The sequence below is a fragment of the Lissotriton vulgaris genome, chromosome 2_1 (genome assembly GCF_964263255.1).
Source record: "Lissotriton vulgaris chromosome 2_1, aLisVul1.2, whole genome shotgun sequence".
Classification (NCBI taxonomy): Eukaryota; Metazoa; Chordata; class Amphibia; order Caudata; family Salamandridae; genus Lissotriton; species Lissotriton vulgaris.
In genome coordinates this window covers 630795023-630867111 of record NC_141687.1, presented here as the reverse complement: position 1 = coordinate 630867111, position 72089 = coordinate 630795023, and the positions used below count along the sequence as shown (strand labels likewise).

Sequence of the window (72089 nt, the reverse complement as noted above, 5' to 3'; positions counted from 1 at the left end):
TGCCGGTCTGATCCAGAAGCCATCTCCGATTCCTGCGTGGGTTGCATTTGCCAAGGCCTGTTGACTCCGAATCGAGAACCGACACCGCCGACAGCGAAAGCCTTCGTGGGACAGTCCGTGTCCACCTTCTGGTCATCGGCGATACTGCCTGGTCCACGTGGCAGTGGAGACAAGCTTCACGACATCACCTGATCGCAAACAGACATCGCCTGGTTCCTTCCTAGTTACTGGCTAGTGACCCAGACTCTGTCCCCTCTGCTTTCAGGTACTCTACATCTTCGATCCACCCTTGGATCCAACCAGACTCTTCTCTCCTGGTCGCCTGCAGCATCTTTTCACCAAGGCTCCATAGAACTCCACGACGAAACCAGACACATATGCATCCGCTTCCTGTGGGTGAGGTAACAAGAGTATTACGGTGCTCCTGTAGAGATTTACATCCCTAGTTTCCAGGTTTAAAGTGGTTAAGTTCTAGTCCAGTCGGAAGACTTCCAAATCTGCAACTTTCTAACTTTTACGCACCATTGACTTCTATTGGTGCACGCGTGTGCCTGTAGACACTGCAACCGCATCCTGTGGGCCTCCTCCATCCTAACTGATGTTAGTCCAGTGTAGCCGCAGCGATTCCCAAGGCCCTAGGCCTTACCATTGTTCGTGACGTGGTTCTTATACCACTATTTTAGTATATGGTTTTAGGGGCCACCCGGGCCTATCCATATTTGTGCAACTTTTGTATGTTATATGAAGTTCTTTCTTTAACGCTTGTGCTTCTGCCCTCAAAGAGCACAGAGGATTATTCTAGTAATAAATACATATATTTTATAATATATAACTTGTGTGGTGTCCTTTCATTTGATATTAAAGGGATTGCATATGGTAAAACAGCTGGCTTCACATGCCCTCTTGAGTTTAGCCTAAGACTGCTTTTGTCCATGCTACCACTAGGATAGCTGGTCTATAAGGTTGACTTACAACTAGGGCTCCCGGTTTTCCGTTTTTACGGATTTTTACATATAAATACAGACGGAAAACAAGTTTTCCTTTATCTGTATTTATATATAAAAACTGAAAAATACTAATACATTTTGCTGTGATGCCATCTGGTGTCTCCCCCTCTTTAGAGGGTTAAGAGGTGACAGCTTCGCGGGCACACACAGAGCTGCCAGGCACCAGAGTGCTTCACAGGTCTTTGAAAGACCATTTACTTGTTAATGCGGCTTTGTTGGTATTTCACCCGTTTTAGAGCCAGATTAGGAGCCTGTATTCACACCATTGTTGTGGCTCTTGCGTAATCGTGCTCACAACATGGTGCAAGGGACGTCACACGCCTTGCAAATGTTTGTGTGATAAGCTCGTCGAGGACGCAGAAGGGCCACAGCAATTAATTTTTTTATTGTAGGATTTCTACTTTTTCGTAGTGCTTGGAGATCGGAACGTTTTGCCCAAGAGCTTCTGCAAGGAAAAGGCATCCCCAGCGAGCAGGTCGGATCGGACTGTAACATCCCACTCACTCTCATGTGCTACTCATGCACGGCAGCGATAGCAGAGCTGTTCGGTCTGGAAAAAAATATATATAAATATTGGAGCAGAGGTATACTCTTTATGCAGTGCATTAAAAAGGTGCACGGCTCTGTGTTGCACCAGCAATGGTCACTGTGATACACCCGGGACAGATAAAGGGCGGGGTCAGAGGGGGTAAGTGAAGAAAGAATCAGCTCAGCACTGATTGCTGGGAAATGATTTCACGGAATCATGCTATGTTAGCCTTGGTTACTTTGAGGGCCTGTCATGAGAAACCCTGGTCTACTGCTTAAGTGAAATGTATAAAAGCAGAAATTCAATCCTTTCTCTGCTTCTTCAATTAACACTTGACCCTGGGCAAGTAACACTCAAATAATCCTCGGAGGTCATTTAGAGATTGTGCAAAAATGACCAAGTGCAATGAACATTTTGGTTGCAGGTTTTCCCAGTTTCGAGTCTGATATACACATGGGCACAAAAATTAGAAATGAGTCTTAAAAACGGCATTTGTATCCACTTTTGGCATGTTTCATCTGTATATTCCCTAACTGAGCTAGCCATTACCTCCAAGCTTGGTGAAAGTGCAATTCAAGAAATTCTCTAAACTGGTATTAATGCCAACAAAAGCAAAATATTCTTATACCCCCATTTTAGTAACACAACAGGGCCTAAACACGGTACCCCTGAAGTGGCTTAATTGCACAAGCTACGCATGATCCTGCAGACTTTGTATGTCCAAAAAGGTTCATAGTTTTAATGTGAAAAATTAAATTGGATAATTGAACGGTGCACCTTCTTGCGTCACAGGGCATGGCAAATCTTTAGCAACAGACTTTGAACAGCCAAGACGCACCACATTTTCTATTCAAGTAGTGTTACAAGAAGCTTGCCAGTCTTCCTGGAATATGCTATGGGCAGACAGAGGAGTAATAAACAAGCATTTCTAATGCAATAAGTCTAGCATTTACCAGAGTTTAAGCTATTGGCATTGTAAATGATAATGCCTTTTATTTATGTTTTAAAAACGAAAACAAAAATAAAAGGCATTGTTATTTGCAATGTCAATAGCTCAAACTTGCGTAAATGCGAGACCTATTGCATTGTAAATGCTTGGTCTTTGTTGTGTCTATTTTTCTGTCCTCCTTCAAGCATTCACTTAAAAAACAAGCATTTGCAATGCAATAAGTCTTGCATTTACTTGAGTTTGAGCTATTGGCATAGTAAATGGCAATGCCTTTTATTTATGCTTTGGTTTAAAAAAAAAAGATAAATTAAAGGCATTGTCATTTCCAATGCCAACAGCTTAAACTAGCTTAAATGCGAGACCGATTGCATTGCAAATGCTTGTTCTCTTCTGCACACACAAAACATCAATCCTCATGGTGATAGCCAGGGATAGCTTTAGCGCTGGTGGGGCACAATTGGGTTGCAGCTGAAGGCAGTGTGAGATTTTCTCAGTGGGGCAGTATTGTGTTCAGTGGGGGAGAGGATGTGGCACTTTGCTGATGACAGAAACGGCAAGGCTCTGAGACAAATGGCTTGTGATAGCACTTTTAAGCATATTTGGGACATTTTGCAAATGGCAACGTTTTCAGATGAATGTATAGTGTTGACCAATAACTGAGCGCATGTGTGCATTGTCAATTTAAATAAACGTGGAAAAACACCACACCAATAGCGTAGTCTTTTGCTTGTGTCAAAAATAAATGTGGATAAATACAGAAAAAATGCCCAAAAAATAAATATGGATAAATACAGACGGAAATGGCAAAAAAATAAATACCATAAAACCGGGAGCCCTACTTACAACCAATCACCATAAGGGTCGTTTGGACTGGTGCAAGGTGCTCACTAGAATAGTGATCATATACCAGGCCAACTTCTCACATTGTTATTCAGAGAAGCAGTAGCAAGGTGGTCTTCCAATTGGTGGCCAAGAGAAATGGGTCCAGCTCCGTCCCCCAAACTAGTGGTAAAGAACCTAGCGGTTCACAATTGATCAGATGCTAAACTTGGAGGAGCATGCCACCTCAACCGCTAAGGCCTGTTTCCATATACTAAGTCTACTTTGCAGAGTCTTCCCCTTACTTCCTTTATCCATACGGAAAATGTTGATACAAGCATTTGTCACAAGTCGTCTGGACTACTGCAATGCTCTGTTGATTTCCGCCATGGAATCTTCCCTAAACAGACTGAAAGCAGTCCAGAACACAGCAGCTCAATTGGTGACCAATGCCCCTCCTAGAACAGCTTCACTTCCCCAACTCTGTAAATTGAACTGGCTCCCCATTCGAAAAAGGATTAAATTCAAGATCTCCTGTATGGTCTATAAAGCCCTTAACAATTTGGGGCCTAGGTACATTACAGATAAACTGATCTGATAGAAACCTTTCAGGACCCTCTGCTCTGGGTCCAAAGAGCTCCTTCTTATGCCTTGCATAAAACAAACTTGGTTGGTAGGGAACATCCTTCTCTTATGTAGGCCCATTTCTTTGGAACCCGTTGCCCATCCACCTCAGTCTCTCCACCAACTATACTTCCTTCAGAAAGCAGTTAAAAACCGTACTGATTACCCAGTATTGTTGTCTAGGGCCATCATAGCTCGGAGATACACCGGTTGGGGTGATTCATGCGCTCTATAAATGACAACCCAAAAAAATGAATCCTCACTAAGGTCTCAGGCTGCACATGCACCCAGCATCGCTGAGACTCACTTGGACTCCGGTGCACATGATCTCAGGACAATCCTCACAAAGGGCTCAGGCTGCAAAAAGCACACACACACACAGCATCGCTGAGACTCTCCTGGAAACTTGTGTTCCTGAGTTTCCGCAACAGGAAGCTAGCTCATCTCGGGCCCTTAGAGATAAATTACTTCCAGACACAGCAAAGTCCTTTCAAGCAGGGGTAAACTGCACACAGCAAAGTTCCTTTAACCTCTCCTTGGTTAAAGCAGCAAACTGCAGGTCAGCCCCAGAACACACAGCAAGGGTCAGTCCTTCCCTTCAGTCTCTTCAGCAGTTTCTTCCCGGGCATAGGTTCCTCTTGACCACTAAGTAGTTCAATCATTTTCAGTCTTGATCAATCCATTTCTCCAAGGTTCAGGGGCTTCAGCTCTCAGTTACACCCCTAAATGTCGTTGAAGTCTGTGTTCAGGGGGGCACTGACCCCTGTTCAAACTTCCTTTGATTAGTGGGGGTCTGGATTCTCAATCACTCGGCAGGAGATGGGACCCTTGTTTTATGGCAGCAACCCATGCCTCTTCACCACTAGGGGCTACTCCTCCCCCCCTGCACTCCAGATCTAGGTCAGCCTGTTGCTGTCTCACCTACTCCCCTGCGTCAAGGCATTCCCCAGATCCGATCACTTTCAAATTCAGTCAATCCACAACTAGGCAGAGACTTTCAAAACTTTTAGCGGACAAAAACCCAGACACTTCTATAAGAGTGGTTTCTAAACACAATGCAAAGCCACCTTCACAAAAAGATGTTTTATTGAATTGTGGGTTCAGGCACACTAAACTTCACCTCTCCATCGTAAGCCTATGGGAAGAAAGGCTGGAAACATTACAAAGTCTCCCCATTCTGTCCTACGGGCAAGATGGCCTTTCAAAAGTGAAAAACAAAATGGTGTATTTAACTGCCAGGACATGGCACACACCTCAGTACATGTCCTACTTTTCACATAAACTGCACCCTGCCCTGGTGGGTCCCCGGTCCCTGCCATAGGGGTGTCTAATGTGCATAAAAAGGTAACGGTAAGGCCTGGCAAGTGGGTGCACTTGCCAGAACATGGCAGTTTAACAAACTGCAGGCAGACACTGCAGTGGCAGGCCTGGAGTTAAGGCTTTAAGGCTACTTGTGTTGGTGGAACAACATGTGCTGCAGGCCCACTAGTAGCTTTTGCATTACCAGCCCTGGCACACATCATGCACTCTACTAGGGACTTTAGTAGTAAGGCAAACATACCAATCATGGACAACCAATTACCATTAGACTTTACACAGAGCATATACACTTTAGCACTGATCAGCAGTAGTAAAGTGCCCATATTCCTAAAACCAACAAAAACAGGTCAGAAACAATACAGGAGGAAGGCAAAAAGTTCCGGTATGACCCTGGAGGAAGGGCCAAGTCCAACAATTCCCCTCACATGCCCATCAAGGATGGGTCGTTATCAGACTGTTTAAACCACCTGCATTCCTCTCCCTCCCCTGCAATGTATGCCTTATGATTGTTTTTTATTTTAAAATGTGCCTCCTTATGTCCTGCTATGCAATTTCTTTGTATATGTAAAGCGCTCTGATACCCACAGGTCAAACTAGCGCTATATAAAACTTAAAATAAATAAATCTTCACAGAATTCAGCAGTAAACAGATAATATAATTACTAATTTTAAAAATTAAATCAGGCTGTCCCCATGATGCTCTTCCTCCTATATTTAAACAAGCCCCTGGGATCCTTGAACTAAGTCTAACCTCCATTTTTAACTCAATGTTCACAGGTGTCTTTCCCTCTATTTGGAAGAGGGCCTCGATTCTACCCCTTCTGAAAAAAAATCCAACCTGGATGCACTTGACCCAGGCAACTATTGGCCTATCTTGACTCTTCCAGCTCCAGCTAAATTGGGAGGGAAAAGTTATGAACAAGCAGCTTACATCATAACTATATGATCATAACTTGCTGGATGAGTCTAGATTTGGTTTTAGGTTAGAACATAGCACTGAAACAGCCCTAATAAAGGCCACCGAGGAAATAAGAGCAGTAATGGACTCGGGGGCACTGCTGCTCTTGTCCTGCTAGACCTGTCGGCGGCCTTCGACATGGTAGACCATAAGACGCTGCTTAACCATTTGAATTCTCTTGGCATTTCTGGAAAGGCATTGCATTGGTCTCCTCCTTTCTAGCTGATGGGATACAATCAGTTGCCCTGGGTAATTTCACTTCTAGTCCTTCACACTCCACGGGGTTGCTCTTTAAGCCCTATGCTCTTTAATATATAGGTTTCGGAAATGGCATTAATAAGATCTTTTGGGATAGCACTAACATCCTACGTGGATGACACCCAGATCATGGTATCCATCAGTATAAATACTAAACCACCAGTAAAAAAATGTAGGGACTGCATGACAGCAGTCAGCTCATGGATGAGTTTGCACTGTCTGAAGCTAAATTCCGGGAAAACAGAGATGATACTGTTCGGTAACTATTTCCCCTCCTGGCCTCAGATTTGGGGGCCAGATGACCTGGTAACAGAACCAATCCCAGTCCCGAAAGCCAAAAATCTGGGTGTGATGATAAATCAGACTGGACTTTGAAGTCCAAGTCAAGGCAGTTTCATCATCAATGTTCTACATTCTTAAAGCGCTCAAGAAAATCATACCTCAGATTCCAAAAGAAAGTAGGAAAACTGTAGTTACATCCTTAGTCCTTTCCAAACTGGATTATTGTAACAGGTTATATCTCCGTATACCCATGAAGCAATTACGCAGGCTCCAGATGATCCAAAATGGGGCTGCAAGGCTCCTCCTGGGGATTCCCAAATTTCAATCCTTGGAAAAAACACCTTCAGAGTCTGCATTGGCTACCAATTAAAAGTCGTATCAAGTTCAAAACCCTGTATTGCATATAAGGTACTACCCCGTACCGGTCCTCAGTCCTTCAAGCGGTCACTATTGGTATTCTCTTAACAGATGCCTTCGATCACAAGGAACAATAACTCAAATGGTATCAATAGTGAAGTCAGTTAAATTAGTATGTAAAATACATTACAAGGAAGGAAAGATGGCATCATATTTAGGAAAGACATTTTAGAAACGGTACAGTTGTATCAGCACTGTAGGCATGAAATGCATAGGCAGACCAATTTGGACTTGGTGCACAAGTGTGCTTGTGACACAAGTGGCGACGCAAGTGACAAAGTGAAAACAGCGAAAAGGCGCGTAGTGACAAAAGGTGGAAATATATACAAGTGACTGTGTGGTTCAGCACAAAATGATTCACAATGGTTGCATAGGAATAGACGAAGCAACTTAGATGGAACCACACGGAGTAATTGCGCTGAGGGGTCGACGACTTTCAATCCTATAAACTAAGGATCATCTTCAGGACAGGCCTGCTGTATTTGGAAGTGCTGAGTGCGTTGCGGTCCAGTGTCCTCAGTAGGAGGGTGGAAAGAATCCGGTCTGGTAGGAAGGTGCACAACGTTGTGTGCAAGGTTCAGCGCAAATCAGTCTGGGTGGCGGCCGAGTGGAACAAGATTAACAGGTGTCTGGTAAGTGCGTTCTGGGTGTCGTGAATTCTAATGCAGCGTCAGGGGCACCAGGGGTGGCCAGTCAAGATCCTCGCTGCGTCTGGAGGGACGCCGGTTCCGGCTTTCGGGAATGAGTGAGTCAATACAGAGGGTGGGGCGGTGCGTCCGTCAGCCGTGGATCGCCACAATCTGCAGACTTTCATGCATGCTCCTCAACCTCCTCTCCCCCACCACCACCACTCAAACACACAATGGACATATGGGACATTCTGGACTATACTGCCTCAGACATTTTCTTCCTAAAAGAAACCTGGCTGACCTCAGACTCTGCATCAGATATCGCCACAGCAATCCCAGCAGGATACAGGCTTGCATAGCAACACCAACAGAGCAGAGCCATAGCAATAATATTTAAAGAATCCTTAAACTGCAACACAAAGTAGGCAACTCCCTTCATGGAGCACCTACACTTTAAAAATCTCTGCATTCTATACCCAGAGAAGAACTATGGTCTACCTACTTCGGAGACAACATGCCACTCATCGAAAACCTCTCCAAATGTGTTGCTCCCTCACCTTTGAATCCAAAAACTACACCTGACTAGGAGACTTTAATGCTCACCTGAAGACTGGAACACTAACACCACCGTACTCAGAGAGCCATGGGAACCTGGGACTGACAATAAGTCAGATCTGCTCACTGACATATCCTCCACCCCTATCTTCACCACATTCAACAGCATTGAAATCACAACCACACCCCTTACCTGGACCAATCACGCCATCATCCAATTCCAAATCAGCATCCCACTCCAAACAAACTCTGCAACTACAAGCCTGGCCAGACACAGCTGGAGCAGCATTTTAGAGTCCAACTGACTCGATACCCTATGCCACAATCAGCCAAACACAACAACTGACCTCAACATCAAATCTCTCAAAATGGATCACAAACAGCACTGGCTGGCACACCTGAAACAGAACACTGCAAACAAATGGGAATAAAATGGAGAACTTACCACCTTGAAAACGACTAATACCTAGAAAGCAGCCCTGAGGCATTACAAATATCAAATCAAGGAAACCAAAATACCCTAGCAGAGCAAACTAGAGCAAAGAAATCTTCGCAATCAAAAGATTTCACTTCACCAGCTTCCACAATGATCACCCTCATGCAGGAGCTTAGCGACACTAATTTCTTCAGCAACAAAATCAAAACTAACTTCTGCAGTCACCTCAAACCTACCACAAACAACCACCAAAATTACCACGACAGACTGCACAAATAACAGCCAACAGAAACTATCTCAACACACCAGCTCCTACACAATGCAATCAGGTTTCTGGCCCATCCACATCAGGTTGATCCTAGACTGGAGAGATTGATCCTCAAACTACTCAACCTATCTGCAACTTCAACATGGTCTCATGAAACACCCCGATCAAAAGACTACATGAAAAGGGCAACCGAGGACCCGCCCTCAGCTGGATCTTCCTCACAAAGAACAAAAAATACATTTTTAAAAGTAAAAAAAAAATAAACCTGCCACTTGTAATGTCGGAGGCCAGGAACCCCCTATGCGATATTCCTGCAAGGATCATTATTCAACATTTACAGGACCCAGCTGGTGGACCGCCTCATATCACATTACTCTCCTTATCAGACAAGACACCCGCTGCAAAAAACAATTTCGCTACTTACATGACCTGGTGTGCAACTGACCTCGGACCTTCCCCTACCTCCACCACCCACACCAGAAACATACAAATCATCCTGGACAGTAAGATGTTCATGATAGCTGAAGTAAACTTCACTGGCTCCCCATACACAAGTGCACCCAGTTCAAACTTCTGACACCCATACAAAGCACTACACAGCACCATCAAGGTGTACATCAACAGCCTCATACACTTCCATCAACAGCCGCATACACATCCATCTCTCCCCAGGTACCTCCACAAAGCCACAACTGGAGGTCACACCTTCCCCTACATCTTACCCAAGAATTGAAACTACATACCATATCAGAGCCTCCTCATTGCTTCTGGGACTACACAAAGATCAAGACCTGGCTCTGAATAACCTCTCAAAGGAGAGCATTGCCTAAACATCCTGTTAAGCTCATGGCTTTGCCATACAAATACTCATAACTAGCTCAGTTCTCCTGATTTGATTTTTTCTCATTATGGTGTCAATTTATTAATTTTTCTATTTTTATTAATTCAATTCAATCGAGGTTAGGGGTCCTCTAAAGCGGTTAGGGGTCCTCTAAAGCGGTTATTAGATTATACATAGGCTGTCCGGTTTTAGGTTTAAACCTATAATAACTGATAAAACCCCACTGAAAGAAATAGCCCTCACCAGTGAAAACATATAAACACTGAAAAAACACCTGCACAAACCACATTTGTGCAGGAAAAACCACAAACTAAATGCCATTCAATTATGGTGTCAATTTATTAATTTTTCTATTTTTATTAATTCAATTCAATAAAGGTTTTAGGTTTAAACCTATAATAACTGATAGAACCCCACTGAAAGAAATAGCCCTCACCAGTGAAAACATATAAACACTGAAAAAACACCTGCACAAACCACATTTGTGCAGGAAAAACCACAAACTAAATGCCATTCAAAGAAAGGAAAAGAGTGAAAGTCATTTTATTTCGTCCTGAAGGGGTCAATACAATGTAACTTTGTTTTACAAGCTAGCAGTAAAAAAAGTCTGGGCTAACATTATTCTGCTTGAGTTGTTGTTGTTTAGGGATGCCACTAAAATATTGTTTCCACTTCCTATTGGTTTTTTTCAGTTTGGTGGTCTTTGGTGTAAAGATGCAAGCTTTAGAAGCGTTTAAGGTCTTGCTCAATTGTAGAGAATAAGGAAATATCAAAATCACATTTGATATTTTGGCTGCGTTTGATTCTTTCACGGATAGGTAAAATAGTTGGTTTCATAAGAATCTTTCCGAATATGTGTCATCAAATTTACCCACAGAGAATGGGTAAAAATCCTTAATACATCAGCCCTCAGTTTCTAGTGAGTCGGTATTGATAGTAGGTGAATTGCCAAAACCTCAGGCTTTAAACATTCAATGCATGGTATAGTGACAAGTATGTGTGAAAAGAGCGCTATCACCAAGCATCTGGGATAGTGGTGAAAACGGACACCAGACTTTTGGAAAACATGCAACGCAGTGTCACTTGGAATGCTCTGCAAAAAAGGTTCTTTCCAAGTTCAACAAAGATTGGGGTGATATTTTTTGTTTTTGCAGTGATTCAGCTACGCATATGAAAAAGTACCAATGTTGAGAGGGCCTTTTCACAAAAGTTTACATGGAAAGGAAAGAGTGAGCACACATGAACCAAAGACTCACTGAAGAAGTTGTATATTGTACTACAATAAGTTTAATTTGCAAAAATCATTTGGAGCTCATATATACTATACTTACACTGTCTATTTACCATGCACTATCAGTGCAGGAAGCAAGCAATAATGAAAGCAAAACGTTCCATAAACACCAGAAAAACACTGTCTGTTTTTAATGGCACAAAAATGTGAAACCACTGATAACCACAGTTTAAGGTATTGAAATCATTGGAAAACGCTGAAAAAACCACACCAGAATTTACCAAAAATAGAAACTGAAAACAGGAAAGCCTAATTATACATGACTGGATCCTCACTCACAGCTCTCCCCATATGCCGCTTTCTTCTAGCACCGCCTCATACGCTAGAAGTTCCCCACCAGACTGATGGCGCAGCTTGGTCATTTAACCTAGCCGCTCTGCAGAATACAAACGCTAACCTTTTTAATCTAGCACACACATATTCACCGAGGTTTTTCCATAACGGACCTTCATTTTTACACGGCGGGACCGTTTAAATACAAGCGCTCCTCAAATGCCGCATTATCTCATTGTAAAAAACACACATCTATCAAGATTAGGTGTCTTCTAAAGAGGTTATTAAATTATACATGACAGGATATTCTCACAGCTCACTCTGCATGCCGCTTCCTTCGAGCACCGCATTATGAGAATGCTGCCTCCATCCAAATTGACTACATGCCAACACTCACGAAACACATGCAACATAATCTCAAGGTGACCGAGATTAGTTGTAAATGTTCTATACCCTTCAGTGATGTAATATAAAACTCCTACGACGAGGCGACCTAGAATAGTTCTTACTGTTCTAATAACAGACAGTGATGAAACATTTAAACATCCAATTACTAATTTTTCTATAACAGGTCAATAATATGAAACAGGGACTTGAACTAAGGGTTGGTTAAAATGTTTGTATATATCCTTTTTATCTTTCCAATCACCAGCTTTTACACAGGAGCAGAGCCTTGTTTGGCTCCACCGGGCACTCTTGAAGCCTGGGGACTACAAATAGTGGGTGAGTCCTCTGTGAATAATTTCCTCTAGTAGGTGGTTTTTCCACAGGGGCAATATTCACCTTCGCTCACTGCGGACAATCACTTGTTTTTAAAGCATAAAACCTTGTTTTTATCCTCGAATGCCTTTGGCGCTCGCACCAGTATATAATTGGCATGCTTTGGAGTCACCATGAGACATTGTTGGTACTTGTGAACAGATTTTACATCACAATCTTTCCCTTTTAAGCCTTTTTCTCCCAACAGGTAGATCCAGGCAGGTTAAAAGATGATTTGGGGTAAAATTATAACCCGGATGTGCAATACATTGCCTTTCCCAAAAAATTGTAGATAGCTTATCTCTTTACATAGGTCCTGAAGAATCGCAGGGTTAGTACACCATTAGTGTAATTGTAATTGTATTGGCATTTATATAGCGCACTACTTACCCGTAGGGTCCCAAGGCGCTTCGACCGCTGCGAAACCCTTCCTGGCTTCCCTGAGAGATGGTCCCTTAATGGGTATCTCCAGGGTGAGACCAGGCATCCCCGGCGGTCTGGTGGGGCCGTTAGTGAAGATGAGGCAAGCTAATGCCCAGAGTTGCCGAGTGTGATCGCTGATCAGAGTGGGCACCGAGGCGAGAGAATTATCGAGTCCGCTGACCCTGGTCCAGAAACCTGCCGCGCCGGGAATCGAACCCTGGTCCCGGGCCGTCCTCTGCTCTCGGGTCTGCCGCCTCTAGGAGAAACATGTTGACCCACACACTATAACAAGGACACGAATACGCACGAAAACTCATCGGACAAGTGCCTTGTACACTGTTTTTAATTAGGACAGGAGACCCCCAGAATAATATTGTTTCCTTCTAGGTACTCCCAGTCTTATTTTACTTCACTACACTGCATCTACACAACAGCGGCCCCATACCTGCACTACACCAAACGGCAGTTGGTTAGAAGATCTCCGACAAAGATCCCCTTTGTAGGGAGCCCGTTGGGGATTGCACCGCCGCCCCAACAAGGAGCAGCCCAGATGATCAAGCATGACACCTGAAAGGGTGTGTGAGGGCATTATGATCCAACATATGGATCCCCACTTATGCCCTTTCTAGGGTACAGTGAGATCCAGTCGCTTTGTGTCTCCAACTAACACTTTTAAGAGAGGAACAGTACAAAACCCATTTTTGAGTTGCAAAACCTGCACAGGTGAAAGCGGGCTGACTCCAGGCAGTGTGTACAGGTGAAAGCAAGAGTTGCAAACCCTGCACAGGTGAAAGCGTGCTCACTACAGTCCGTGTGTAACAGTAAAAGCGAGAGTTGAAACCCACAGGTGAAAGCAGGCTTACTACAGGCAGTGTGCACCGGTGAAAGCGAGAGTTGCAAAACCCGCACAGGTGAAAGGCTGCAGACTACAGGCACCGCACACAGGTGACAGCAGCGCAAGCTGGGAAGAGCAGGCACGCTCAGCTGGATGTACTGATTCATGCCTTCCATGTGCTCTGCCCTCACTGCAGCATTCCTGCGGTGGGTAGTACGGCCCTGCTGGAGAGGACCTCAGCAGTGGGACTGGGAGCTCTTCGCCCTGCTCGGGCTACAAGACCCGTTTAACTTTACTGCCCAGTGCTCATTACATTAAACACAAGTGCCACCACGGATCCATGCCCACCCTTCTGAGAGAAACATTGGTTGAGGCCATTTGTGGAGGCCATGTGCTAATCACTTTACACAGGTTCCCTGCCAACAAGGGCTTTTAGGCAGTGGGCGGCGAGTTGGTAATTGCCCCTTTGCCAGGATTTGATCTTGGGCACAGCACTCACTACCAGAAACTTGATAAAAGGTGAATGCGAAAAAAGGGTCTGCCTTAGTAGACGGAATAACGTTCTTCGGACCACTCAGTGAACAATCTGGGGCTGGGTAGTGCCTCGTTATTTCCATGTGTACCTCGTTAGAACCTTTTAATGTATTGAAGTGTGCATTCACCATCAACATTTAAAACACCTCCCTTCTCCTTCCTGAACTGGGGGAGGGGCAGGGTGTTTGTCCAATGCGTGTGACTGGAATGAGATATCTTAAAGCACACAGCACCAGTACTTTCAAACATAAAACAAAAGAGCCAATGCTCAAGCACACATAGCTTATAGGCAACAGCATGAGTCTAATTGCCTGTTGACTGCGATGAACAAGCGAAAGCACGTCATTTTAGGTGCAGGTGCTATTAAGTGGCGGCTTGTGGCGCTGCTGAAAGGGTTATTTGCTAGCCTGCGAGTGGTGCGCTGTAAGGAATGCAGCTGCCACCCTGCCGCCGCTCGCGTAAGTAAAAACGCTGTGGGAGTGAACCTTTGCTTAAGAGGGGAGACATGTGCCCACCTTTAGCAATTTGCAGGCTACGAAAAATAAAGGACACAGGCAACTACCAACCTAATGCGTGGGGAAGTCCCAGCCACAAGGAGAAGTTTGGAGTGCTCACAATAAGCCCTCCCATAGTGCAGCGCATGCGCGCTGCGCTAGGCTCGACCTAAAAATGGCAAAAAACAAACATGGACACTGACAATGAAAGATACTTTGTGTGAGGTATGGTCTGCATAGAGGCAGAATGCCTTCAATAACCGTGACTACAGTCAATGGTTTAAGTGGACTAACCCATGCTGTATACTAGAGTGGGTCAAATACAAATATGAATTGTGAGAAGTTGGCCCGATATGCAGTGCTCATTATTCTAGTGATCCCTATGCATCGGTCCAAACGACCCTTATGGTGATTGGTTGTAAGTCAACCTTAGACCAGCTATCCTAGTAGCGTGGATACGAGCAGTCTTCGGGCAAAACTCTAGAGGGCGTGTTAAGCTAGCTGTTATACCATCACATACCCCTTGAACACCAAGTGAAAGGACACCACACAAGTGTTATGAAAATAAACAGTGTATTTATTAGAATCACAACAGCCCTGTACTCTTTATGAGGACAGGGTACTAAGCACACAACGAAACTCTTAGGAAAATACTTCAAGTGCACAATCAATACAAGTGCCCGAGGGCACGGAAAGTTTAGTGGTCTCGGGCGGACCCGATAAGGCAAGTCGGAAGCGATAGGGACTCGGGACCCTTAAATAAGGAGGCTATGCGGGCACCGAAATGCCGAAGTTACCTAGCCCCAAGGGCTGCGGCTGCACAAGTCTTTACAGACGTCGGGAGTCGTCGCTGACGAGCCAGGAGCCGGAAGGAAGGAGTTGCTGGCCGGCGACCAGTGGAAATAGTTCGTAGAGATCCAAGCCTGGATCAGAGATGGATGACACCTGAAAGCAGAGGGGACCAAGTTCGTACTACTAGCCAGTAGTCAGAGGGTACCAGGAGGGCACCGGATGACCGTCACCTCGACTAGGTGAGTGGGCGACGCTAGGCTCTGCAGTCTCACGGACCAGGAGGCGTTGTCGGCGACCAGGATGGAGGTGCGAGCTGTCCCACGAAGGTTGATGCTGTCGGCGTCGCTGGGCCCAGGATTGGGGCAACAAGCCTTGGCAAATTTCAGGGCCACGTGGTGGGCCTAAAATGGCGTCTTGAGTGGACCAGGAGGGTCCAGGGTGCTCCTCTCGCAGAAGGGAGCAAAGGCCAGTCTGGAGCAACCAGACCAGCAGCGTTGGTTGTCGGGTGTCGTCAAGAAGGTCACAAGCCAGCAGCTAGTGACCAGACAACGTGCTGAACAGCAAAGAGCAGAAGGGCCCCACGCAGATCGTGGAGATGCTGGGAGGCTGCACTTCGGTGCTGGAGCTGCTCAGGGTCGGGGCTTCTCGGACCCCAGAGCACTCACCAGAGGATCCCTTCGGTGGTCGTGCTGGTTAAGAAATCGTGCAAGTCTTGATGATGGCCGGTCCCTCGAGGTCTCGTCGCACCCACAGATCTCAGCTGAGCTGATGATATGGGTAGAGGTCAGAGGTGCCGGGGAAGCCGGTTCTCGTCGAGCTGGGCCGTCGGATACCTGAGGAAGGACTTGCAGCAAACCGCAGAGTTCTTAGATGGTGCCTGCGGATGCAGGGTGACTACTCCTTAGCCACAAGGGAGAAATCTTGAGAAGAGTCGAGAGTTCCTTTCATAGAAAGTATTCTTGATTCAAAGATGATCTAATTTGGAAGGGTCCCCGCTCCTGCCTTTATCCTAAGGAAAGGGGTTGGTACATGACTAGGTCCTGCCCTAGGGGTGGGACCAGGAAGGGGGGTAGTTACACCCGTCTCCCCTGCCGGACTTTCCCCAGGTCAGGGGCTGCGCGCCCCTGGAACTGGTTCTAACCGGCAGATGCGTAGTGAGCACCGGGATGCCACTCCGCAGTCACCTTCTTGTAAAGCCCTGCCTACCCAGGATACACAAAACCCTGTCTGGGATGGTGCGAACACCGCCCCGGACAGGAAACCCTTTGTCCAAGCTCTCCTCGCTGGAAGGACTCCCAGCAGCAGGAGGTCAGACTCGTGTCTGTGGTGGCAGCATCCATTTTGTGGAGCTGAGGCTTCAGTTAACTTTAACCGGGGTTCACAGTTACGTACATGTCGTGTCCCTCTAGAAGGGTGGAATGCTAACCACGTCGCCATGATTGGTGAGGGGTCAGCATCCCGATTCGTATGACACCTTACTCGACATGTCTTGATAACGCGATACCGAAGTTAGCGATATGGTATGCGTTATCATGGAACAGCCATTGGGGCTTGGTTCCGCAAGCTGCAACCGGGCTCGGCTCGTGCCAGAGCCCAATTCACACGATTCCATGCACTCTGCCTTCAGGATTGTCAAGGCCTGCCATAGGAGTGACGGATAGGAACTCGGGTGTCCATTTTAGGGTTAGATATAGGGATACTATACCTAAAGCAACGGGCGAGTACACCACGTTGCCCCAGCTGTCGCGCAGCCAGTTGTGTCAGATTAGATGGCCATCCAGGGGTGGCATAATACATGCTTCAGCCCCTGGTAGGCCCTGGGTACACCGATGCCCTGAGTTACAGGGTCTGACAAGGTGGCCCAGTTCCAATTGGGTAATGCACCTAAGGTGCACACATCAATTTAGCGAGAGAACAGCTAGGCTGTGGGTCTGATTGGCAGGCCCACAGCCCGAGAAAGTTGTAAACCAGTGAAACAAAAGCAAACAAATCTGGGTGATCATAGGATTGCAGACCCTACTCTCCTACATGAATGACAATAGACAAGTAGATAACTAGCTGAAAGCCCTTTTAAAAGACTGCCCTCAATTACAGTGAACTAGCCAGTGACCGTAGTGGGCTTACATATTACATATGCACCATGCTGTACAAACATCCCTATTATCTGTGTCCTCGCCTGGCTATCCCTTATTGCTGCCACCCTCTCTCCTCGGCCTCAGACTGCTTTCTCCTTCCTTTTTGTGCCAACTATTTATCTTCGTGTCCTCGCCTGGCTATCCCTTATTGCTGCCATCCTTTCTCTCCTCGGCCTCAGACTGCTTTCTCCTTCCTGTTTTTGGCCCAACTATTTTTCTTTCATTTCGCCACTGCTACTGATTCTGCCCACTACTGCACTTTCCTGTCACCTGTGCCCCCCCCCTCGCTCCCCTCACATCGCGCTTCCCGCCGCTGCCTCCCTGCGGCCACGACCCCTGGTGCCCCATTCGCCACCCCGCTCCCGCCTCCCAGAACCCCTCATATGGAGGCCGTGCAGCGGCCGCGCCGCTGGCAAGCCCGTCTACACCCATCCGCACCTGGACTGTGTCCAGCACCAGAACCCCAGGACCCCGTAGCCGGCACAACACCAGACTGCACTACGACTCCAGCACCCTCCACGCACTCAACCATGGACGAAACCATTTCTGCTACCAGGCCACCCCGAAGCGCACCCAAGGGCCCTTCACCTGCCGGAACTGCAGCTTCACCAGCATCTGGCCTGCCAAACCATCAACCAGAGAACCCAACCACCTCCGCTGCATCCTCCTCAACACCCGCTCTGCTCGCAAGCACGCCATCGAACTCTGGGACCTCCTAGAGTCAACCACCCCAGACGTCTCCTTCCTGACGGGAACCTGGCTCACCGCCACCTCAGCACCAGACATCGCCAGACCAGAAGGCTACAAGATTTCCCGCAGAGACTGCATCAACGGAGTGGGAACCGCCATCATCCACAAGGACACCCTCAGAGTCTCGACCAACAACGACGACACCCTCACCACCGCCGAGCACATGCACTTCCAGATCCACACCGACCCAAACATCACCCTCAGAGAACACCCAGACCCCGACCGCAGTTCAGAGACTCCATCGCCGACCTCAGCACCCACACCCTCGCCTCAGCACCCACGCCCTCGCCTCCACGAACTACATCCTCCTCGGGGACTTGAACTTCCACCTCGATAACTACGTCAACTCCACCGCCCTGATCGACAACCTCTGACTCAAACAGCTCGTGATTACACCCACCCACGCCGGACACACTGGACCCCATCTTCTCAGCAAGTCCCCACGTCTCCTTCAACCACACCACCGAACCCCACTGGACAAACCACAGATGCGTCCACTTCACCTTCAGGAAACCCACCACACACTACCGCACCCACTAGAGGCCACTCCGCTGCTGGGGCAAAGTCACAGAGGACCAACTGACCACCATCCTCGCCCTGGGACCACCAGCCGACCCCACCGACCCAAACATCGCCTCTATCAACCTCAGTGGATCAACAACTGCGCCGACACCCTCGCCCCACTCAAGACCTCCACCACCAATAAGAAAGCCGCATGGAACTCCGGACATCCAAGCGCACCTGTCGGAAGCTGGAGAAGAGCTGGCTCAGTGACCGAACACCAGACAGCTACACAGCCCACAAGATCGCCACCTGCAGAAACCACCAACTCATCAGGACCGCCAAGAGGACCGCCTAGACAACAACGCACGCAACAGCAAAGAGCTCTTCAACATCGTGAAAGAACTCTCCAACCCCAGCTCCATCACCAACGACATTCCACCATCACAAGACTTGTGCAACTCACTGGCCACCTTCTTTCACCGCAAGATCACCGACACCCACGACCGCTTCAACACCACCACCCCCACATCAACCACCGGGACCACCACCCACGCGACCACCAGTCGCCTGCCCGCCTGGTCCAACGTCAGCGATGAAAACACCATCTGACCCATCCCCTCACCACGTTTTCAACAAAGCCAGCACAGCCATCGCACCCCATCTCCGGAAAACAATCCATCTCCTTCGAGACAGCGCCCACGTCGCACGACAACACAACAACATCCTATCCTACGCCGATGACACCCAGCTGATCACCGGTAGGTGACCCGGGGGTCACCTACCTTCTGCTCCCCAGTCCCGTTCCGCCGCGCTCATCATGGGAGTTTGCTTGCGGAGGGTGAGGAGGAGCCCACCACTTCCGGGCTCACTGCAGACAGGCAGGTCAGGGCTCTAGCTGCGCTGTGTTTTCTTTACTTAAGATCCAGGAGGAGCGAGGCGCGGGGTGGAAAAGAGCTTGCCAGTGGCAGTGACAGGCTCTATCCGCTTGTGCTGGCAGCTTCTTCAATCCTGCGTTGACTGAGAGCGCTAAGATACTGAAGTGCACTGTGTTTTTTACTGGTACGAAGGCTTCACTTTTAAAACATATTGTGTCGATTTACGGACATTTTATATTGTGTGCACTGTACTTGGGGCTGGGTTTTAGCCTGGGGGGGGGGGGGGGTCACCTACCTTCTGTTCTCCCGCCTGTTCTGCCGCGCTCATCGTGGGCGTTTGCCTGCGGAGGGTGAGGAGGAGCCCACCACTTCCGGGCTCACTGCAGACAGGCAGGTCAACGCTCTAGCTGCCACTATCCCCTGTATAAATGTGTGTTGGTTGGAGGAAGCGCAGAATTCGCGCCGAAGTTGCGCCAAAGTTAAGCCAGTCTGCGGACGTTCAGGGCACAGGGCCATACTCTCTGGCCCCTAAAAGCTATGATAGACATGAACTATGGGCACTACGTTCCGTGGTAGCAGATTGCTCTAGGCGTACTTTAGAGGTTACCTCATTCAGAAAATGTCCCCATTGCTCTTTTAAAGCTAGGAGAGAACTGGTGTGTAATCAGGCGCAAGAAGCTATCAGGGGGGTCTACTGAACTGCAGATCACTGCCTAAACACGCCTTGCAGATTTGGGATCTTCTCTTGGAAGAGAAGATGGACATACTTTTCCTGACAGAAACCTGGCTGGGTGCGTACTCAGACCCAGAGGTTATTGAAGCATTACCTCCTGGCTATAGTTTGACTAGAGTGGATAGACCTACAGGGAAAGGTGGGGGAATTGCAATAATTACGAAAGCCCCACTTGTGTGCTCCCTTGAACCTCTGGCGATTGAGAATTGTGAGGCCGGTAGTTTTGGGCTACAAACCGGCCCCCAGGGTCATATCTGGCATTCTTCTTTATAGACCTCCAGGGAGTGTTGGTAACTTTAGACAGTCTGCAAGATTGTGTGGCACACATGGCGCTTAGGCGTAGTAAGATTATGTTATTAGGAGACCTGAACATTAATTTTGAGGATGTCCAACCTAAAGAGGCTGTGGAGATTAAGCAAGACCTACAGGACATCCAATTAGAATTGAAAAATCTTACCCCCACCCACACGCACAGTCATTTATTGGATCCGGTGTTTACCAGTTGGGAGGGTATAACAACGAAAGCCACACGCCCGGTTCCCTGGAAGGACCATTCTCTGGTTTCGTTTGAAATCGGTGTCCCTGGGGCAGAAGACTTGTTGAGGGGGGGTGAAACCGGCTATCCCTACCGGAAGTGGAAGAATTTTTCCCGGTCCACATTTGATGAGATGTTACGTGAAGGGGGGATGCCGGGAGGAACAGATAGTGAAAGCTCTAATAAAAATCTAGAAGATCGTATCCTTATAGCCCTGAATACGGTGGCACCGCTGTACACCGGTAAGCAAGGGAATAGAGTTAGAAAGTCAGCCCCTTGGTATACGACAGACTTGCAGGCCCTTAGGTCTGAATGCAAGAAGCTTGAAAGGAGCTGGCGCAGGGACTTTTCTACCCAGAAGAAAAATGAGTATAGGGTTGCCCACAGGGGCTATCAGCTGAAGGCGAGGGAAGCAAAGGTCTCACACTATAAAACTAGAATTAGTGAGGCGGAATGCTCCGCAAGAGAACTTTTTAAGATCTATAATATCACATTACTCTCCTTATCAGACAAGACACCCACTGCAAAAAACAATTTCGCTACTTACATGACCTGGTGTGCAACTGACCTCGGACCTTCCCCTACCTCCACCACCCACACCAGAAACATACAAATCATCCTGGACAGTAAGCTGTTCATGATAGCTGAAGTAAACTTCACTGGCTCCCCATACACAAATGCACCCAGTTCAAACTTCTGACACCCATACAAAGCACTACACAGCACCATCAAGGTGTACATCAACAGCCTCATACACTTTCATCAACAGCCTCATACACTTCCATCAACAGCCACATACACATCCATCTACCCCCAGGTACCTCCACAAAGCCACAACTGGAGGTCACACCTTCCCCTACATCTTACCCAAGAATTGAAACTACATACCATATCAGAGCCTCCTCATTGCTTCTGGGACTACACAAAGATCAAGACCTGGCTCTGAATAACCTCTCAAAGGAGAGCATTGCCTAAATATCCTCTTAAGCTCATGGCTTTGCCATACAAATACTCATAACTAGCTCAGTTCTCCGGATTTGATTTTTTCTCATTATGGTGTCAATTTATTAATTTTTCTATTTTTATTAATTCTGTTTGGGATATTTTGTTATTACTGTTTCAGTACTGCATAAATACTTTGCATTGTCCTAAGTTAAGCTGATCTGCTGGGCCCCACAACTTCCATAGAGTTCAGCTCAGGTTAATTTAATAACTGAGGGTTCACCCTGACAAGGGATGTGATTACACCCCAAAGTTAAGTCGCCAACCCCAAATAATTAAATTTCTTAGAATAATTTTGCAAAGTGATTACACAAGATTACACCTTTGAGCTGTTTAAAAAATAAAAAAAACTAGAAATTCAATTCAGAAAAAAAGTACTATTCAGCTCACATTTGTGGGGGGGTGAGGTGGTTGCAGAAGTCCGCTGATCATCATTTACTCCAGGAAGATAAATGCTGAAAATTATGCCCCCTGCTTAGCTGAGAGGAAAGTAGCCTCTCGCTGCAGAGCCTCAGCGGGTGAGTGCAGCTTTTGCATGAACAGAGGTGCACCAGTGAAAGTGAGTGATCCGCTTCAAATCATGCAATCTGCCTGCAGAAGGTACTATGCACACTGGCAAACTGCATAGTTGTGTACCGATGAAACAGTAGGAAAGCCGGCACTGGTGAAAAAAGCTTGACTAAAGGCAGCGTGCACAGGTGAATACAGGTTCACTACAGGCGGCAGCGTACACTGGTGAATGTGGGCTCATTACAGGTAGCGTGTATCGGAGAAAGCAAAAATGCTCAACCCGCACAGGTAAAAGCGGGATCACTACAGCCAGCTTGCACTGGTGAATGCGGGTTAGCTGGAGGCATCGTGCACAGGTGAATGCAAGTTAGCTCCAGGCATCGTGCACAGGTGAATGCGGGTTAGCTGCAGGCATTGTGCACAAGTGACAGCGTCAACGTGCACAGGTGAATGCAGGCTCACTACATTCAGTGGTAACAGAAGACAGACTACAGGCACTGAAAACGAGATTTGCACAGCTCGCACATGAGCGGGCTCACTACTGGCAGTGTGTACCGGTGAATGAGTAGCAAAACCAGTTTTGCAAGCTACACAGAAACCCAAACCTATTTTTATCAAAGGGGAATATATACACTCTAGAGAGACTGAACCCAATGTTCTTCAGGCCCCATTGATATAACCGTATGTGTACCCACATCCACTGAGCAACCAATTACTATCCTTGTCATTAGGTGTTCACATGGACCCTCCTATACACACCCACTGAGTAACCAACAATCATCATTTACATCAGTTACTCGTAATGGACTCCCCTCCATACAATCCTCTAATCTTTTACAAATGTAACAGTACCCATAACATCCTTTATGTGCCCAAACTATTCACATCAGTATACAATCACAAGCCTATGAGTTTCCACCATAAATTCAAACGGGGCGCAATGAGAGGGAGACAGACATTATGTGCCGACTATAATAGATACTGGAGTCATTAAAGACAAGAGCAGAAATACGACACTTTTTTGTAAATAGAACTTAACTTTATTAGGGCAAACTATACATCGCACCAACAATCTGACACTATACCGATCATACACGCTCTACCTACCAGACTGTACCATTGAGAAATGGCCACCACAGTAACAGAGCACTGGACTTCCACCTTGAGTATTATCTCCCCTGCCACCACCTACTGATACCATGTGATTGAACACATGACACTAGCAACTTTGTGAAAACAGCACACCGCGGGCCACACAGACATCTTCCGGACCCGGTGGAGGAGGGTAGATCAGAGGACGCATACACAACGCGGCAATCTTAAGTAACCAATTGTCCATGAAAAACCAGCTTTGGAATGAACCTTATTGGTAGATACTTGCAGACTGCAAACGCTAACTCTTTAAATCTAGCACACACACTTTCCAAGGTTTTTTCATAACGGACATTTTTACAAGGCAGGACCGTTTAAATACAAGCGCTCCCCACATGCCACATTCTGGCTTGATGATTATCTGTATTGTGATAAACACACATCAATCGAGGTTAGGGGTCCTCTAAAGCGGTTATTAGATTATACATAGGCTGTCCGGTTTTAGGTTTAAACCTATAACAACTGATAAAACCCCACTGAAAGAAATAGCCCTCACCAGTGAAAACATAAACACTGAAAAAACACCTGCACAAACCACATTTGTGCAGGAAAAACCACAAACTAAATGCCATTCAAAGAAAGGAAAAGAGTGAAAGTCATTTTATTTCGTCCTGAAGGGGTCAATACAATGTAACTTTGTTTTACAAGCGAGCAGTAAAAAAAGTCTGGGCTAACATTATTCTGCTTGAGTTGTTGTTTAGGGATGCCACTAAAATATTGTTTCTACTTCCTATTGTTTTTTTTCAGTTTGGTGGTCTTTAGTGTAAAGATGCAAGCTTTAGAAGCGTTTAAGGTCTTGCTCAATTGTAGAGAATAAGGAAATATCAAAATCACATTTGATATTTTGGCTGCGTTTGATTCTTTCACGGATAGGTAAAATGGCTGGTTTCATAAGAATCTTTCCGAATATGTGTCATCACATTTACCCACAGAGAATGGGTAAAAATCCTTAATACATCAGCCCTCAGTTTCTAGTGAGTCGGTATTGATAGTAGGTGAATTGCCAAAACCTCAGGATTTAAACATTCAATGCAAGGTATAGTGACAAGTATGTGTGAAAAGAGCGCTATCACCAAGCATCTGGGATAGTGGTGAAAACGGACACCAGACTTTTGGAAAACATGCAACGCAGTGTCACTTGGAATGCTCTGCAAAAAAGGTTCTTTCCAAGTTCAACAAAGATTGGGGTGATATGTTTTTGTATTTGCAGTGATTCAGCTACGCATATGAAAAAGTACCAATGTTGAGAGGGCCTTTTCACAAAAGTTTACATGGAAAGGAAAGATTGAGCACACATGAACCAAAGACTCACTGAAGAAGTTGTATGGTGTACTACAATAAGTTTAATTTGCAAAAATCATTTGGAGCTCATATATACTATACTTACACTGTCTATTTACCATGCACTATCAGTGCAGGAAGCAAGCAATAATGAAAGCAAAACGTTCCATAAACACCAGAAAAACAGTCTGTTTTTAATGGCACAAAAATGTGAAACCACTGATAACCACAGTTTAAGGTATTGAAATCATTGGAAAACGCTGAAAAAACCACACCAGAATTTACCAAAACTAGAAACTGAAAACAGGAAAGCCTAATTATACATGACTGGATCCTCACTCACGCTTCCTTCGAGCACCGCCTCATACTCTAGAAGTTCCCCACCAGACTGATGGCGCAGCTTGGTCATTTAACCTAGCCGCTCTGCAGACTGCAAACGCTAACCTTTTTAATCTAGCACACACACATTCACCGAGGTTTTTCCATAACGGACCTTCATTTTTACACGGCGGGACCGTTTAAATACAAGCGCTCCCCAAATGCCGCACTTTGGCTTATCATTATCTCATTGTTAAAAACACACATCTATCAAGATTAGGTGTCTTCTAAAGCGGTTATTAAATTATACATGACAGGATATTCTCACAGCTCACCCTGCATGCAGCTTCCTTCGAGCACCGCATTATGAGAATGCTGCCTCCATCCAAATTGACTACATGCCAACACTCATGAAACACATGCAACATAATCTCAAGGTGACCGAGATTAGTTGTAAATGTTCTATACCCTTCAGTGATGTAATATAAAACTCCTACGACGAGAGCGACCTAGAATAGTTCTTACTGTTCTAATAACAGACAGTGATGAAACATTTAAACATCCAATTACTAATTTTTCTATGACAGGTCAATAATATGAAACAGGGACTTGAACTAAGGGTTGGTTAAAATGTTTGTATATATCCTTTTTATCTCTCCAATCACCAGCTTTTACACAGGAGCAGAGCCTTGTTTGGCTCCACCGGGCACTCTTGAAGCCTGGGGACTACAAATAGTGGATGAGTCCTCCATGAATAATTTTCTCTAGTAGGTGGTTTTTCCACAGGGGCAATATTCACCTTCGCTCACTGCGGACAATCACTTGTTTTTAAAGCATAAAACCTTGTTTTTATCCTCGAATGCCTTTGGCGCTCGCACCAGTATATAATTGGCATGCTTTGGAGTCACCATGAGACATTGTTGGTACTTGTGAACAGATTTTACATCACAATCTTTCCCTTTTAAGCCTTTTTCTCGCAACAGGTAGATCCAGGCAGGTTAAAAGATGATTTGGGGTAAAATTATAACCCGGATGTGCAATACATTGCCTTTCCCAAAAAATTGTAGATAGCTTATCTCTTTACATAGGTCCTGAAGAATCGCAGGGTTAGTACACCATTAGTGAGAAGGAGTAGTTTCTTTTCTGTAACTCCAGTTCTGTAGTAGGGGTATCTCCGTTATAGTCATAATCTAGTGAATAGTCCCGCCCATGTGCACGGACCCCGGAGCAATCAAAAACAATCTCTAAAGTGTCGAAAAAATGCAGAACTGCACAGACACTTAAGAGAGAATTCAAAGACATATAATGCAGCCTATAAAAGGCTACACTGTCCAGTACTTCAGCTAGAAATTCCACCAAAAATCCACAAAACAGCAAAGCCTGTCCAGATTTCCTTTCTCTTCAGTACAAACCCCTCTGGAAGATAGAGAGGAAGGCATGGACAGACAAGCCCCATAGGCTGCCATTATGTGGCTCAGAATAGGATATTGTGCCTTTAAGAGAACTTTCCAGAACTTCACAGTATCCCAGAATGCCTTGCAGGTCTCTCTTACTTTCAGTTCTTTTTGAAGGCGTAACACGCCCGACCAGTAGCATTCTTTACATGAACATCTCTCCACCGGGGAGGAGGGCGGGCGCTTATGACTATAACAGAGATACCCCTACTACAGAAGTGGAGTTACAGAAAAGAAACTACTCCTTCTGTAATAGGGGATCTCTGTGTATAGTCATAATCTAGTGAATAGAATGGCAAGCCCATCCCCACACCAAGCGGCGGTGGAGAAACTAAACCAACACCACTATTGTGCGAACAAATTCCGCAGCGAAGCCTGTCCAACCTGAGCATCTGCTCTGGCATCAACGTCCAGACAGTAATGCTTAGCAAAGGTATGAACTGACTTCCAAGTGGCGGCCTTGCAGATTTCTGCAATAGGCACATTACGGAGCAAGGCTGTCGTGGCAGCTTTGCCCCTGGTGGAATGAGCCTTAGGCTTACCCCCTAAGGTCTTATTAGCTTTCTGGTAACATAGATGTATGCAGGACACAATCCACCTAGAAATGGACTGCTTAGAGGTCGCAAGACCCGTCCTGACTGATCCGTAATTGATAAACAATTGGGTTGACCTACGAATATCTTTAGTCTTATCCAGATAAAATTTCAACACCCTCCGAACATCCAGGGAATGTAAGAACCTTTCCGCTGGAGATGAAGGATTCTGAAAAAACGTAGGCAAAGTTATAGTTTGGTTGACATGAGTCAGAAATAACCTTGGGAAGAAATTTAGGGTGAGTACGCATAACAACCTTAGCAGCATGAAATACAGTATAAGGTTCATTACAACACAACGCCTGAATTTCACTCACCCTGCAGGCCGATGTAATGGCCACGAGGAACGCCGCCTTCCAGGACAGGAGCTGCAACGAAGCCTTATGAATAGGTTCAAAAGGCTCGTTCATCAAACTGGACAGCACCACATTCAATTCCCATGAAGGCGAAGGAAGCCTGACAGGAGGGAACACTTTCCTCAAGCCTTCCAAGAAGTCTTTGATCACAGGGATCTGAAAGAAGGAAGTCTGTGAAGGGCTTTTCCTGTAGGCAGTCAAAGCAGCGAGATGAACCCTAATAGAGTGAACATTAAGGCCAGATCGCGCCAAATGTAGAAGGTAGGGAAGGATGGCATCTTCCTTGCACGTCGTAGGATCACAGTTCCTGGACACACACCAGATACAAAACCTCTTCCACTTGTAAGCGTAGGATGTCCGAGTGGAAGGTCTCTTAGACTCCTTCAGTATGTCCATGCAATCATCTGGTAGATTCAAATGGCCATATTGCACTACCTCAGGAGCCATGCCGCCAAACTCAAGGACGAGAGGTTGGGGTGCACCATCTGCACCCCGAACTTCGTGAGAAGGTCCGGCCTGCACCGCAACCGAATGTGTGGAAGGAGGGACCGGTGTAGGAGATCCGTGAACTACCACTGTCTGGGCCATTCCGGGGCAATCAAGATCATTCGTGCCCTGGATCTGGCCAGCTTGATGAGCACCGCCAGAATCAGAGGGATGGGCGGAAAAGCGTAAACAAAGCTGTTCAACCAGTTGATCCAGAGTGCATTCCCCAGCGTCCCTTGCTGGTAGTACCTGGAGGCGAAGTCTCGGCATTTGCTGTTTTCGGCGGTGGCGAACAGATCTACGTCTGGAGTCCCCCACCTTGCGAAGACTTCTCCTAGTACGTCGTCGTTTATGACCCACTCGTGATTTTCCTGAATCAGTCTGCTCAGTGCGTCCGCCTGAACATTCTGTACACCTGGCAGGTGGGTAGCCGTTATCGTCAATCCTCTTGCCAGAAGCCAGTGCCAGATCGCCTGCGCCTCCCGAGACAGGGTGCGCGATCTCGACCCCCCCTGCTTGTTGAGGTAATACATTGTGGTCGTATTGTCCGTCTGTACAAGCAGAGAGTTGGTCCGGAAGGACGGATGAAAGGCCTTCAGCGCCAAGTGAACAGCTCGGAGTTCCAGGAAATTGATGTGATACGTGGACTCAGTCTGAGACCACGTGCCTTGGATCTGTAAGTCTCCTGAATGCGCTCCCCAGCCCTGGAGAGAAGCATCCGTCACGATCGTCTGAGTAGGAATGTCCTTGTGGAAGGGAACCCCTCTGAGGAGATTTTCCGCTGAACACCACCACTTCAGAGACTGAAGAGCAAGCAGAGACAGCCGTATCTTGTCGTCCCAAGATCCTTTCCTCTGGTCCCATTGATCCTCCAGGCACTCCTGCAGAGGTCTCATGTGTAGTCGTGCATGAGGAGTGAGGAAGATACAAGAGGCCATCGACCCCAGTAGAGAAGACACCGTCCTCACTGTTGTAGATGGAGCGGTCATAAGAGCCTGAGCCTTCCAAAGGATCGATCTCCGTCGCTCCTCCGAAGGAGACACGCTTGCTGACAGCGTATTGATGGTGGCTCCCAAGTATTGAATACATTGGACCGGGATCGGGACAGACTTGGACATGTTGATGTGCAACCCCAGCTTGTTCAAGAGAACGCACGTCTTCCGGAAGTCTGCTTGAGCTTCTGAGAAGGAGGAGGCCTTGATCAACCAATCGTCCAGGTACGGGTAGACAAACACCTTGCCTTTCCTCAGGTGTGCCGCTACCACTGCCATGCACTTCGAGAATGTCCTGGGTGCAGATTTCAGTCCGAAAGGTAGCACCGTGTATTGGTAGCGATTGGCGCCGACTTGAAATCGCAGAAACTTCCTGTGTTTGTGCGCTATGGGCACGTGGAAGTACGCATCTTGTAGGTCTATGGCACAAAGCCAGTCCCCCTGTTGCAGCTGAGGATAAATCTGATGCGACAGCATGCGAAACTTTTCTCTGCGAATCCACTTGTTTGCCTGCCGCAAGTCCAGAATGGGCCTGAACTCGTTCTTGTCCTTCTTGCGGACCAGAAAGAACCGGGAGTACAGACCTCTTCCTCTTTGAGACAGAGGTACGTCTTCGATCGCCCTTTTCCTTAACAGAATATCGGCCTCCGCCTGGAGCTCGCGTAGTTGATACTGCGAGCTGACCGGAGGGATTGCCGGAGGAGGGCTGATGAACCGAAGACTGCATCCATTGCAAACAATATTCAGCACCCACTTGTCCTGAGTAATTTTTCTCCACTCTGCCAGAAAAAATTGAACGCTTCCCCCCCACCGGAGCGGGTAACGGATGACGGGGAAGTAACCGCTCCGGGTCGAGACCCGGCCGGGCCCTTGGTCGCGGTAGAGGGCTGTTGTGCACCTCTACCCCTCTGACGTTTTTGGAAAGGCCTTCGGAACTGCTGCTGTTGTTCCTGCTGCTGTTGTCCCGAAGACTGTCCTCTTCCTTTCCCTTGCGAGCCGAAGCGCAGCTGGAACTGGCGGTAGGGTTTCTTGTCCTTGGGCTTCTCCAAGCCCACCGCCGTCAGGGTTTCTGCCTCGGCCTTCATCCGGGCCATCTCGTCATCCGCGTGTTTACCGAAGAGTGTCCCCGGAAAACGGCAGGTTGGCCACTCGATGTTGAGCCTCAGGCTTAAGGGACGTAAGCCTGAGCCATGCATGACGGCGCTGGTTGATGCCGTGGCAGTAGCCATGTGCAGCTAGCAAGGCGATATCCGCCGCGGCACTGATGGCCTGTTCCGAGACCAGCATCCCCTCCTTGACAATCTCCATGAAGTCCTCCCTTCTGTCCCGCGGCACGAGGTCCGCGAACTGCTCCATGGAATCCCAAAGCGCACGGTCCTATCGTCCCAGCAACGCCGAATCGCTGGAGGCCTTCAACGTGGTGGAAGACGTCCCGCACGCCTTCCTGCCTGCCGAATCAATCCAGCGGCTCTCCTTGTCTGGAGGCACGGTGGAGGACAGGGAGGTAGCATGCTGTTTTCTGGCCGCCGTAACTATCACTGAGTCGGGGACTGGGTCCATCCTCAGGAAGGCCGGGTCCGGGTCCGGCGCCCTGTACTTTTTCAAAAGTCTAGACGGGGCGGCCTTCACCACCGCAGGTGTAAGGAAAAGTTCTTGTGCCGGTTCAACTAGTCCTGGAACCAAGGGCAACAGGGGGCGAGACAGGTGCTTCTTGTGCAAAGTCTCGAATATCACGGACGTCGTAGGTGTAGGAGCAGTCACCGTGATACCCAACTTCGCGGCCCCCTTCAGGAGAACCTCCTGGAATGTACCAATGTCATCGATAGGAGACACCCTAGTCTCCGGGGAATCGGACAAAGTAGGGGAATAGGAGCGGGTCCTAGAAGACGTATCGGTCCTGGACCTATGTCTCCTACGGTGCCTTCTGGAACGTGTGGAGGACCTGTGCCTACTCCGTGATCGTTCCCTCCGTCTGGAGCGAGATTTCGATAGTCTGGGCCTCGGCCGGTCCACCGGCTTCTCCGGGGTGGCCGACTTGGGCTTACATGGTTCCTTAGCCTTAGGAGTCTTCTTAGGAGGGGTCGGGAGATCTGGCAATGAGACCGACCTCGGCGGAACCGGTGGAGGCTTCTCGGGTAGAGGAGGCAAAGGAGGAGGGGTAGGTGTCCTCGGACGCGGGCCTCTAGGTAGAGGAGGAGGAGGAATAAACTTCTTTGGGGTATACACCGATCCCGGTGACCCACCAGCCATCCCAGGTTGAGGGGAGCCCCCCTCAGCCCTAGGCAGCGCAGCACGATCCTTCGACACCACCTCCCGGTGTACAGGAGTCGACCGTCGGCCCCTCGACGTCGAGCGACCCCTCGGCGTCGACCTTCTCCTTCTCTTCGGCGTCGAACGGCTGCCGTGCCTCGACGTCGACCCGGACCATCTTGACGACGACCTTCTGCGTCTGACGGCGATCTCTTGCACCTCGACGGCGACCACCTCGACGTCGCCCTGGATCGTCTCGCCGTCGACCTAGACCTCCTACGCCTCGACGGCGAACACCTCCGCCTCGCCGGCGAGTGCTTCTGCGTCGACGGCGGGCTCGACGACGAGGATCCCCTCGACGACGATGAAGTCTTGTGTCTTGATGGCGATCGGCGGTATCGTCTCGGCGGCGAGCGCCGACGCCGATCCGGTCGACGCCGAGAGCTCGACGTCGACGACCGCGATGACGACAAAGTCTCTGTGTTCGACGGCGGCCTATGCAGGTCCCTAGACGTCGACGTTTTCTCGACCCAGAGCCCTGGGGAGATGGGGAGCCGGCCTTGGACTTCCACCTCGACGTCTTGGTGGGTGCCACCGACCCAGACGGAGAATGGGGACGTGTGCTGGGCTTCCTGCCCCCGGGGAGCCCCCCAGGGGCCGCAGCATGGGCAGATTAAGCCCCTCCAGACCCACCTTGCGTCTTCTGTCTTCTTTCTTCTAGTCCCTGAAGCCTGATCTTCAGTCTGTCCTTCAGGGTCCTGCCAGAGAAACCTTGGCAGATCTCACACTCCTCAGGGATGTGGGAAGAGGGAAGGCAGAGGATACAGACCTCATGGGGGTCTGTCTTGGCCTTCTTCCTGGAGCACTCCGGGCATTTGTCAAATAATGCAGGCATTATGGACAACAAAAGGGTGCAAAAAACCAAGAAGAAAGTCACCAAAGTACTTTAAAAGTACACAAAATCGAATTAGTGAAAAAACACCAACAAAACCCTTGAAAAGGGAGAGCTCAATGCTCCAGGGTCCTGCTTGCAGGAGCCGGAAAAAAGAACTGAAAGTAAGAGAGACCTGCAAGGCATTCTGGGATACTGTGAAGTTCTGGAAAGTTCTCTTAAAGGCACAGTATCCTATTCTGAGCCACATAATGGCAGCCTATGGGGCTTGTCTGTCCATGCCTTCCTCTCTATCTTCCAGAGGGGTTTGTACTGAAGACAAAGGAAATCTGGACAGGCTTTGCTGTTTTGTGGAATTTTGGTGGAATTTCTAGCTGAAGTACTGGACAGTGTAGCCTTTTATAGGCTGCATTATATGTCTTTAAATTCTCTCTTAAGTGTCTGTGCAGTTCTGCATTTTTGAGACACTTTAGAGATTGTTTTTGATTGCTCCGGGGTCTGCGCACATGGGCGAGACTATTCACTAGATTATGACTATACACAGAGATCCCCTACTACAGAAACATGTTGACCCACACACTATAACAAGGACACGAATACGCACGAAAACTCATCGGACAAGTGCCTTGTACACTGTTTTTAATTAGGACAGGAGACCCCCAGAATAATATTGTTTCCTTCTAGGTACTCCCAGTCTTATTTTACTTCACTACACTGCATCTACACAACAGCGGCCCCATACCTGCACTACACCAAATGGCAGTTGGTTAGAAGATCTCCGACAAAGATCCCCTTTGTAGGGAGCCCGTTGGGGATTGCACCGCCGCCCCAACAAGGAGCAGCCCAGATGATCAAGCATGACACCTGAAAGGGTGTGTGAGGGCATTATGATCCAACATATGGATCCCCACTTATGCCCTTTCTAGGGTACAGTGAGATCCAGTCGCTTTGTGTCTCCAACTAACACTTTTAAGAGAGGAACAGTACAAAACCCATTTTTGAGTTGCAAAACCTGCACAGGTGAAAGCGGGCTGACTCCAGGCAGTGTGTACAGGTGAAAGCAAGAGTTGCAAACGCTGCACAGGTGAAAGCGTGCTCACTACAGAGTCCGTGTGTAACAGTAAAAGCGAGAGTTGAAACTCACAGGTGAAAGCAGGCTTACTACAGGCAGTGTGCACCGGTGAAAGCGAGAGTTGCAAAACCCGCACAAGTGAAATGCTGCAGACTACAGGCACCGCACACAGGTGACAGCAGCGCAAGCTGGGAAGAGCAGGCACGCTCAGCTGGATGTACCGATTCATGCCTCCCATGTGCTCTGCCCTCACTGCAGCATTCCTGCGGTGGGTAGTACGGCCCTGCTGGAGAGGACCTCAGCAGTGGGACTGGGAGCTCTTCGCCCTGCTCGGGCTACAAGACCCGTTTAACTTTACTGCCCAGTGCTCATTACATTAAACACAAGTGCCACCACGGATCCATGCCCACCCTTCTGAGAGAAACATTAGTTGAGGCCATTTGTGGAGGCCATGTGCTAATCACTTTACACAGGTTCCCTGCCAACAAGGGCTTTTAGGCAGTGGGCGGAGAGTTGGTAATTGCCCCTTTGCCAGGATTTGATCTTGGGCACAGCACTCACTACCAGAAACTTGATAAAAGGTGAATGTGAAAAAAGGGTCTGCCTTAGTAGACTGAATAACGTCCTTCGGACCACTCAGTGAACAATCTGGGGCTGGGTAGTGCCTCGTTATTTCCATGTGTACCTCGTTAGAACCTTTTAATGTATTCAAGTGTGCATTCACCATCAACATTTAAAACACTGCCCTTCTCCTTCCTGAACTGGGGGAGGGCAGGGTGTTTGTCCAATGCGTGTGACTGGAATGAGATATCTTAAAGCACACAGCACCAGTACTTTCAAACAAAACAAAAGAGCCAATGCTCAAGCACAGATAGCTTATAGGCAACAGCATGAGTCTAATTGCCTGTTGACTGCGATGAACAAGCAAAAGCACGTCATTTTAGGCGCAGGTGCTATTAAGTGGCGGCTTGTGGCGCTGCTGAAAGGGTTATTTGCTAGCCTGCGAGTGGTGCGCTGTAAGGAATGCAGCTGCCACCCTGCCGCCGCTCGCGTAAGCAAAAAACGCTGTGGGAGTGAACCTTTGCTAAAGAGGGGAGACATGCGCCCACCTTTAGCAATTTGCAGGCTACGAAAAATAAAGGACACAGGCAACTACCAACCTAATGCGTGGGGAAGTCCCAGCCACAAGGAGAAGTTTGGAGTGCTCACAATAAGCCCTCCCATAGTGCAGCGCATGCGCGCTGCGCTAGGCTCGACCTAAAAATGGCTAAAAACAAACATGGACACTGACAATGAAAGATACTTTGTGTGAGGTATGTTCTGCATAGAGGCAGAATGCCTTCAATAACCGTGAATACAGTCAATGGTTTAAGTGGACTAACCCATGCTGTATACTAGAGTGGGTCAAATACAAATATGAATGACAATAGACCAGTAGATAACTAGCTGAAAGCCCTTTTAAAATTGAAAAAAGACTGCCCTCAATTACAGTGAACTAGCTAGTGACCGTAGTGGGCTTACATATTACATATGCACCATGCTGTACAAACATCCCTATTATCTGTGTCCTCGCCTGGCTATCCCTTATTGCTGCCATGCTCTCTCCTCTGCCTCAGACTGCTTTCTTCTTCCTTTTTGTGCCAACTATTTATCTTCGTGTCCTCGCCTGGCTGCCCGATTGCTGCCATCCTCTCTCTCCTCGGCCTCAGACTGCTTTCTCCTTCCTGTTTTTGGGCCAACTATTTTTCTTTCATTTCGCCACTGCTACTGATTCTGCCCACTACTGCACTTTCTTGTCACCTGTGCCCCCCCTCGCTCCCCTCACATCGCGCTTCTCGCCGCTGCCTCCCTGCGGCCACGACCCCTGGTGCCCCATTCGCCACCCCGCTCCCGCCTCCCAGAACCACTTATATGGAGGCCGTGCAGCGGCCGCGCCGCTGGCAAGCCCGTCTACACCTGTCCGCGCCTGGACTGTGTCCAGCACCAGAACCCCAGGACCCCGTAGCCGGCACAACACCAGACTGCACTACGACTCCAGCACCCTCCACGCACTCAACCATGGACGAGACCATTTCTGCAACCGGGCCACCCCGAAGCGCACCCAAGGGCCCTTCACCTGCCGGAACTGCAGCTTCACCAGCATCTGGCCCGCCAAACCATCAACCAGAGAACCCAACCACTTCCGCTACATCCTCCTCAACACCCGCTCTGCTCGCAAGCACGCCATCGAACTCTGGGATCTCCTAGAGTCAACCACCCCAGACGTCTCCTTCCTGACGGGAACCTGGCTCACCGCCACCTCAGCACCAGACATCGCCAGACCAGAAGGCTACAAGATTTCCCGCAGAGACTGCATCAACGGAGTGGGAACCGCCATCATCCACAAGGACACCCTCAGAGTCTCGACCAACAACGACGACACCCTCACCACCGCCGAGCACATGCACTTCCAGATCCACACCGACCCAAACATCACCCTCAGAGAACACCCAGACCCCGACCGCAGTTCAGAGACTCCATCGCCGACCTCAGCACCCACACCCTCGCCTCAGCACCCACGCCCTCGCCTCCACGAACTACATCCTCCTCGGGGACTTGAACTTCCACCTCGATAACTACGTCAACTCCACCGCCCTGATCGACAACCTCTGACTCAAACAGCTCGTGATTACACCCACCCACGCCGGACACACTGGACCCCATCTTCTCAGCAAGTCCCCACGTCTCCTTCAACCACACCACCGAACCCCACTGGACAAACCACAGATGCGTCCACTTCACCTTCAGGAAACCCACCACACACTACCGCACCCACTAGAGGCCACTCCGCTGCTGGGGCAAGGTCACCGAGGACCAACTGACCACCATCCTCGCCCTGGGACCACCAGCCGACCCCACCGACCCAAACATCGCCTCTATCAACCTCAGTGGATCAACAACTGCGCCGACACCCTCGCCCCACTCAAGACCTCCACCACCAATAAGAAAGCCGCATGGAACTCCGGACCTCCAAGCGCACCTGTCGGAAGCTGGAGAAGAGCTGGCTCAGTGACCGAACACCAGACAGCTACACAGCCCACAAGATCACCACCTGCAGAAACCACCAACTCATCAGGACCGCCTAGACAACAACGCACGCAACAGCAAAGAGCTCTTCAACATCGTGAAAGAACTCTCCAACCCCAGCTCCATCACCAACGACATTCCACCATCACAAGACCTGTGCAACTCACTGGCCACCTTTCACCGCAAGATCACCGACACCCACGACCGCTTCAACACCACCACCCCCACATCAACCACCGGGACCACCACCCACGCGACCACCAGTTGCCTGACCGCCTGGTCCAACGTCACCTACCTTCTGCTCTCCCGCCCGTTCTGCCGCGCTCATCGTGGGCGTTTGCCTGCGGAGGAGCCCACCACTTCCGGGCTCACTGCAGACAGGCAGGTCAGCGCTCTAGCTGCCACTATCCCCTGTATAAATGTGTGTTGGTTGGAGGAAGCGAAGAATTCGCGCTGAAGTTGCGCCAAAGTTAAGCCAGTCTGCGGACGTTCAGGGCACAGGGCCATACTCCCTGGCCCCTAAAAGCTATGATAGACATGAACTATGGGCACTAGGTTCCGTGGTAGCAGATTGCTCTAGGCATACTTTAGAGGTTACCTCATTCAGCAAATGTCCCCATTGCTCTTTTAAAGCTAGGAGAGAACTGGTGTGTAATCAGGAGCAAGAAGCTATCAGGGGGGTCTACTGAACTGCAGATCACTGCCTAAACACGCCTCGCAGATTTGGGATCTTCTCTTGGAAGAGAAGATGGACATACTTTTCCTGACAGAAACCTGGCTGGGTGCGGACTCAGACCCAGAGGTTATTGAAGCATTACCTCCTGGCTATAGTTTGACTAGAGTGGATAGACCTACAGGGAAAGGTGGGGGAATTGCAATAATTACGAAAGCCCCCCTTGTGTGCTCCCTTGAACCTCTGGCGATTGAGAATTGTGAGGCCGGTAGTTTTGGGCTACAAACCGGCCCCCAGGGTCATATCTGGCATTCTTCTTTATAGACCTCCAGGGAGTGTTGGTAACTTTAGACAGTCTGCAAGATTGTGTGGCACACATGGCGCTTAGGCGTAGTAAGATTATGTTATTAGGAGACCTGAACATTCATTTTGAGGATGTCCAACCTAAAGAGGCTGTGGAGATTAAGCAAGACCTACAGGACATCCAATTAGAATTGAAAAATCTTACCCCCACCCACACGCACAGTCATTTATTGGATCCGGTGTTTACCAGTTGGGAGGGTATAACAACGAAAGCCACACGGCCGGTTCCCTGGAAGGACCATTCTCTGGTTTCGTTTGAAATCGGTGTCGCTGGGGCAGAAGACTTGTTGAGGGGGGGTGAAACCGGCTATCCCTACCGGAAGTGGAAGAATTTTTCCCGGTCCACATTTGATGAGATGTTACGTGAAGGGGGGATGCCGGGAGGAACAGATAGTGAAAGCTCTAATAAAAATCTAGAAGATTGTATCCTTATAGCCCTGAATACGGTGGCACCGGTAAGCAAGGGAATAGAGGTAGAAAGTCGGCCCCTTGGTATACGACAGACTTGCAGGCCCTTAGGTCTGAATGTAAGAAGCTTGAAAGGAGCGGGCGCAGGGACTTTTCTACCCAGAAGAAAAATGAGTATAGGGTTGCCCAGAGGGGCTATCAGATGAAGGCGAGGGAAGCAAAGGCCTCACACTATAAAACTAGAATTAGTGAGGCGGAATGCTCCGCAAGAGAACTTTTTAAGATCTATAAAGAGATCTCTGGTTTCCAGCTCCAATGCCCCGGAGTCTGACTATCATGGAATGTAATAGTGTGGCAGAAATCTTTGCTAGCAAGGTTAGAAACATATACAGATCCTTCTTCAGATGCCCAGCAAGGGGTGAGACTCCGCTGATCGGAGATTAGAGTGCTTTACAGTACCCACATCGAAGGAGCTTTGTAGGATATGTCACAGTGTTAAGTCGGGATCCCTAAGAGACCCAGCCCCCCCTAGGGTGGTGGGTGAAAGTCTAGAGGTTTTAGAGCCCTATTTGAGACATGTCCTTGAAGTCTCCTTTAGCTCCCAGACTCTTCCGCTTAGCTGGAAGAAGGCAATAGTTCTGCCGATAAGGAAGAAGGCCAATATCAGTCATTCAGTGCTTGACAACCTGAGACCGATTTCCTTGCTGCCATAAACCACTAAAATAGAAGAAAAGATAGCTAACATTCAACTGATGACTTACCTGGAGGAGGCTAAACTCCGACATCCTTCCCAATCAGGGTTTCGGGCAGGATATGCGACTGAAACTGCCTTATTGCGGGCTACAGAGACCCTGAGGCAGGGCGCAGATGCAGGGCACACCATGGCACTGGTCATGCTTGACCTTAGTGCAGCGTTCGACACTGTAGCACACATCACCTTGCTACAGTGTCTGAACAAAGGTGGTGTGGTTGGTCAGGCGCTGGGCTGGCTGAAATCCTTCCTGACCGGCAGAAGCTTCCAGGTCCAGAGAGGCTCTTTTCAATTGGCTGAAATAGCACTGGATCAGGGGGTGCGCCTCAGGGCTCGGCCCAGAGTCCCACCTTATTTAATTTGTACATGGCCCCCTTGGCAGAAGTAGTGCAATCGTTTGGCGTAGAGATAGTATCCTACGCCGACGATACTCAACTACTGATCTCCTTTCCCAAGTACCGTCAGGTGGAGCAGACAACTTTAGAGCTTGTATGCAGGCATTAGCTGTATGGATGGATAATCATTGCCTGAAGCGAAATGGTTAAAAAACCTGAGGTACTGGTGGTGATAAACTGAAATGGGCTGGCGATTGGTGGCCTAAGATTGTGGGGGTAGCACCTATTGAGTGCGTCTAAGCCAAGAATCTAGGGATCTGGGTAGACCCTACACTTTCCTATGAGTCGCATATTAGGCGGGTGGTCGGAAAGTGTTTTGGGGTACTGAAGATCTTAATTAAAACCCTGGATCTGCTCCCCCTGGAGGCAAGACGCACGATGACCCAGGCCTTGATCACCTCCCGAATTGATTACAGGAATGTCCTCTTTCAGGGAGCATCCTGTAAAAGCATAGGGCGGCTTCAGGTACTACAAAATGCGGCAGCGCGGCTTGTGCTCAGACTCCCCAGAAGAGCGGCATCCAGTGCAGCTCTCGCGGCCCTCCACTGGCTGCCTGTTAAAACAAGGACTGGCATTGCCGATAGGTTTCGCATTTGGAAAGCTGGAGCTATTGGTTTTGTAAATCACATTTTATATTTATATATCGTTATTGGCATTGTGAATAACAATATATAAATATAAAATGTCATTTACAAAACCAATAGCTCCAACTTTCCAAATGCGAAACCTATTGGCAACACCAGTGCTGGTTTTAACACGCATTCCTTAACCATGAAAAATCGTGGTAAAAAAAATCGTGGTTTAGATGGTCGTGGTTGCGACCTTGTTGATAGGGAAGTTGTGGTTGGGGAAGTCGTTGTTTAAACATACAACCGGGAACAGCACAGGAGATTGTGAGAAATGGTGTCCAAAACATGAAGCGAAATGGGCCATGACACGCAAGCCCGAGTCAGAAGTGTTGTGGGAGGGGCATGGGGACGGGACAGGAGATTAAGTGAGAAACTGCATCCCAAACAGAAAGTGCCTCTGTGAAATGGTCGCCGACACATGCCTAAGGTAGACGCTAAGCAGTGCTGTGGGATGGGCATGTGGCATGAAGGACAGCACAGGATATTAGGTGAGAAATGGTGTCCCAAACATGAAGTGCCTCTGTGAAATAGGCGCCAACACACACGCTGCAAAGAGATCTGTGTAATTAAAAGATCAGTCGAAAATGTAAGAGTGGCTGGAAAAGTAGTGGTGCTTATTATAATTCAAAGAACATTTTTGCTTTTAGAAAACTGACACAGGTAAGCTTCGCGTGGGAAAGGTTACCTTACAGCTGCGTTCTAACCCGCTAAACAATGCATTTTAAGTATGCCTGTAGCTTGCTGGAGGAGAGGGCCAGAGACGCGGTGCCTATGACTGGAAAGTGAGGTCTCCTTTAACAAAGAAAAAAGGGAGTGCGACCCAAAAAAAATACATTAATTAAAGACAGCGGAAAACCATATGTAGCAGGGACAGTCCTCAGGGAGGATCTAAATCAACAGACACAGATCGAGCTAGACAGTCGCGCTGAGAGTAGAGAGAGAAAGAAAGTGAAAAAAGCGGGAGAGCAAATGGAAGAGACAGGACAGAAAAAGCGAGGCATAGAGAGAAAGACGACGAGGGAGGGAGAAGCAGAGTGCGAGCGAGGGGAGGAGAAGTGTGGCAGGCAGATGCGCGGAGGGAAGCCGGATGGGGCGGGAGAGCCTGGTGGGGGGGCGGGAATGCGAGCGAGGGGAGGAGAAGTGTGGCAGGGAGATGCGCGTGCTTTTGTGGTCACGTGACTCACATGCACTGTGAGAAAACTGCAGTGGTTTGACGAGTCGATCAAGCCCTTGAATTTTCGCCCATTTTGCAAGCGAATGATAATAGGCGAAACCTAAAAAGAATACTGTTTAAAGCCCTCTTGACTTGTCGCCGGATCTTGTGGCAGAAGGCTCCCCATATCTGGCTGACTTGATCACTGCGGTCCTGTGGAATGAGCACTTTGGTGACCCATCGATTTAGAGGGCAAAAATGGGAGGTCGCTCTTTTAGAGTGATTGCTGCCATAAGTTGGAATAAACTTCCACTTAACCTGCGTCTTGAGCAAACAGAATTGAAGTTTCGCTGTCTGTTAAAAACTCACTTGTTTACATGCTAGTTGGGTTCTGGTACCTGCTGCTGGTTAGCTCTTATGTCTTTTTTGGCCCCACAGTCCAACAGCGCGGGGACACGCCGGGATGGCGCAGCCATAGCGCTCTACAAACTTTTTTATTATTATATCCCTCACTGAAGAACCCCACATCGCCAAAGCCAACCTCCACAGAGGGATGAAAGCAGTCGTCGAATTGATGAAGGACAGCAGGCTGAAGCTGAATTCAGACAAAACAGAGGTACTCATCCTCTGCCCCAGCCCCTCAGCCTGGGACGACTCCTGATGGCCAACATCGCTAGGAACAGCCCAGAACCCACTGACCACGCTCGCAACCTGGGGGTCATCCTCGACTCCGCCCTCTCCGTGACTGAGCAGGTTCCTAACAGCCGCTTATAGAGGAAGAAACAAAAGAATCCCTAGAACTGTATTATCTTAAACTAAAAGTGTACCAATATATCAATTTTAAATCTCTTATATATGCTGTTTAATTATGTGACTTTTTTAAGGATGCTGTGTAAAATAAATGTATTGTGGGTATCTTTTAAAAAATGTTTTAAATGTATGTATTATCCTTGCCTTTTATGATTTTAACAAAAATCGAATAAAGTGTATTTTGACTGACTGACTGAGCAGGTCAATGCCATCTCAGCTTCCTGCTTCAACACCCTTCGAATGCTCCGCAGGATATTCAAATGGATCCCCTCCTTCACGAGAAAAACAGTCCCAAAGGCCCTCGTCACCAGCAGGCTGGACTACGGGAACGCCCTCTATGCAGGAACAACCACCAAGCTCCTGAGACAGCGGCAACGCGTCCAGAACGCCTCGGCACAACTGAACCTAGACGTCCCTCGACGCAGCCACATCATACCCGAGAGGCCTGCATTGGCTCCCCGTCAACAACAGGATTACCTTCAAACTCATCATCCACGCACACAAAGCCCTACACAACGCCGGACCAGCATACCTCAACGACCGACTCAGCTTCAACACCCCCACCCGCAGCCTCCGCTCTGCCAACCTCGCCACAGTTCCACGCTTCCGGAAAACCACCGCCGGCAGCAGATCCTTCTCCTACCTCGCCGCCAAGACCTGGAACACTCTCCCTACCAGCCTACGACAGACCCAGGACCTGCTGGCCTTCAGAAGACCCATATTCCTGTCGAGGGGCAGCATCCCACCACAAAGAAATAGCTACAGAACTTTCTATTTCCTTGGGGATGGGGCAATCAGACCATACCAGGGAGGGTGTCCTATTGCCTAGACACCTTCCCTCCTAGGAAGATACTTACATCCCAAGGGAGAGGGTCATCCCATTCACAGGGAGGTAGAATGCTGCTGCTCTGAGGGGAGGTGGGGTGCCCATGTAGAGGTATCACTGGAAAGGAGACTCCTTTCCAGTCTTGGTGCAAGTCGCCTGGTGGGCTGACACCAGAGCTCCATGTGTTTGGAATTTGATCTCCGGTGTTTCCTACCTTTTCACGGTTCTTAATTTAGTCGCCTGCCAAGGAAACTTGCCTTAACTCTTTGCATTTTTAAATGGAAGAGCGCATATTGTTTTGACAAGAGGTGCAGAAGTCAGGTGATGTGAAACACTGGTAATTTTGGGAAAGGCAGAAGCTCTCAGTTAGCATCCTCCGTTTGCACAACCACTTGCATGAAAGCTACGAGAAAATATATGAACCTTTTGCAAGGCCATAAGCAGACTACTGCACAAGAACCAAACCTTTAAAGTGGCCATTTGACTGGTCTTTAAAGGACTGATTTGCCTTTTCAATGGAGAAATCTAATCTAAAACTCCACGAAGCTCTACAAACTTGAGAAAAAGGGGAGATGTTCTGAAAAATGAGCATGTAAATTTTTTTTTTTTAAATAAAGCACACCGTGAATGTTGTTGCCCTCAAGCTACGTGAGAACAAAGCAATGTGGAGACTGTCTGGTAATTTTATCAGCTAACTACGCATAAAATACCAAAAAACCGCAGGAAAAGTAGCAGTATACTCAAGTTTATTTTGCATAAAACAAATAATGGTACTTAAAAGTTACAAACACAGACCAACTATCTCTTAATGTGAAAATCAGAGCCGTCAATGGGGGAAAAGCGTGAATTAAGACCACCTTGGAAAAGTAAAAGTATTTACACTTAAGTGGGCATTTTCTGTAACAAGTTTACTAAAGCTCTTTGCTTGATGCCCAGTATGATGTTATTATTGAAACCCAAACAGATTATAGTCTTTTGAAAAAAACATTTGTGGTATGAAATAGGCAAACAAGCTTGCTAAACGAGCTTCAGGCATATGGAACTTGATGGCATCCAAAAACAATCACACAACTCAAGAGACAAAAGGTATTACAACACGCAGGTTTGGAGCCCCATGATTTCAGATTGAGGGTTTGACCTAGGCTGCTATTCATTACAGTTAGACATTCACGACCACCTTTTATACCAACTCCCAAAAACTACTATACTATGTTCAAAAAACAAGGACAACAGGTGTCAACATGCACTCACATCAGCAATCGTGCAACAATTCCTACAATAACAGTTGCTCACCCAGACCAATAAAGTCGATTCTACCTGCAGAGTAAAAAAAGCGAGAGAAGCAGCAAAAGAAATATTGGCAGAACTTTATTAACAAAAGTGTACATTTGTGAGCGCCTCACTTTCCTGGAAGGATGATTCCGTCGTACTGAAAAAGAAAAAAAAACATTGTAACAGCAGTGAAAACGAAGTCAATGGTCACTTAAATTCAAGCACTACGAACTCAGCCAATGAATACCAATAAATCAAGATTTGGGGGAAATGTGAAAAGATGTGAAAGCCCTCAAATCTAGGGCAACAATTAGGAGTAAGGGCTATGAATAAGGGAGCCATCCTCTAATCAAAGATTGTCCTGTGCCCTTGCATAAACGATTTAGGCTCACTGCATTAACAATTGTTCCTTGCTTCGCTAAATCTCATACTGAAGGAAACTACTCAATCCAAAAAGCTAAGATACGGAACTTGCTCCATGCAAGAATAAACTTTGCAACCATAGTAAATTCCAGGGAGCACCTGCCTCTTAAAATAAGTTAATTTTAAGTTGTTTACTTAACACCCAAGTCTATTCTCAACTTTTCCTTAACATCTTATGCTCAGCATCTCGCCTGTATGAGATGCAACACGTTCTGGAAAGCTCACCCCGCAGATCCCATATTTGCCGCTATACTATCAATAGCAACCTGCACAATCAAGCAATCTGAAAGGGTGAAGCACACAGACATTCATCGGTGTAAAGTGCTTTACAAATTTTACAATACACTATTTCACAAATGTGAAGATGTGATGTGTAGGAAAGAGTGTGTACATTTCTACTGAGGACAGTGGAGCCCTCACACACTTATGGTCCAAGGGAAGAGGGCTTGATTATCAGTAGGCAAGGTACAGCTGAATCGGACACCCCAAGTGTCCCAACTCTAGCCCCATGAGAACAGTTACTGGTAGGCTTTGGTATTCACTACAAGCAAGACAAATCAGCCTGCTAGAAAACCATGCCAAGAATAGACAAGGACTCTGGTGTTCACAGAAGCTGGAGGAGAATTTACTATTCTACCATGAACCAATCCAATGACTGGTTAGCTTCAGGAAGTTACAAGGAGGCTATTGGAGAAGAGCTCTGTGCAAGATGCTTTAAGCTTTCACTGTACGCAGAGTGCACAAGCTTGTGTGTGCAAGCGTACAGAAACCACCCAACGTGGAAATTGCAGAGTTAAGTGTGGAAGGAATGATGTAAAATCAAACCCACACAAACTTCAGGCTGCTGTATTACCTACTCGTACTTGACCCCAAAGCGCTTTCTTGTGGTTGAATAAGATGTTTGCTAGGAATCTTTGCTGGTGTCAACTTTGATTAATTTATGTGAACAGTACGTCAAGCATGTGCGAACCTTGAAGTGCATTTTAAACTCGTCAAGAAGAGCTTGAAGTAGCACTGAAGCACGATGGCAAGTGGACATCACTGCCTATGGAAGCAACCCCCATGAAATTGTCCCCCCTGGGCACTGCACAATTTACTAGAAATTGTGCCTGTCTAACCTGGTAGACTCTGAAAAACGTTCTTACAAAAGTTTACGTAACAATGCAGACCGGGTCAGAAGTAACAGCCACTTCATCAAGCATCAGTATACCTATTTACAACAGTACCCTATCTCATTTGTGTTACAGTTAAAGAACCAGTAACTCGTGCTAAACAGTTTTGTGGTGTAACCAAACTGCAGGCTCACCTTCTGCTGGAACCAGCGCATGGCTTCCTCCTTGCCAATTCGGTGCTTTGCGCCAATGACTCCAGTCCTACGTTTTTTGTCTGCAATGCTGAAGCCGGGTCTGCCTAGGACCTGCATCGAAGGCAAAATATGATTTTAATCACAATTCTTTCCAATCTCATAACATCTAATGATTATGGTACTGAGACCAACACTCACCACGTAGAAATCCAGGCCATAGATACCGATGCTAGGATCATACTTAATTCCCAGATCAATGTGTTCCTGGATTCCAAAACCAAAGTTGCCGGTGGCTGAGAAATTGTTTTTCCTCAACTCGTATTCTCTCACCTGTAACAAGAACACACCTCAGTCACTATCTCACCTCAAACTGGTCAATGTACATTTTATTTTTCATAAGCAGCAGCATATATCCAAGATCTTAAATAAGGACTATGATGGTACAAGGATAGGTAAACCGGATACGATTTTGGTTTTTAAAAGGCAACGGAAATGGATTAAAGAAGTTTGTCACACATGTAGAACAGCCACTGCATGGTCACAATTTGCCCTTTCATACAGAACTAGTAAGATGGTTATTCTGCTAGATGTTAGAATGCAAAATAGTTTTAAGTAAGGGTGGGTGCCCCAAGCTCTTGCAGTTTGTCTACACTTAAGTCAGCTGCCCAACGCCTGGTGTGAGTAAATAGTTAACATCTCAGCTTATATACAACATTGCAATGCACGTTTATGATCAATTTATTGCAGTTATTTAACATTCAGCCTTACTATGGTGCACAACAGTGCTATTGGTTTAGCTCAGTTTTGAGGCCATCAAGCTAAAGTTGCATTGTTGTGGGCAGGAAAGAGTTTTGTCTAATGTGTGCCGTTCAAGAAAACAGACTTTAAGGTGTGCCTGGAATGATGTTTTCCAATATTTTTATAGAGTACCATTGGGAATCTCAGCCCAGTTTAAAGGCTTTTGGACAATTTTTGGGTGTAGGGTGTATAGCCTTTGAAGGGGTGTGCCAATTTGCCATGCAATGCCAACTCGTGCATTCAATCGGAAAGGGCACGTTTGCACTCTGAGGGACAAGCTTGAAAGTTAGTGGCAGAGTATGAATGATGGGAGCCTTGAAAGTAGAGATCATATATAGCTGTGCCAAATGTTGGTTGGAAAAAACGAACTCCTGGTAGTGTGCTGCAGTTCTGTATTTTAGGGTAGCCTAGAAACACTTTAAATGAGATGATAATTCTAAGTTGCAGAAGGTCTTTTTAACAGAAAAATCACCAAGATTCATGATAAATGTGTTCCAGGTAAGAACTTCTTTGGGGCAGATTACGATGTTGTTCAGAAAGGCTCTGCATGGGATTCGGAATTGCAGAATCAGTTTTGGGCCCCTTTTTTCAGAACCAATCGTTCACATTTCCCAATGATGGATTACGAGGAGCAGAAACCGTCCAGGCAGTCCAAATAAACGATTCTCTACAGGCTACTGGTTGAAAAGTACAGAGAATTTAAAGAGTCATGCTGACCTGATGGGCAAAACTAGGAGGATGGGTTGGTGTTGTGGATGAGGGAAAGTAAAGGACCACCTTTGTATAAGGGTTCAAAATAAAACCACTACGGATCAGCCACGGTTGAACTGCAGCGAAACAATCAGATGTACGATTGGAGATAGGGGAAGGGGGAAGAGGATAGAACAAGCATTTACAATGCAATGGTTTTGCCTTTGTTAAAGTTAGAGCTATTGGCATTGCTCTTGACTTTTTTTTTTTTTTAACATAAATAAATGGCATTGCCATTTACAATGCCACTAGCTTCATCTCTCGCAAATGACACACAAACACACACAGAGCCCCCCCCCCCACACACACCCACACAGAGCCCCCCACACACACCCACACAGCCCCCCACACACACAGCCACACAAAGCTTCCCACACACACAGCTACACAGAGCCCTCCACACACCCACACAGCACAAGCAGGCAACAGGGGCACACAGAGGCACAAGCAGGCAACAGGGGCACACGGAGGCACAAGCAGGCAACAGGGGCACACGGAGGCACGGAGGCACAAGCAGGCAACAGGGGCACGAAAACTGAGGCACAAGCAGGCAACAGGGGCACACGGAGGCACAAGCAGGCAACAGGGGCACACGGAGGCACAAGCAGGCAACAGGGGCACACGGAGGCACAAGCAGGCAACAGGGGCACACGGAGGCACAAGCAGGCAACAGGGGCACACGGAGGCACAAGCAGGCAACAGGGGCACAGGGAGGCACAAGCAGGCAACAGGGGCACAGGGAGGCACAAGCAGGCAACAGGTGCACGAAAACGGAGGCACAAGTAGGCAACAGGGGCACCCCTTTCTTCCTCGGTATGATTTTTGCGGCTTTTCGGGTTCATCACTTGCAGTAAAACCCGGACCTTCCACTGAGGGGAAAGAGGGTGTAAATGCGAATCTACAAACCTTCAGGGCTCCCTCTTGGCAGGAAGGGCTTCTACGCAGACTGAGGGTGCGCTACAGACCCAGTCTGGGCATAGCGTGACGTCGCCAAAAGCCAAAAAATCTCGGGAACACCCCCGAATCTGGTCCGGCATTGACGGACAGTTACCTCTCCCAATGGCTAGCCTCCATTTATGGAGCTAGCCAATGGGAAGAGGGGGCGGAGACCCGACGCCACACACAACTCGTAAGGTTTTTTGGCGCATGCGTACTTCGTACGCATCGCCAGTCAAAACCTAAAAATGGGCCAGGAAGTGACATTTGTTTAGTGAACAGACAGTGCTTCTGCTGGCATAGGACTATTTTGCCTGCAAGACTACTACCAAGGCACAGTTTGCAAGCCAGCACATGCCTGCACCGGTGGTTAATTTGTAAAAAAATAAAACGGGGCTCTCGTCAGGAGGCAGCTTGCACCAACTCATTTCTCTTTGTTAGCACTGCCTAAAACATAACCAACTTAAAACCATAAAAGTAGAAAGATGAGGCATAATAGCCAGAGCTGGTGACTTCGGAGCTGGGGAACCAGGTTAGAGTTTCTGCATTGGCTCAACATCCTGTGATTCTGGGCAAATCCTACCACAAATGAATTGGTCCTTAACTGGTGCTCATGAAAAGTGCCAGTGAGGGTGATTAAGTGCTGCTGCTGAGCAATGGAAAACAAAGGCTCAAATTAAGCACTGGTCCGCACCCTCCTGCAACCCTCTTTTAGTAGGTCCCAGCTGAAAAAAAATAATGTTGTGCCTATTTCTGTCTGAATCTGTATGAGTCCTGTGCCGACCTTGCTTTTTAGTAGCTTCGATCAGTTACATGGTCATTCATCACACTGCATCTCATAACATGATAACCGCAGCTCGGTGGTCATCCCACCACATGGAAACACTTGCCACACAGAATCAGAGACAACGCTCTTCTGCAAGGCATAGCATTCTAACGTATGGAGAAAATGTTAGAGTGCCCCACATAGGGGTAGTAAATGTAATACAAAATACAAGGTGGAAACAGTGACCTATAGGCGCTCTCCAAGTCTGCGGAGAAGAAGTGCGAAGAGAGCGATGAGGATCGTCCAATGGTATTTTCTGTTTCAGATGAAGGTGTATGGGAATAGAACAAACAGAGCTGCCAAGATTCCCAGGTGTATGCGTGACCAGCTGCTCTAGTCAGATTATCTTTGCATTTGGTCATGCATATTCTAAAATCAGGACTACAAGTCCCAAAATGCAAACAACAAAACCAAGACTGGAGCAGCTCATCATGCATGCCACTGTGCAACTTAGCAGGGTTGCAAACATATCCTTGTGTTTTTTGCCTTGAGATAGGAAGGACTTCCCACAACGCACGACTATGAAGTTTCAACCCTTTCCTAAAATAGTTGGTGAATTTTTTTACTTCCCACCAACACATTGCAGGAGTGGAGTTGGAATAGTAAGTGAACCTCCTGTTGTATTTTAGAGAGAGTTGCAATTTTCCCTCAAATATTCTACGACTAGAGTTACAATAGTAATTTTGACCTCCCAGTATCGGCCATGCCCATCGTTGTCCAAAGGGTGACTTGCAGGACAAGAAATATGCCAACATATACTGAATACACCTGCTCCCCCCCTTCACGGTTCTTGAATACCTGTGGTCCAAGCTCATTCATGCCAAATCTCCCCATTTAGTAGGAAGAGTCTAAAGTTTTGCTCAAATTGCTTATAATCTCTCATTTGATTCAAAGCATTTTGGCACAGTCACGTGATTCCTCTTTCTGTCCCAAAACCTCCTTCCTGAGTGTTCCCAAATGCAGACTCTCCGGATATCCAATGGTGCAACTAGTTATTTTGCCCGTGATGTTTCTTTGCATTGTGGTACTTGTAGTAATGGTGTCTCAATGCAAGAGGACAACAGTTAAACTCTGAATGTAACGGAAGAAGCAGGACTGGGTAAACTACTGATACAGGACATATCCCTACAGGTGATAGAAACACACCTGAATGATTGATGAAATGAAAGCCCGGGGCTGTCATCTAATCCTTCGGCGTTAAGACACTCCATCAAGGATTAGGAGGGGGATGGGGGTCTTCTAGAGCACACCGAGACGCTCGGCGTTCTCTCTCTCTCTGTGTGCAGCCGTCCCATCTGACAGTTCCGGGCAAAGTTTCCGGCAGCTGCACTGCCCGGGCGAGGGAGGTTGAGCGGAAGAGGTCCCACCGCACACATGCAGTGAGTTGTCCTGTGTTTGCCACTGGAGGCTGACAGCTTGTTTGGGGCTGGGGCGCGCACTCACCTGCTCCTCCGGACCGCCACTCGGCTCTCCTGCCCCGCTCCCCGCCGCTGTCTCAGTACTGGTGTCTCTCTGGCTGCTCTCATGCTCCGCTCTCGGCGAGCATCCCCCTCTGGGCCCGCGGGGAGGTTTCCCGAACTTCCTCTTCCTGTCCTCCCTGCCCCCGTCCCTTCTGCTCCTCTCCGGCGCCTCGCCCCTCTCTCTGGTCACTTTCCTCCTGTCATGCCGCGTCCTCCCCTCTTCCTGGCCGCAGAGCCAGTCTTCCCTCTCGCCCCGCTCTCCGATGGCATTGTGTTGGGTTTCCTGTCTGTCGCTCTTCCCCCTCCCCTCCTCTGCTCCGCGAGGGCTGCCCGGAGCTGCCAGCCTATGACACGTTCAGTAAATATGAACAGCCTTTGCATACCATTGCACCAGCGCTAGGGGATTCATGGACGAGTCTGCACTTCTCTGGCTGGGGGGGCTGAGCCCGTTACAAGTCCGGTCGGAAGATTATATGACTGGGCCCCAGAAAGGCTGGGAGGGCAGAGTCAGTTACAAGTCCGGTCTGATGACGTATGACTGGGCCTTAGAAAGGCTGGTAGGTCAAGGGCAGTCAGTTACAAGTCCTGTCTGGTGACTGTATGACAGGCTGGGGCTCAGAATTGCTGGTGGGGTAGGGGTAGAGTCAGTTACAATTCATGTCCGAAGCCTAGATGGCCGGGCCTCAGAAATGCTTAAGGGCCGAGATTGAGTCAGTTACAAGTCAGTCCTGGAGACCGTGAGGCAGGCAGAGCTGCGAAAGGCTGCTAAGGCGAGCACGATAAATAAATGCAACTACACCTTCCAGCATCTGTCTGCTTCACACCTTGCTTTCTAGCACAGCTAATAAACAGTTAGAAAACGACTGACAAGCCCCTTCCAGCAATGCACCAAAAGCCGAGGAGCTCCTTACTCGATGTCCCAGAAAGCGCTTTTAGCCGTTTTAGAGGAATGGCAGCACCTACAACTCGCTTCAGTACACGGCAGGGGCCGAGTCAGTTTCATGTCCGTAGAGCCTCAGAAAGGATGGCCGGGCAGCTGCAACACCCAGACGAGGTGACAGGGGAGAGATAATCACGCCATGGAAGGCTGGAGAAGTACTGAACAAGCTAGTGCTTGTGCAAAGCTGGCAGCAAAGGCATGAGGACGGCCAAGTGAGAGCCGATGCTTCCCTGGCTCTCAGCCGTTCACTGTCTCGAAATGAGCAATCCTCAGCTCTCCTACACATCATGGCTTGCAGGGGTATCACTTCAATTGCGTCAATCAAACTCAACTAGGACTACAGCTCCCAGAATACACTAGGTTGCTAACTCACAACACCTCTACGTACTCTTCCCTTTCACGGTACTTGAACGACACCTCTCCAGGGATTCAAAACACTGAAAGATTACCAGCTGAAACTTTCCAACTCATGTATGCTTAATGAATGTAGAAAAATGTAAAGTAGATGGCTGGTTTTACGGTCAGTATCACCCAACTTGACAATTAATCACCATCTTAAGTGTTACCCTATTTGAAGCTATGTTGACCCCCACCCCTCGCCCTCACTGTTGTGTGACCTCGTACGCATGGCGCTTGTGAAACACTTCTGACAGAGAAGTTATTGTTACTAAGAAATAAGGGAGCCTGGCATCACTTGTGACAGCAAGTCATCTGTAACCGTTCTTGTCGGGACAGCAAGTGTACCCTGGGAGCGCGGAGAGAAAGAGACATGTCCGTGCAGTCTTAAAAGAGCTGGCGAGAGCCATCCATCAGCGGCGGGAACGGCGGAGGGGGGCGGGTTAACGGAAACAGGAACCAAGTTAAAAACTAATTAGACAGCGGGAGGGGGGGCGGGAACGGGTACACACTTACCTGCTCGGCAACACCGAAGGCGGGTGGCGGCTCAATGCCGGACCAGATTCGGGGGCGTTCCCGAGGGCTTTTGGCTGACGTAGCGTGACGTCGCCAAAAGCCAAAAATTCTCTGGAACGCCCCCGAATCTGGTCCGAGATTGACGGACGCCCCCTCCTGCCAATGGCTAGCCTCCATTTATGGAGCTAGCCAATGGGAGGAGAGGGCGTTTTCCCGACCCCACACACATATCAAAAGGTTTTTTGGCGCATGCGTACTGAAGTACGCATCGCCAGGCAAAACCTAAAAAGGTCTCTTCCGTCTTCGCGCACCATACCTGGGTGAAGCAGATGGGCTTCTGCTGCACCAGAACTAATTGGAGTGCTAAGACTTACTGGCCCTCTTTCTCTTGTCGTTTTCACTCCACTTGGAAATCATTGTTGCAACGCACATCTGCTTAAACTGCAGAAGGCAGCTGACCCTCTTCCACGGCTGGTCTCGCCTGGCCAGTTTCTGCTCCTCAACCAGCTGCTGTGCGTAATTTGCACAACGCTTAGGGCAGGCGGCTGGCCACAGGTGTGAGAGGAAAGAGTCTACCCCTTTATAAACGCTCACTGTCCTTTGGGTTGCCTCTGAATCCATGCAGGGCCATAGCGGCATATCATCTTTTACATGCAGGGGTTAGGGCTGCAGCGAGACTTCAGGTAGAGAGCCTGTGCCCAGGGAGTGAAAGGAGCAGAATGTGTGGAAAGAGAAACCAAGTTAAAGGAGAGAGATAAAGAAAGCGAAAATAAGAGACAGGTATAAAATTTTTTTAAATGTTTGTGATAAGTGTTTTGTGGAATTCACAACACCTTAAAGAGAAGCAAAGAACACGACATGGAGTACCACGTGTGATGCGACAGAGTGAAAGGGAGAAACACCACAGGGGCAGACAAGCGAGGGAAGATTGGGAACAAAGAGGTAGATGTAAATTTAGAAAAAATTCAACTAGCAAATTGTCATATCAGATGTAGCAGGGTGGTGGTACGTACTCTTGCTTGTGGTGTCCGGTACCTTGCCTGGCATTTGAAATACTAGCTTTCACACCTGACCGCAGTGTGTGATTCTGGGCTAGCATTCCCATGCATGGCTACACCTTTCATCTCCCCAGATTGAGAAGGCTTGCAAACAATACCATAGAGAGTAAAAGTGTATTAGCACCTACGTGTAAATATGTTTGCCATTGTGTTATCAGAGAATAATTTTGACGCTGATAAACAGGTCTAGCTTAGGTAAAACTGACAGACATTAACTGTGCTGTTTTTGATTATACACCGTACTCTGGTATACTTGCCGAGAGCTTATTTTGCTTTCTTTTCTGGTGCGAATAGCACGGTTTTTGTATCGGACAATCATCTATTGACAATATTAGCTGCAGGACCACATGAATGGCTGCTCCCCTCAGATTTACTTGGGCATCATTTGGTAGTTTTTGTCTAGCAAGATACCCAAATTTCTAACACCATACCAGACACGTGGCAGGACAGTGCTTTGGTATTCTGAGAAGTATGCGTAAGACACTTGATCTACTCCCTACTTCGGCCAGCAAAACCCTTGTCCATGCTCTTGTTACATCTAGGCTGGACTACAGGAACGTCCTGTACCTGGGAGCCAATGTCAGGTGTATTACTCTGCTACAGTGTATACAAAATGCGGCTGCCCGTATGATCCTGATGCTGCCCAAAAGAGCGTCATCTAAGAAAGCCCTTGAATCCCTTCACTGGCTGCCTATTAACCCCTTCGATGCTGATGACGAGCTCAGCTCGTCATCAGCCACGGGTGGCGTGTGCTGATGACGAGCTGAGCTCGTCATGTAACACGGTATTTTAAAAAATGCCGCACAGGGGAAAAATCACCGCAGCAGCGATGCGGTTAAAGAACGGGTGCTCTATAAAACCCTGCTGATTAGTCACCGCATCATGCAGTGTAAAGGGCCTTCCTATCTTTTGGACTTGCTGACCCCGTATACCCCTGTGCGCCATTTGAGATCTTCCGGGACAGGGCTGATTAAGGTCTCCAAGTTTTTAGAAGAGCTCTGATGGATGGGCGCTCCTTCCGAGTTTAGGCTGCTCAACACTGGAACAGACTCCCCGAAATGCGAGCAGAGACCTCTGAACCCATATTCCTAAAACAACTGAAAACCTACCTCTTCCCTCTGGTTAGAGAGTGAGGAGGTTCGCATCTGAGGAGCTGGGGGAAGACTTGCCCGTTTAACTGCTGTTAGCCATGCCACAGCGCGGGGACACACTGGCCTCAGTGTAACCAGGCGCTTTATAATTTTTTTTATTATACCAGACCAAGGGACTTGGTAGGGTGGAACCAAGAGACCAACCAACACTCAACCACTGCAAGCTAACAGTAGTACCTCGGCGCCGTGAGGCAGTGTCTGTCTAGACAAAATCTTTCGGACTTGAGGCCACAGCTCCTGCGGCCACCATGCCAATGTCCACACAGATGGTGCAATCCCCACCACCAGCACTTCCGTATTACTTCCATTTAGTTTGACAATTGGCCATCCAGGCCGCTATTTCTTGTAGGCACATCGAGAAGTTACTGGCTGCTGCCTCATCTGGTTGGGCGAGAGACACCACAAGTTGGGTGTCATCAGCGTAGGTTACCACTTAGACCCCAAACCTTTCAGTGATCTCTGCTATTGGAGTTACGTAGAGATTAAAAAGGGTGGGGGCTCAAGCTGGACCCTTGAGGCACCCCCTGATTCAGCCTGGTACTCTTCGACCGGTACGGTCCCTAGGCTACTTGGAAGCTGCGATTTTGGAGGAATTACTCCAGCCACTCCCCCTTTTTTTAGACTCTGCAGCAAGATGTGAAGTACTACAGTGTCGAAAGCAGCGCTTAAATCCAAAAGTATAAGCGCTGTTGTCTGACCTTCATCTACCAACTTACATATGGTTTCTGTTCATAGGAGTAAGGCAGATTCAGTAGAGTGGAACGCCCGAAAGCCTGATGTAGATATGTGAGAGCCCCGTGGATTGATCAACTCAAAGTAATATGGATACAGTGCCAAAGCAGATGCTACACACAGACCTGCTTCTAGGCGCTGAAGCGGTGTTATCGTGACCCCCCTCGTACTGTTACTTCTTTGTACCAACCATGGGAAGATGAGAGGCTAAGTGGAGCAGGTTGATTCAGACCAGCGGTATTACGACTACCCCCCGCGTTATGCTTTTTTGTGTAGTGTTAAACCAGGCGCTCCACATTGTGCACTTTGTACAGGGGCGAATGTTCACCAGGAAGGGGGTGGAAGAGACCCGGTGACCCCTACATTGTGCATCCCTAGGTTGCGGTCTGTTCTGTGGGTTCAATGGGTGTCTGTGTACCATTAATGGCTGTGCTGGTGCATGCAGCCATTAATATTGTAGGTCTTTATGAGCAAGCTCCCCCCCCCTCCTTCCCCCCAAAAAAGGGAAACAGAGCGCATGCCGCGCTGCTTATTAAAAGCATCAATAATTGAATAATAGAGTTTGCCGAGCTGCGCCCTTCATTGGAGTGGGGCAAAGCGGGGCTTGCAGAATGCCCAACAGTTTGTCCAACCGATTTCTCTGCTTCTCAGTGCTTTAAAGACAACTTCACGCTGTTGGTTTGATCGATCAAAAATTAAAGGACACCTGACTGACTCTCAGGTGCGCATCCCAACTTTGCCCAGATTCTTAGCAGCGAGCCCACTGAGCTAATTTGAGCTTATGGCGCTTAAACAAAAAAATCAGTTTAGAAAGAAATCAGTTGTGCATAAAGGATGTCAGTTGGGAAAAAGGCGGGTGCGGCGGTGTGCTGAGAGCTAGCAGGCTGCCGGGGCAACACAGGACTGAGTGAAAAAAAAAACAGTGCAGACAAAATTATAAAGGAGACCGTGTACCGCCGCCAGTACACGATAAGAGTCCAGATGGGAGGGGCCTAAAGGAGACAGGGCGGTCACCAAAAAGCCTCACTTTCAATTGGAGGCCAGCGCTTTACATAAAGGATGATTATCAAAGAAGTGAGCGACCCGGAATACCCTTGAGGGCTTGGGTAATGAAAGTGAAAGGGTGAAGGTGCCTTCAAGGGACTTTATTTCATCTGTATTTGTTGATTCAAATTATTTTAAGAAGGACCAATCGATCGTCCTTTGAATGAGCTAATCCAATATCAATTGTCTTAATACAGAATGTGAATACTTCGTATTGTCAACATATAACATAAACAAAGACACAAGGTGTATACGAAAAAATTGTTTTATCAAATAGTTCATTAAAGTAAGCAACTTCATATACAGATAAATAAACAAATAAGATTTAGGACTGTGGGTACACACATAAGTAAATTACTAAGTGACTCAACAGAACCTAAAAAACACCTATCCCAGAATACATTGAATAAAACAAAGATAGGGATAAGATGTGCTGTCGACGTTTCGGTTTCTTAAGAATCAATTGCTGAAACCATCCTCGGGACTGTTATCAATTGTGATCTGTATAGAGGTATTGTAATCTTGTTAGTTGTTAGAAATCTGCGTTCACAATTTAATCAAAAGGAGACGTGAAGTGGGGTCTTCACTCATAGAAGACAAGTAATTTGTTAAGCGGAGATCATCCGGTATGAATGGGGTGGAGTCTTGTCCATCACCAGGATCGATATGGAATAATTCGAAGCGGTTTAGGTGGAATTAAGCGGAAGGAGTTATATAGGGAGCAGTCATCAATCCTGCATCATCTATCCAATTTCAAAGCGGAGTGGAGTCACAGAGCGTCTCGTCGGTACAGAGCAAAAAAGCTCCGTACCGACGTTTGCACCGACCGATGTTTGCACAAATAATATTTATAAAAAATAATTCTTGTGACTTGGAAAGAAGCGTTTGGTATCTTTTACTCTTCTCCTGCCCCCAAATTGCTTTTTTTCATGCCCGCCAGGCCGTGAGTTACATCAAAGGGTTCGGCTCCCCGCCCCCTGCTTCACGGACGCCTCTCAGGCCACCAGCCTGCCACCCAGATCGCAGCCTGCCCAGCCTGTGCCATGTCTCCCTACCCCTTAACCCTTCGCCCTGCCCACACCACCTCTCGATATTGCTGCTTGTTTTTCTTTGCTCTTTCTCCCTTCATTCTTCCAACTCACTCTGCTTTCCTCCCTTTGTCTCTCCCCATCCATGGTCCTTTTGATTCTCCCTATGTGTTCGAATTTCAATCTACTCCTTTACTGTCTCCCTTTCACTTTCCTTGGAATCTTTCCTCGGTTTGTCGCCGCCCTCTCTGCAGCTCCCATATTGTCTCTCCTCTGTTACTATATTTTCCCTCACCCCTCATCGCTCGCAATTCATTTCTCTTTCTCGTCTCCCTTCTTTGTTGGAAGCTAACATGATATGACAAACATTTGGACGGAGGGTTACTCATTTGCACTATCATTTCGATCCATTTTACTTCATAAATATAACATGTTTGCACAAATAATATTTATTTGTAAAAAATAATTCTTGTGACTTTGAAGCGTCTGGTATCATTTACACTTATTAGGTTTGAAAAACTAAGTTCAGACCAAGAACGTACCTGGTTTAGGACCGGAATACATTTTGAAAAAAAAAGGCGGTTTATTTTAGTGTGTTATTTTAGCGACGGTTAGTGTTAAAGTGTTAACTGATATAATCAAGCTAGACCCACGTTTTCTCATGCCAGTAATACATGTACAACAGCACTCTGAAAGCCTCCAGTGAAGCCACAGAGGAGGTTTAAGCGCGTGACTAATTGATTTCAGTGTGGCTATGCAGGGACAAGCATTGAAATGCTTTAGTTTAACCCTTGATGTGCTCCACATTTTTACAGTGTTATGATATCGTTGGATCCCTTTAAAGCGCTATGATCCGTGTTTTGCAGCATTGTGCGCTAGCATGCAAACGGGATAAGTTCAGAGTCCAGTCAGTTGTGGGCTGTGGCTCTCGCCCGTTCCTGACATTTCTTAGTCGGACCTCCGATTACATTAGCCACACATTTTTCGATAAAAACATCACGTGTGAGAACGTTGCCCTGGCCAACAGAAGGTTTAGAGTTTTTGAACATTCAGCTTTTAAATGTCACTCATTTATTACAGCTTTATTTCAAAAAATTGTTTAGCCAGAGCATTGTGTCATAGTAGCAGACAAGTTTAAGAATTGAAAGATTTGGAAATATTTCTGTTGAAAGCTGTTGTGTTGTGCTATACAGCTCCTAACGCGCGGTTACCACAGCCAACAGCGCTTCTTGTTTATGACCCGAAAATGTGATGGGCACACATTTTCAAGGGACACCACATCATTTTTCTTAGAAAAGAACACAGTAACGGTGCCAGGCTGTGATAATACTAATTCTATGCCAGAACAGTGTAATCAGCTGACACCAGGCATGCAATTTAACCACAGAACAAAATGTTCATTTTGATCCAAAAGGCCCATGGGTTGGTATAAATCCCAACTAAATTGATTTCCACAAGTGCTTTGAGTACACGTGAGCATTGAAGCTTCTGTGTGCAATTTCTTATACCTTGAATGCACCACTACAGCTACAGCTGTTGCCGCCTCCTCCTCCTCCTCCTTCCTGAACGGAAGAATAGAGGCTTACGCACTTCACCTAATACAGAGGACACACAGAAACCTCAGTGATGTTGGTGTGCTCATCTTTGCTCCAAGGCTGTTCTAAAACGTCCACCCCCTACAACATTGTGCGCATTGGGTTTGAGAGAAGCAGAGGTTATATCATTTTTTTCTAATATCTGCGTACAAATCCTCGGCGCAGATGTCCAGTTGTGTGTCTAACACACGACCTAACAGTATTTTTCATAGGACACCTAGGCCTTTGCATAGAGTGGGCATAGAGATGTAAGGGCACCTGTGTGACTGGCACATATTGTATATCAACAAAAGGAGAGAGAGGGATCTAGGGCACTCATAGTCCCCAAACAATATACAGGTAATCAAAGGAAGAGTGACCATAAAGGTAAAGTATATAAAGGAGGTGGGTGTCGCTCGTGAAGTCTGAGGCCAGTTGTAAGTGGTCCGGTGGTAGGACCAATTTCAAGAAAAAATACACTGTTTTTTCAGGAAACCCTCACTCACCCTAGTGGTGACATGCTTCATCATCGGGTCCACCGGGAGAGATCGAATACCTCCCCGGTGTGCTGCGACGCCAGGAGACTGCGGAGCAGGTTTTTGTGTGAAGATGAAGTGTGAAAAGAATATTAAAGTTTAAAAATGTCAGAGGTTGTACCAAAAAAAACTTTATTCGCTGGTCAACCTGACATGTTAAAACAAGATATGTGAAGGGAAACTAGCCAATTACTTTATACTGGTGTTTGCCCTCTGAAGAAGGTCAACATGTTTCTGCCCGATTATGTGTTACTTTACTGGGCTTTCATCAGGACCGGTAAGCGAGTGTGCAAATGACAGGAGGGGCGCGCTAAGGCCCGCCCTGCCAAAGGTCGTGAAAGTTAAAAATAGCACTATGTGTAAAAATGGTGCAAAAGAAAAAGAAACAAACTCATAAGTAGTGGGGTTTTACCTCTTTTGCGAGGAACCTAGGAGTCTGTAGGAAGGAAAAGGACAAACAGACAAAAACAAACATAGACACAGATATTAGATCAATGATTTGTGCATATGTACAGTGGCCATAAAGGGTGACTTTGTGGCATGACACGTGCTTGCATACCTATCAAGGGCCGTGGCCGTTATGTCTGGGTTGCGTAGTTGAGGTCATGCCGAGATCCAGAGTGGAGGGGCCTCAACTAACGCTGATTAAATCTATTCAGCGCAGACTGTTGCATATGTGCCGTATAGCAACAGTGGCTAAACAGGCAGACTTGTCACGTCTGAGTCTATTAGTGAGGAAGTACAGGAAATAACCTACTACCTATGGTGGGGTGTCAGGGAATGAACCCCGATGGGAAACAAACGTTTGAGCAGTGTTCCGGTGCAAAGCGCCGTGACACTGCTGGCCGTGGTATATAAATTACCCAGGCACACAACACTAAGTACAAGATATAGGAAAAATGTCCTCACTTGTGAGAAAAACGATCCACGCCCCATAGAACACAGGAGGGGGGTGGGAGTGACAATGGCACACCCTGTGAATAAGGGGGAGAGAGACACACAAAGGAGGATTTTTAGAAAAGGCAGAATCCCATTCATACAACTTATCTGGTTAGGATGAAGTCTCCAAGGTAAGGTCTCTTACGCCCGCAACGCTCAGCACCCGCTCGGCACCTAGCTGTACCCTCGCTGGATCTCGTGGATTCTTTGCGATGGGCGAGCGAGTTATTTACAATAGTTTAACCCCTCCCCTGCTGATGACTGAACCACTCCGCCATCAGCCGCGGTGGCACTGTGCTGATGACGGAGCGGTTCCGTCATTGCCCGCCCGCCGCTGATGCGCGGCGTGAATTCCGCGCCAAGCGTGCTATTGAGCGGGCGGGCCATGAAGAACCTTCCGTCACCAGCATGCGCCCGCTGCATTTCCGCCCCGCCCCCTTAGCGGCGGAATAGCCTCAGCAGTGAAGCGGTTCAGCTATTGCTATTATAAATTACAAGAACTTTTATTTCAGTATTTAAAAAAAATTAAAAGCAATTTGTATTTGTAAGATGAATACATCTAAGTCACGTACATACAAAACATGTTGCATTACAAATGCTATAGGTGTCACATTTGAAAAAGTTTATAAAGTATTGGCATTGTAAATGACAAAGCTATTAATTTGGCTATTTTCAAGACCGACAAAAAAAAATAAAATTACAAAACCAATAGCTCCAACTTTTCTAATGCGAGACCTATTGCATTTCCAATGCTTGTTTAACTTGCTAGGGCTGCTCAAAGCTTAGGTTACACACGATTTATAACAAACTGCACAAGGCATTCCCCTAGAGAATGGGAAGCTACAGAGGAGTGGAAATAGTAATTGCTTGGACTGTCAGAAGGTCCTACGGTTTCTGAATGAATAAGCTTCAGCTGACGGTCTGCTAAAAGGATATGTCCAGGCATGTTTGCTGCAATGCCTCTGAGGCATAAGAAAAGGCCTTTGAGTCGGACCCAAATTCACGCGGTAACTGACGTTTAACTAAAGGAGGTTTAAAGATAAGATGCAAATCTGAAAAGGAAGGGGGCGCTTAAGTAGCGCAAACTCAGATTTTCTCCCTTAGTGTTTAAAGTAAAGGGAATCTGGAAATTGACATTCTAAATAGGCCGTCCCCTTACAGTGACTTATTTGGCCCCTAACGCATCCATCAATTAATTTATCACCAAGGTAGGTGGCGTTTCAATCAGTCTCATAAGTATTAAGACACTACTCTGAGAGACAATCTGGTTTGCTTGCACACCAATTAAACCCACCTCTGGTTGGCCAGTTAAGTTTATTACATCAAAATAAAATAGACGGAGTGTTAAAGCCGTCACAGATCTGATGTGTTGCCCTAAGTGGGGAGGGTATGCCCAAACGTGGGTCCTGTGCTCATTGTGCCACTGCATTTAGGTTAGCCTGGCTGATGGGGGTGGGGGGTTGATACCCCGAAACAGGACCCATGGTGCTGGTTTATGGTTCAGGGAGAACCTGGCCTGAAACTTCGGGACTAACTGTTCCCATGAGAAGCAGGGTCAGGACTTGTCTGCACATGTGCCAAACGGGGGAGGCGTGGTGAGCAAAAAAAAAAACAATGGGATAAACCCAGATCTGACAGGCGGTCAATGTTTGCATTGTTCAGCATTCCAGCCATAATCTCTTCATTACAAACCTACAAAAGTAGGTACATTAATTTACACCCAAACTACATTCAAATGACTATTTTTTTTAACTTACAAGTTTTAAACATGGTCTGGCCGTTTTTATTTAGTATTCCAAAGAACAGATTATGTGACAGTGGGATGCACAATGCCAAGTTGTGAGTGAGGGAAGTGTAACGCAAGACTTCAGTGTGACAATCGAGGCCAGCCAATGCAGCTATTTAAAAGTCCCAATAATTACCAACCTAGAAACACAGGCTGAAATAGAGAAGCCAAATATAAAATATGAGGACAGACCAGGAAGAATGCATTGTCAGAGGATGCAAAGTGGGGGCATAAACAAGTGATATGTAAAATATTTTAAGATACTGTTTTAACACCTGTAAGGATAGCGTTCCATAACTTAGTAGCACTCCTTGATAAGTTTTAGTGACTGACCGTTTCAAAAACAAAGGGAGTCCTCAAGAAGGGTTTCTAAGCTCCGGTGTTACTTTATCTTGATCGCTGTCGATAGCCAAGTTTTTACTACGGGCACTTGCTGAATAGTGTTGCATTAATATCACGGTGTCATGCAGGTTAAGATATGTAAGGCAGCATCCCAGCTAGGGGCACACACTGTGGGGTTGGATACTGCAAATAGCGGTCCCATGAGGTGAAATTAATTACATACAACATCTTCAGGTAGGTTTAGAGACCCATGCACTGACTGAATTGGTCACTTTAAGAGAATATGCAGGGAGAAGCAATGTGTGGTTTGAAAGCAACACTACAGGCAAGATCTATGTGGCGATGCGAAGGGCTGGTTATAGACAACTAGGAGCGAGGAAAAAAATCCAAAACATCCATGGATGTCGCCATCTCGCCTACCTACAAGATCTCACCTTAAGGCCTTTCTCCAAAATTTCCTCAGCCTTGGCCCCGCGGACTGTGCAGTGCACTGCAATCTTTTCATTTCTACGGATGCCGAAGGATCGCACTGTGTAACGGGCTGAAGAAAAAAAAAAAACGACTTTTAGAATGGAACAAATGCAGCAGTCGAGAGGCGGACAGTTAACAGAAACGAGTCATAATACCTTTCCTTCACACATCATGGCAAGTATGGCGCACCCTCAAATTCCTCACTTTCACAATTGCCTCCCGTTTTCTTATAAAAACCCAAACCACCTTTCCCAGCACACACCATACTTTCCTCTGAGGGCCTCCACTAACCTTTGGAGAATACTGGTGTCTGGCCGGTGAGTTGTTCAAGCACCTTGGCTGCACGGGTCAGTCTGTCACCGCTTTCACCTACACAGATGTTGAGGCAGAGTTTGCGAATACGCAGTTCCCTCATGGGGTTCTCCTTTTCACCTTTATCCTGTTGGCAGAAAAACAATTTGCATCAATTCACACGTTGAAGTCCAAACCTACTCCTCACAAGAAAACAGGTCTACGTCATTTATTTCCCTCCCATACAAGAGATCTCATTTCACACCTACCACTATACTCTGCAAGAACTCAAACCAAGGAATCTTCAAATTACACGTTTCGCAAGCACATAAAAGACTGTCTCACCAGCCATTTTCACAAATGTGTATCTAATCATGTGACCTAATCTCAGGCCACCTGCCAGTCCTAGAAGCAGACCTCCATCTCCAGATGCAAGAACCCTAGACACCGAAAGATAAATTTAACTCAAATCATTATTAAAATTGTCAAACCATGACCACTAATCACTAACCTCGCTTAACCTGTCGGCAAGACCTTTATATGCTTCCGTTCCACTTACTAAATACCTCCAAACTGCATACCTTGATCGCTCTGCCCAATTTATCAGTCTCGCCCCCGACACTACTCCCCCAACCTACCAGCGATAGGCCAACTGCAAGCTCATCATAAAAATTTTTAAAAAATCTTGCACAAACTTACCTCCGGAGAGCTAAAAGCAAAGCTCTACCCAAACACTACAAGCCTGTGAACATACAGAAGTGTGAACCCACCGGGCAAGGCATATCCTCTTCAAAACTATTTCATAGACTGTTACCTTCTTCAGTCTCTGCCACCTGCATCGGCTAACCAATCACACACACATGACACTAAGGTGTTAGCTAATGGTGAGCTGTTGCCTACTCTATGACGGTCCGACGTTTGTCTCATCTGCGCTTAGAGGCGAATACGAAATAAACAGTTGAAGAATAAACGTACCTCCCTCCCCCATCAATCTTCTGAGAAAACTAAAGACACATTAGCAAACTGACTACATGCCACGTTTTTCTTGGGAAGAACCCAGAGAAAAATCAACACATCGCATTTTAGTGCGAGGATCAGTAATGTCAGACGTCGCCCTCTATTTAAATGCTAAACTAGATAGGCTCAGCACACGCGCTATACAGCGGCAAACTTTGACTGTTTATTACAATGCGGGGTTCATAGGAGCAAAAAATTGCAGCTTCTTGGAAACACGACTGGTTACTCATGAATTAGATAAAAGTAGGGTGCACTGGTCTTCGATTCCCTCGAACAGGGATAGAAAGGGGAAGCGTTCCGAACCTCTATTCAAAAGAGGGAAGGCACGTCGCAATGCTGGCTGTCATGCAACTCCCAGACCCACAGAACCTTTGGGAACCCATCAATAAAATTCTATACGTGGGTCGGAGTAAGATGGGGATACATGTATAGGGTAAAGCCTTCATCATACAACCTGTAACAGAAAGATACAGGGTCAGGAGAAACACTCAAATGTGCCTAAGTGCAGAGGAGGCGTACAGCCAACAGGATGGACATGGATTAAGTAACGCGACGACTCCTCCGTCCCACAGCACCATGTACTCACCGCCATGATGGGAGACTGGAAGAGATCGCGAGATTTCCGGCTAAGCCTTTTATATGGCACGAGACCTCAGCTTCAAAATAATGTACGTCACGTTGAAATGCGGAAATGAGAGGAGTAGAGACGCAAATGTAGCAGTACAGCTTCGACTTCCAACCGGGTGCTCGAAGGAAACAGAGAGCGGACTAAAGAAACAATTTGAGAGATATAGAAAAAGGACACTAGTAACTTGCACTTTTGTACCCAAACGTGGCGGCCATCTTCGCGCAGTTTAGTGTTTTTCAGAGACCGTCTCTGAAGGTGAACCCCTCCACCCCCCCCCCCAAAAAAGACTTTGTAATACATTGTTTTGTCTCTGAAATGAGTATGAGCTTCGGCATAAAGAATAACAATATCAGCACTTGATCGAACGCTTATCGCAGCTTTTATAGTGGCAGATTAGTTACTTACCATGTTCATTTAAATTTCCATTTTCAGGATTGGAAACTCAGATTATGCTTCTCTTTACTGCAAAAAAAAAGAGCAGCCAATGAAAACAGTAATTTCCAACTACATTACTAGAACACTGTCCCAAAGTAAGGGCACCAAAAACATATTCTATTGTTTTGCCCTGAGCTGCACCCTCACTTTCTCCCATTCAAAATTACTTATTTTCAACCCTTCATAAAAATACTTGGGGATTTTGTAACTTTTCTGAAATATTCCAGTACTGGATTTAAAATAGTAAATAAGACCCCTGGAATATTTTGGGGAAAGATGCCCTTTCACTAATTATTCTAAAACTGGAGTTAATAGTACATTTGAGTCTACAGTGCCTGCCACGTGCACTGCTGCCCTAAGGCTCAGATTATGCTGAACTTTATTTACTGTTTACTCACAGGAGACAATTAAAACATGAACTACAATACCCAGTAGGCTTGTATAACAAACTACCAGAAAACATGTGATACAAAATGTCAAATTACAGCCCTTATAACCATATAAATGATCCTGTCACAGTCTCTGTTCCTCTTTCGTTGCTGCTCATAGCAGCCGAGATTAGTACCTTGATTTTGTTTTAACTTCTTTATGAATAATGTATTTTGTATGAAATGTTGTGTGACTTGGGCTGACAGATCTTATGTGCTTGTTTTTCACCATCTCTTACATTACGCCCCTTCTCCTTACAATCCGCCGACCCGCCAGATGGCCGCGCATGTTAATTCTATTTCAGGACAGGAGGCTCCGATTATGCTAGTCTCATTTCTTTATTTAGAAATGCCCAGCAGCCATGTAAAAAAACACATTACCCAGAAATACTTGGGTGATAATCATAGAGTCTGCACTATAAATAGGTATGTAGACAATACCACTTCCTCTTTCTTTACTGCTCCGCAGCCAGTTAGGTGTTCTCTTACCTTACTATTATTGTTATTGTTCTTGTATCTCTGCTTGAATTGCCGCATTGTTTGTGCCTTATATTGCGCTCTGCTTGCGCTTTCTCGCCGCGTTCTGGTTTATTGTCTCCGTTGTCCGTTTACAGTGTGACGCGGTTGGGTGCGAGGCCTCTCCACCCAGAGGTCGGGTGCTTTGTGCCCGTACTCCTTTCTCTTTGTGGAGCGGAGTTTTGGGGTCCGGACAGCCTCGCGCTGCTCGCGCGAGCTGTCCTGCTTCCTGGTAGGCGGCCGGTCAACGCGCATGCGCGTTTTATAATTTCCGGCGCTCTGTGTCTTTTCCTTCACCGGAGCCTCACAGAAGGACGTCCTTCGCGACGTTAACGCCCACAGCCTCCGGGATTGACCCTTTTGATGCCAGTGTCTAACAAAAGGCTCTGGCTGTAATAATTTGCATAGGCTTTGCCGAGAGTGACGTTTTTTTGTGTGGCAGTGAGCCCTCCCTCCACTCTTTATTGATATTCACCAGTGGTTTTTCTACTGTTTGGCTTGCTGTGAGGGATTTTTCACTCCCCTGTGAATTTTGCCTTTGGCATTAATTATATTTACCTTCCTCAATTTGTGGGCATATTTTCACGATACTCGTGCATTATGAGTGAATACTATTATGAGGAGGAAGGGGAGTTTGATGAAGAGGCTTCTACTACCATGGAGCAGGATCTTGTGGAGGCTTTAGACCGAGGAGTCCAACACTCCATGAACAAAGCCCTTGTACCTGCTATTACGCCTCTGAAGCGGCACTTGACCAAGTATGCCCAACAGCAGGGTTGGGTTCCTGCGGCCAAAAAGTCCTCTTCTTCATCTCCTAGTAATCCGCATGCTTCGGACTTCAGGAAGTTGGCGCAGTCTTTGTCTTCTGCCAAGCCTGCTACTATTGTGGAGGATGGCGAGAGTGATGAACAGCAATCCTCGTCAACCTCGGACCTCGCTCCTCCCCCTCCAAAGAAGAAAAAATGTAAGGAGCATTTTGTTGATGCACCATCACACCCTCCAGTTCTTACTTTCGAACCTGCGGACATTGTCCATCCCCAGTCCACTGCATGGCTACCGTCCCCAGCGGTGACGGAATACGTCCAACAACACATACGTCAACCATTCGAGAAGAAGGTACGTGCCCGCCTCCGTTCTGAATGCCCCGGCCCGATTTGGCAGACCACCTGGCTGAGACTCCTGAGGTGGATCCCACCATGATAACATATTTGCGCAAATTTGCGAAGGATCCAAAGAAGGGTCTCGACAGGTCTTGGCGTGCTTGCCAAGACAAGGTTTTAGATCTCTGGGGGCCACTCACCGAGATGTTAGATCTTGGATTTCTGGCAAAGAGTACTAACAGGATGGTTGACCCTGATGAACTCATTGAATGGGCTCAACGCGCCATTTGCCAGTTGGGTAATGCCAACTGCGCGCTCTCTAGCGAGAGGCGCCGTTCAATCCTGCTCAAGCTAGACCCTAAGCTGGCAGAACTGGCGACATCTGAGTCGGGCCCTGCTGCCCAGGGTCTGCTTTTCGGGCAACCTTTCTTAAAGGAGTTGACCAACTTCGTCAATACTTTCAGTGGCCTGGATAAAGCCCAAGCATCTCTTCGCCAAACCTTTCGTCCGGTTTTCAACAGGGCCGGAAGAAGTAGGGGACGTTCCTCCGGCCGTGGTCATCAACAGCCCTCCCAAAGGGGGTATCAGTCCCAACGAGGAGGCCAACAAGATTCGGGCTACACCCAGCGTTCCAATTTCTATCCATCAAGGAAAGGCAGTGGCCAGTATAAAAAAGGACGTTCCGTGGCTCCTCCGGCGGATATCACGATTCCGTCACTTCAGGTGAGAATTCTTCCTGCATGCAGTGTTGTTCTGGGGGGCAGGATTCGCCTTTTTCTAGAGAATTGGCGATCAATCTCCAGCGATGCATGGGTGCTGGAGACGGTTCAGGGCTTCAAACTAGAGTTCTATCAGCCAGTCCGTCAGTCCCATCCTCCTTTTCCCCTCTATTTCTCAAGACGAAGTCAAGAGTTCATCACAGAGGAACTCAGGTCTCTAGAATTGAAGGGGGCAATTGTGCCAACAAGGCGTCACCCTCAGGGTTTTGCCAGCTCAGTCTTCCTGGTGGAGAAGAAGGGAGGGGGATCGAGGTTAGTTCTCAATCTGAAGGAGTTCAATGCGGGAGTGGTTTACCGTCACTTCAAGATGAAAGGCATCCATCTGTTGAGGGATCTCCTGAGGGAACGGGATTGGATGGTCCGACTGGACCTCAAAGATGCTTACCTCTCTGTTCCAATTTTCCCGCCCCATTGCCGCTTTCTACAATTTCAGTGGCTGGGGACTTGGTATCAGTATCAGGTTCTTCCCTTCAGCCTTTCGTCAGCACCATGGTGCTTCACGAAACTGTTACGTCCGGTTGTGGAGTCCCTCCGCAGTCGCGGAGTCCGCTTGATCATCTATTTGGACGACATCCTCCTTCTGGCGGATTGCCCTGTCAAGCTGATGACTCATCTGGAGTGGACTGTCGACCTTCTTCAGTCTCTCGGGTTTTTAGTGAATGTTCCCAAATCTGTACTACATCCTACTCAGGTGATAGATTTCTTGGGGTTCCAGATCAAACGTTACAGAGGTTCATGGAAACGTTGGAGTGATTGGTGTGCTCAACGGCAAGTTGATCCGACCTCAGCTGATGTCTCTTTGATTGTCAATTTTTTGGCTTCTCTGTCTTCAGCTTCTGGTTTGGCGTACAGTACAGTCAACAACTTCCGTTCCGCAATTTCGGCGGGCCATCTTCCTGTTGATGGGAAACCTGTGGGGGAACATCCTCTAGTGTCTAAAGTCCTTAAAGGTATTCGAATGGCTTCTCCTCCACGTCCCAAATATGTTTCTTTATGGGACGTCTCGGTTCTCTTACGTTTTTTGGAAGCTTGGCCGATCAATTCTTTGCTATCTCTTAAACAACTCTCGGCCAAGCTTACTATGTTGCTGTGTTTGCTTTCCTGCAAACGGATTTCAGACGTTCGCGCGTTAGATCTTGCTGGGCGCAGTTTCACTCCGGAAGGGGTTACGTTTCACCTTTCCAGGCGCACTAAAACTAATACTGAGGTTATTTCTTACCCTTCTTTTCCTGCTCGTCCCAACCTTTTTGTTGTCCAATGCCTTGAAGATTATGAGGTGAGTACTTCGCTTCTTCGCTCTGATATGCAAGGTCAATTGTTGATTGCGTTGCAAAAGCCCTTCCGGCCCGTTACTCCTGCTACATTGGCTCGCTGGGTACGGTGGCTTATGGGGGAGGCGGGCATTGATGTTTCTGTATTTGGTGTTCAGTCTGCTCGTGGGGCCATGGCCTCTAAAGCTTTTTCATTGGAGTCACCTTGGGGGACATTATGAAAGCTGCTGATTGGTCAACAGATTCTGTGTTTAAGACTTTTTACTTTAAGCCTGTTGCTACTGTTGCTTCTGTGGTGTTGGATGAGCTTTAAACAAGCATAATCGGAGCCTCCTGTCCTGAAATAGAATTCAAAATTTGCAACCATTCGTGACAAGAATTTTCAATTCTATTAAGGACTAGGAGGCGAGCATTATCCCACCCGTGGTTTATACATTGTGTTTACTGACAAATGTTTATGCATTATTATGTTACAACAGTATCTATTGCCTTGTCTTCTTTCCCACCCTTGTTTCGACATGTTCCTGTTTATGCTGGACGTGTATTACGGCTTTGTGTCTCTTTTCAGGATCTGATCCCAAATGACGTGCCTGCATTGCAACGTTGATATTCCTGTTTTCTTCTTTGAAGATTGTTCCTCGTTTCTGCCTTCGGCTGCTGCTGTTTTGGAACTTTCCGTCAATTTCCCTGGACTGGGTTTTGCTTTTGTATTGAATTTGTTGAACTGTTCGCTGTTTCCTGGTTTTACTCCTCACCAAAGAAAGAGGAAGTGGGATTGTCTACATACCTATTTATAGTGCAGACTCTATGGTTATCACCCAAGTGTTTCTGGGTAATGTGGTTTTTTACATGGCTGCTGGGCATTTCTAAATAAAGAAATGAGACTAGCATAATCCTCGCCTCCTAGTCCTTAATAGAATTGAAAATTCTTGTCACAAATGTTTGCAAATTTTGAATTTCCTAACAGGCACCCGCTCGATGGTGGGGAAGGTTATACTGTCTCCTTCTTGAGGCTCGGGCGTGTACTGTGACGGTGCACCAACTGCGCACACCTACTCAGAGGTTTCAGTCCTCTTTCTGTCATGGCGAAGCAGCCTCTGAGAAACGAGGTGGCCTTTTAGCTTCCCTCACCACCTAGTTCAGGTTTACCCCACTTTTTCAGGGGTTTTCCAGATAAGCAGTCTGCCATTTGTTCAAATCTCCTGCAATATGGTTTACTTTGAAATTGTATTCTTGTAATTTTTAAATTAGTCTCACTAGTCGTGAAGATGCTTTGCAGTACCTCTACCACATTCATCCATCATGTACAATAAAGGCTTGTGATAAGTCACAAATTCAAATTTTCTGCCCTACCGGGATCTCTTTAGTGTCTTGACATCCCATACACAAGCAAGGGTTTTTTCTCTTGATAGAGAGAATTATCAGCACTTTTCAGTGTTCTTAAAATGAATGCCACAATTTGTTCCTTACCCGAAAATATCTGACTGAACACAGCTCCTATCCCTATTGCACTAGCATCCACAGTTACTATATTTTTGCTATTGGCATAATATGGTAGAAGAACAGGTGCATTTAATATAGCATTCTTAATTTAATTTAATGCAGTTACTTGTTCCATACCCCATTCAATTTTTATCTTTTTCTGCAGCAATTTCCACAGTGGTTCAACCATTTTTGGGATATCCTATGATGAATCTCGAATAATATTCACTAAGTCCTAGGAATTACTTTGAAGTATATTTATCTCTTGGGCTTGGTTCTTCTCTAATGGCTCTAACTAAGGCCTCTTTAGGCGTTATATCATCTGCAGACAGAGTGTGGCCTAAATACTACATTTTTGTTTGTAAAAATGTACATTTGGATTTACTTACTATTATATCTTTATCACAAAGAGTTCCCAGGGCTCTATTTAGAATGATATTATGGCCATGAATAGTTTCAGCATTGATTATAATGTCATCCTTAAATTGTTGGACACCCGTCAGATCGCCAAATAAGTGTCCATTAATTTCTGAAAAACACTGGCAGAGCTAATGCCAATCCAAATGGTAGCCATGCATATCTATACACATCAAACAGTGAAACATGTGTGGCATAATCTTTAGATCCTGTAGATAGTTTTACTTGATAGTAACTTAAAATCAGTCAAGAAAAAGTATTTGGAACCACTGGTTACTGCCAGCATTTCTTGGATTTTGGGTAGTGGTTAGCAGTGATGGCACGAGATAACCAGTTTAAGATATCTCTAGAACCATACTCACCTGGGCCCATAAACATACACACCTTTAAACCGGTAATCTATTTTCCTGCCTATCAGGAATTTGATTTCCTTATTATAATATATACCTGTACACCATGATTACCAAATCCCTGTCACTTTTATACTCTATTTTTTTAGGTCTAATGGATCAAAGGAGTAAGAATAATAGGTATGGAATAACATTTACCTTTTCTCATGGAATAACCACAGACTCGGGAAAGTTTGAAATACTTTATCTATGCAATATTTTGTGAGTCAAGTACCAATAAAGAGCGGTTAAAGACTTTTCAAGAAGAAAATAAATGATCAAAGAATAAATCTTTAAATATTTTACGAAATTACTTTTAGACATTGGTACCGGGGAAGGATAAGAAAGGGAAAATGGTACAAAGACATGCCACACAGATTTATATTTACCTAGAATGGTGTGAGGACCAACCCCTGGCCAAGGGCTGGGAAAAGGGCCCTTGACTAATCTGGAGCCAACAGGACAGGGCAGGTGCGAAACAGGACAGGTAACCTCCGCTAAGTGCAATGCCAGCGTCACACCCATCTCTGCAGCTACCCCTTCTAAGAGACAGAGTCTTCTACTGAATCTTCTTTCAGAGTGCTCGACCAGCCCTCTGAGCTCTGCGGCATCCACGATCTCCTTCAGCATACGGTGGGTCAGTGACAGGTCTGTGACAAGTTGCACAATCTAACTAACTGAACTTACCTTAGTTATACCACTTTCAGGGTATGTACCACCCCCCAAATGTTGCAAATTTGTGTATTCCCTTCATTTGATTGGTCAGGAAGATGGGGAGAGGTCATCACAACATAC

The 72089-nt window shown here is 47.1% G+C and overlaps 1 protein-coding gene across 2 annotated transcripts; it reads right to left on the bottom strand.

The window, feature by feature from the left end:
- Positions 1-43609: 43609 nt before the first annotated feature.
- RPL11 (ribosomal protein L11) lies at positions 43610-64570 on the bottom strand. Of its 2 annotated transcripts, none has more exons than XM_086955790.1 (6): positions 64436-64570; positions 62833-62980; positions 62505-62611; positions 45457-45588; positions 45259-45369; positions 43610-43686 (listed from the first exon to the last, which is right to left on the bottom strand). In XM_086955790.1, exons 1-6 carry the CDS (start codon positions 64439-64441, stop codon positions 43657-43659), a joined length of 534 nt encoding a protein of 177 aa, XP_086811916.1. In that variant the 5' UTR covers positions 64442-64570; the 3' UTR covers positions 43610-43656. The 2 variants fall into 2 exon arrangements, with proteins under 2 accessions (XP_086811916.1, XP_086811918.1); XM_086955792.1 differs by lacking the exon at positions 64436-64570 and adding an exon at positions 64304-64412.
- Positions 64571-72089: the final 7519 nt, after the last annotated feature.

What these genes read in the sequence shown, in the direction of transcription:
- RPL11 (XM_086955790.1), bottom strand. An exon ending in TTTTGGAGAAAGGCCTTAAG is followed by an intron (nt 45,589 to 62,504) that starts GTGAGATCTTGT and finishes TTCTTGTTACAG; the next exon opens with GTGAGAGAATACGAGTTGAG. An exon ending in ATGGCCTGGATTTCTACGTG is followed by an intron (nt 45,370 to 45,456) that starts GTGAGTGTTGGT and finishes CCTTCGATGCAG; the next exon opens with GTCCTAGGCAGACCCGGCTT.